Below are 72089 nucleotides of genomic sequence, written 5' to 3' on the forward strand. Positions count from 1 at the left end.
TGCCTCTGGTAGAGATGCAATTCCTTGCTCCCTGGTGGCCCAGGCCCAGAGGTATTAGTCAGGTCCCACTCCTCCTCTTCATTGGGTATCTTTGATCCTACCACATCAGATGAGTTATTACTGAAATACACTTTCAGTGCCTGAGAGATGGTTCAGCAGCTAAGAGCACTGGCCTCTCTTCCAGAGGATCCAGGTTTGATTCTCAGCATACACACGGTGACTCACAACTACCTGGAACTCCAATCCCAGGGGATCCAGTGCTGTTTTCTGGCCTCCAGGGGCACTGCGTGTACCTGGTTCTGGGAAAACACCCAAACACATATTTCAAACAAACCAATCCAACACTCACATTGCATACTACACACAGTACCTGGGTATGAAGCATTTTACCACTGGGTATCTGTCAGCACTTAATTAAACATTTATTCATCTGGATGTTTTCATTTTCTTTTAGAAAAGTGGAAACCATGATGTAGTTTTTTGTGTCCTTATATTTTGTAGTCCCTAAAAAGCACATAAACCAAGCCTCGTGCTGGTGCCTAGTGTTGGAGAGGAGTCTCTTGCTACCTTGTCCTGCCTGCCCTGCTGAGACCTATGTCCACATTCAGCAGTCTTGATCTCTGTCTTGCCAAGTTACTCCACTCAGCTCTTAAATAAGCTTAATATAATTTAATTTGGTTTCTCAAGACAGGGTTTCTCTGGCTCTCCCGGAACTCACTCAGTAGACCAGGCTGGCCTCAGACTCACAGAGCTACACCTGCCTCTGCCTCCGGAGTGCTAGGGTTAAAGACACATGCCACCTTGCCTGGCCAAGTGAACTTGGCTTTAATTTTTTGTTCTTTTTAAAAAATCATATATAGGTATGCACCTGTCTGTGGGTATATGCATGTAAGTGCAATTGTCTTGAGAGGTATGAAGCACCAGATCCCCCTGGATATAAACCCACAGGTGATTGTGACTCACATGTGGGATGGTTTCTATATGCTTGACTCAGGGAGTAGCACTATCTGGAGGCGTGACCTGGTTGGAGTGGGTGTGGCCTTGTTGAAGTAGGTGTGTCACTGTGAGTGTGGGCTTTAAGACCCTCATTCTAGCTGCCTGGAAGCCAGTCTTCTCCTAGGGGTCTCCAGATAAAGATGTAGAGATCTCAGCTCCTCCTGCACCACGCCTGCCTGGATGCTGCCATGCTCCCCACCTTGATGATACTGAACTGAACCTCTGAACCTGTAAGCCAGCCCAAATTAAATGCTGTCTTTATGAGAGTTGCCTTGGTCATGGTGTCTGTTCACAGCAGTAAAACCCTAAGACACTATGATATAGCTGCTAGGAACTGAACCTGAGTCTTATGAAAGAGTAGTAAGAACTTAGCTCACTTCACTGTTGAGCCATCTCTCTAGCCCCTGGGAGCTCAATTTTCAGTACTCCATAATTAGTAATTTAATAATTTTAGTTTTCTTCACTTTTCAGAAAGGTGATTTACTTGTTCAAAATGGCTCAAAGTTAAAAATGGAAGTTTTGCCCCCTCTGCTTTGTTCCCTTCTTGGATCAACCCCAAAGGAAATTGAACTCAGTATTTTTATATATTTTTCATATACACATTCTACAAAATTCACCAATATAAGTATACAAATTCGGCATTAGAAGGATGCTCACACAATGCTTTCGAAAGTGCTTCACTTACTTTTTAAAAATTATTAGCTGTGTCATTATTTTGCCTACAGCTATGTAAGTGCACCACCATGTTTTTGTTGTTTTGGAGACAGTATCTCATGTATCGTAGGCTGGCCTCAAACTCAAGTCTAACCTCCAACATCTGAGCTTCCTCCTAAAGATTTGGAATGTAGGCTTGTTCTACACACTCTGCTTGTACCTTTAAAAAATACAGTACCAATAAACAAACAAACAAACACTTGGCTTCTTTTCTTGGCTTTTTTGTTTTGTTTTGTTTCTTGCTATGCAGCTCTGGCTGGAACATTCTCTGTATCCCAGACTGTCTTAAAGCTCGTGTCTTCCCGTCTCAACCTCCCAAGGGCTGGTATTACAGGTATGAGTAAGTCATCACGTTCAGCTAAACATCGATTTTTTTCTCCCTAAAGAACACATCGGAACTTCCTTCCAAGTGTGTGACATCCCCGACCCCCGACAACCCGACAACCCCCCCCCCCGCCCCTTCCCTGCAATTGAAAGTCCCTAGTGCCACTCCCCCTAGTGACCTCTCCCCAGAGTCCCACGGTCTTCCAGGCTTCCAGGCTGCGTAGTGCTGCGCTTCCTGTCGCGTCTGCCAGGCTGTCAGTGCTGCCAGTCTTGGCCTGAATCTGATCTTCAGATGCGCGGCACACACCCACACACCCTCAGAGGCCTTCCAAAGGGTCCTGGGGCCCGATCTCTTTGTCATAGCGACACATCGTGGTGGACTTCAGAAGTACAGCTGGGACTGAAAAGGGGCCCAGGAACAGATTTGACCATAGGCTGTACCAGGATCTGGAAATCTAGAAGCTAACTCTTGAGCATGCATGTGCCCCTTTTATCCAAGACCTCGCCTTGACTGCAGATGAGCAAGCCATGTGACACTGTAACCTACCTTCTCGGACTGCGGTTGGTGAACCTACTTAGTGATTGGCAGATATGTGCCTTGGCTCAGGGTGTGTGTGTGTGTGTGTGTGTGTGTGTGTGTGTATACACATGCATGTGCCATCATATGGGGCTCTGAAGCAGGTTTGTTTTTTTCGTGTTCTGTTTTAGTTTTAATTTTCATCAGCGCCACTTTTTTCTGTATAAGACAAAATTATAGACAGTAATAATCATACATGGGTAGTTATAAATAGCCTGCAGCCAAAATATTCTTTTACTGAACTTTGCGTATAAACTTAGGACATTTCAAATATTAATATACTAAAAAATAATTACTATAGTACAAAAAGAAGATCAATGATCAAGAACTTATTATTTTTTGTGTATGAAGTCTTGCTTGCACATGTCTGTGCCCTGTGTGCGTGCATGCTGTCAGAGGAAGCCGGAAGAGAGCATCGGATTCCGTGGAATTGGGATTACAGACGACTGTGAGCTGCGGTGTGGGTGCTGGGAGTTGAAACTGGGTTCTCTGGAGGAGTAGCCAGTGCTCTTAATCTCTGAACCATCCCACCAGTTCCTGAAATTAATTTCTTGGAAAAGTGAGGAGGCCTAGACTTACACCTTGTTTAGTCCCAGTACTAAAAAACACTGTGCTAGCTAGGTGGTGGGAGCCCACGCCTTTAATCCCGGCACACAGGAGGCAGAGGCAGGCAGATCTCTGTCTACAGACCAGTTCCAGAACAACCAGGCTACCTAGAGGAACCCTGTCTCAAAAAGCTAGAAACCAAAACAAAAATACGAAGTTGGAATTTGATGAGACTATGAGACTAATGGTTTGAAAAGATGAAACTTCAATTTTAAGCATACTTTGTTATTAAAATGTTTCCTATGTAGCCTAAAGTTTGTACTTTCTAAGCATTTTTTTTTCAGAGCATTGGCCATCACTGACTGGTCCCATTTAAAATGTTTGGGGTTCTGGGATTGAGCCCAGGGCCCCCCATGCATTCTGTCCCTAAGCTGCACCTCAACTTCCCGTTCCAAGATTTAACAACAAACAAAAAGGAAGGATTCAGATTCTGTTTCTGCCTCCTGAGTGTGGGGACTAAAGGTGAGGGTCAGCCGTCCTGCTCTTCCTCCTCCTCTTCCTCTTCCGACAGTCTAATGTAGCCTAGGCTGGCCTCAGACTTGGTATGTAGTTGAAGTTGGACTTGAATTCCTGATTTTAATTAAGTAAATTAAGGCAATCAAGATGGATCCGTGGGTACAAAGAGCTTTCTTCCAAGCCTGGAAATCCGGGGTTCAATTTCTGGAATTCATGAGAAGGTGAAAAGAGCAGATGCCACAAAGTGTCCCCTGACTTTGATGCATGTCACACACATTCTCCACACATAGTAATATATGCATGCATGTATACATACATACATACATACATGCACACACATAATCAGGCTACTATTCAAAAGGACACGTGTCTATATTGGTTCATGTGCATGAGATACCTTGAACAGGCAAGACCCCATGGATGAGGAGGTGAAATAGTGGTTCTCAGCCCTATGTGAGAGGATGCCCAGAGATACTGCTTAGTAGGTCCAGATGATATTTTTAAAGGTCCTGTGAGCACATGGCAGTGATAGTCACATAACGCTGCGGATGAGCTTAATGCTATTAAATCTGTATTATTTGTGGGTCCCAGGGACCCAGTGCTGGGGTTCAAACCCAGGACCTTCCAAGTGCTCAGTAAGTGCTGCCAGTGAGTCACATGCCCAGACCTGCATGAGACACTCTGAAATGACAGAAGCAGGGGCTGAGGTGGTAACTCAGTGGCACAGTACATGTTTACATCTGTAAAGACTCGAGTTCAATCCCAGCATCGTCCCCTCAACACAGTATCACAAAAGAAATGTTTAAAACGCTAAGCTATACAATTTTTAAAACCTGGAATAGAAAAGCTGGGCCATGGTGGCACACACCTTTGATCCCAGCACTCAAGATGGCAGAGGCAGTTTTTCATTGCTTTAAATTTGTCAGTTCTTGCTGGCTCCCCAGACTAACGCTACTCTGCCTCCTGGTAACCCAGGTCCCTTCTCTATGTGTCTGGATTGGGTGGGTGGGGGGCTTGTTTTTAGTTTCCCAGTGTGTGTCTGTCTCTCTTCATCTTTTTGTGTCCCTACGTTTGCCTACCACGTGTTGTGTGACAATTAAGTGAGATCAGAGCATCAGGCTCCAACTGTAGTGCTGTGGGAAAGGCTCAGCAGCTGTTGTCTCTGTGCTGGCTCTTGTGTGCTTTGTTCTCTCCTTGGGTGTCTGGAACGCTGACAATGGTCAGCAGAGGTCAGGCTGGCTGCCTCTGATGATCTTTTGCAAGTCTCAGATCTAGCCAACAGGGAAGAAAGGCTCCTTCTCTTGGGTGGGGGTGGATGTTGGCACAGACTGTCTAGATACAGAGTACAGTGTGTGTGTTGAAGGGCATTCAGATGTCTGGGACCTACCAGACTCTGCCAGCTGCCTGGAGAAGGGGGCATTGTCCTGGCCCATGTCTCTCCTATGCTTGTCTGTGGTGTATCTCCTTGGTGATCTTCACTGGCTCCTCCCCTGGCCTGGAGATGACTAGGAGACAGGGTATACTACCCCTATTTTCAGGTGGGGGTTCTCCTAGGACTGGCCTGCTATGAGAAAGCACCCCGAAATCTGGTCTGCTCAGCAGCCACATCATAAAGGCTCTAAAGCTGTCTTCCTGGGGAGAGTCAGGCTTTCACAAGTCCCAGGTAGCCTTGCTCTTACTCATCCCTAGGACCCCAAATGACCCTAGTTGTGACAAAGATCTCTTGAGGACACAGAGCTAGAGCTCTGTGAATCCTCACAGCCAACTGAACCACCTAAGAACAAACTCTAAGCTGGCATCTGAGACCCAGCCCCTGTCCCTCCCACTGGCTGAGGAACGTGGGCTCTTCTGTCATCACTGGGGCTCAGTTCTGCTTCCTTCAAAGTGAACACAAGGACTGTGTTGAGTTCTTGTGTCCCTTCTGACATAGCATGAGGCAGTCTTCAGAGCCAGCAGTTTTCAAGGCCCACAGGGGGAGTTTTGCTGAACACACTGCACATTTAGAGCCAGGGATGAAGCCCAGGGTAAGAGTGGAGGGGGTAGGGGGTGGGGGTGGGGTAGGGATAAAGGGTAGGCAGGTGGGAGGCCTGCAGTCTGAGTCTGTGGGAGCCTCTTGGCTCACAAAGAGGAGCTTCCCTCCCAGCTTGGACTTTCCCAAGTGGAGAAGGGCAAGGGTGGCCAGGAAATCTGTTTCCTGGGCAGAGGTCAGCCTGGCTGCCTCTGATGATCTTTTACAAGTCTCAGATCTAGCCAGCAGGGGGGAAAAGGTTCCTTCTCTTGGGTGGGGGTGGATGTTGGCACAGACTGTCTAGATACTGACTACAGTGTGTGTCTTGAAGGGCGTTCAGATGCTCAGGACGCAGCAGACTCTGCCAGCTGCCTGGAGAAGGGGGCATTATCCTGGTACCAACTCCAATGGGAACTTCCATCTTCAGCCCTTACAAGCCTTTGCTTCCAGGGTGGGCTGGGACCCAGAATCCAGATACCCAGCTCTGAAGGAAGAGTAGTGGGATTGAGTGTTGGGGCGGAACTGGTATGGTTCCCACTCTGTTTGTGTTTGTGGTAGGGTTCTGGATTCAGAATCACTCTGTGAGCTGTGGTCCTGCATGGGGCTGAGTGTGACATCCATGTCGTATTATTAAGTAGAGGGGCCCAGGAATTCTGAGGCTTTGGGACCTTAGTTCCCAGCAGTGTGGTTGAACAAAGTTCCAAGTCAGCAAGAGGCCACAGAAACTTGGTTTATAAGAGATCTGCCTGCCTCTGCCTCCTTTAACTCTGGTCCTACCATAGGGGGTTTGCCTTCGGCACCCAAGGGGTGCTCTGCCTTCCAAGAGCGGGTGAATGGACAGAGAATGTCATCCTGGTTCTTCTTTGCATTGAAAGCAAGCCCTGGGGACTGGCTTGGGTTTGTGACTTATTTGGAAGTAGTGCGTGCCTGGTGTGCCTGGAGCCCTGGTAGTGATGTAGTGTTAATTGGCAACCTGACAGGGTCTAGACTCACCTAGTAGGCAAGTCTCTGTGCATGCCTGAGAGGAACTGTCTAAATTAGGGTAGCCTCTGTGCAAGCCTGGAATTGTTTAGACTAGATTAATTGGGGTGAAAGACATGGTTTTCTTTTTCAATTAATTTATTTTTATTTCATGTGCATTGATGTTTTGCCTGTGTATATGTCTGTGTGAGGGCGTTGGAACTAGAAACTAGAGTTTCAGTCTGACATGCGGGTGCTGGGAATTGAACCTGGGTCCTCTAAAAGAACAGCAAGTGATCTTAACCACTGAGCCATCTCTCCAGACCCAGGAAGACATGTTTTAATTGTAGGTTACACCATTTCATAGGCTGGCATCCTGGATAGAATAAAATGTGGAAGTCTAGCTAAGCATCAGCACGTATCACTCTCTGCTTCCTGAATGTAATACAACCAGCTACTGGAAGATCCTGTCACAGTGATGGATTGGACTCTCCAGCCCAAATCAGCCCATTCATGTTGTTAGAGTATTTTATCACAGAGACAGGAACCGTCACTAATAAACCTGGGCTGGATTTCCAGCACCATGTAGATGAAACCTCACTGCACACACCTGGAATCCAGCCTTTGGGAAATGGAGGGAGGAGACTCAGAAATTCAAAATCATCACTAGATACATAGTGAACTTGAGGGCCAGCCTGGGCTACAAAAGATCTTGTTTCCAAAACAAAACAAAGTAACAACAACAAAAACACATTTGTGGGGAAAAGCCCAGGGTAGTCAGTGAGGGTGAGATGGTCTGTGTCTCTAGTCCCAGTGACTGAGGAACCTGTGGCAGGATTTCTGAAGCCCAGCCTGGATAACATCTCAGGACCCCATCTTGAGCAGTTGGAGCAGTAAGAAAACAACTAAGAAGTCTGGCATTAAGGTCATACTATTCTGTCAACGCTGACTCCTCAGTTGTGAGGGATTACAGGGTTAAATGAAAATGTCAGAGGGGGAAGACTCTGGGCAGAGGGCACATGGGAGCTCCAAAGGACAGCAACATGTAAACAAAAAACACTGAAACAAAAGGGGGTGCAGACTATAGAAGGATTTGTTACTTCCCCATCTCTTGGTCTCTTTCTAACCCATTGCACTTGCTGAGACAAGGGCTCCTATAGTGTAGGCTGACCTTGAACTTAATATGTAGCCATGGTTGACCTTAAATTCCTAATCTTCCTGTTTTCCCTCCTCAGGATGCAGGTGTGCACCCCATACCCAGCTTTTACCCCATCCCCCACCCCACCCCTGTTCCCCTTTGGTTTGGTTTTTTTTGAGACAGAATTTCTCTATGTAGTCCTGGAACTCACTCTGTAGTCCAGGTTAGCCTTGAACTTGGAGATCTGCCTGCCTCTGTCTCCCAAGTGCTGGGATTAAAAGCATACATCACTTTACCTGGTTTTACCCCAGTTTCTTTACCCCTGATATACACAGTTTGTTACTAAGATAGCTGGAATCTTTAGACAGAAATTACTTTTGGACACAACTAATTTAGAATTGATGATCCCTGCTACTGAGAGGAGAGGTTACATGTGTCATTCCCCCTCATGCCACAGGAACCATCCTACAAACTCCTTTTGTTTGACACAGAATCACTATGTTGCCCAGGGTAGTTTTGAACCCTAGGCTCAAGCAAGTCCTCTGAGTTCAGCTTCGGGTGGGGAGATGAAGCTGGTTGAGTTGACTCTGAGCTGAGGAACTGAGGTACTTTCTTTGTATTCCCAATCCTAGAGACAGATGACTATGTGGTCTATTAGTCAAGAACACGGGCACTTGAATGCATGGTGACATCAGGAGGGCTCTTTCTCAGCTTATGCATGCTCTCTGTAGACCACTGGTTCCCTGGAAGTCAGGGAGTGAAGAGAGTTAAATAGAGTTGTTCTTCACCTGGACCTGGAGGCCAGTGACCCCACACTGTCAGCCCCCAGGTCCCGCTACTGTACTGGAAAGTGGAGGAGCAACCCCCTCCCCTCTGCCACCTCCCCTAAAGCTCTTCTGGAACTCCTCCGCCTGTACACAGTGGAGGGTGATTCCCTTAGCTTTCACCAACTCCCAGCCCAGCTGCCCAGGCTGCTGGTGGCTGGGGCCCAGCTGGCCCCCTGGGATGGGGCAGTGGGGGGTGTTGGGAGGAAGCCTGGGTGGGCAGCCAGGGAGCGCTGGCTTCCTGGGGCCTCCCCGGGTGCTGAGCAGCGTGGCCACTTCCGAAGGCCCCTTTGTTCGCCCCTTTATCCAGAAGAGCGGCTGCAATTGTGCAGGGTACAAAGCCCCCTCGGGCTCTGACTTCCCACCCTTGCCTGTGGCCTGGCTGGGAGAGGGTTTCCCAGGCTCCTGGACCGCAGCCTTCTGCCCCATTCTAGGCAGCTGGGGACCCACACCCTCTTTTTCTGTGCCCAGCATCTATTCATCTAACCCTCCCTTACCTCCCCCCACAGCCCCAGTCTAGCCATTCATACAGACCGCAGGCCCACTGTTCCTTTGGCACCCATCCCTGGACACACAGAGCAGTTCCCAGGCTTAACATTAGGAAGCCCCTCAGAACACACAGAGCGGGTGTCCTTTGTGCAGGTGGATTGGGAAGAAGGGCTGGGTGGGGACCAGAGTAGATAGAACAAGGGCAAAGCTAGATGGACAGAGGGCGTGTACATGGATTGACTGACAAGAGAAAACAGGATAGGAAAAAGGGAAAAACAACTTCCTTTTCTGCCTCTCTTCTCTCCATCCCTTTCCCTCCTCCCTGTCTCAAAAGAGACAGGGTCTTACGTAGCCCAGACTAACCTCAAACTGTATGTAGCAAAGGGTGGCCTTGAACTTCTGATCCTCCTCCCTCCATCTCCTGAATGCTGGGATTACAAGTACCCACCAGCGACATCTGCATTCATTCGCTGTTCCGGACCAGGGCTTTGCGCATGCTCAGCAAATACTCTACCCACTGAGCTACATCCTCAGATGTTTTCTTTTCCACTAGGCACTAACTAGTGTGCAAGGCCCACACTGCTGCTCTCAGTCCTCCCGAGGTTACTCTCCTTGCAAACAGCCATGGCCAGAGGAAGCCAGGTCGATTCTTCAAGGTCAGTGGCTCTGATGAGGAATTCAAAGTGAGCCTTGGTTATTACCTAGCCCCTAGGGAGGAAAACAGGAATCCCAAAGCTACAGACACCTGGCCTCTATCTGCCCAGACTTTCTCGGTGCAAGGAGCCTCTGCTAGTCCCCTTGGGAGGGGCAACTCTTGAATGTGTTTTGCTGGGGAGGGGAGCATTGGGGACTACACAGGGACACAAGGAGACACAGGACACCATTCAGGTCCTTTCATCTGTTTGGGAAAGGGCCAGCAAAGCTGTTGGCCTGCACTAACCTCTTTCCTCTCTTCCCAAAGAAAGACTTGAGAGCTCCTGGGCTCACCCTTGCCCTGGCGTCCCCTCATAGATAAGGCTCCTTTCAGCCGGTTTATCTCTCTTCCCTACTTTCTTCCTGGTCAGGGAGGTCAAGGTCGAGGTCTCTTCCTGCATACAAAAGGATGTTCTCAAGCCTCAGTTTCCCACATGAACTCATGTCTGTCCCTGTACCAATGGCAGTGGGCCAGCTGGCACTTCCTCTCTCCCTCCCCCTTCCTCTCCTCCCTGTCTACCCTCCTCTTCTTTCTCTCATCCTTCTATACCTCACAGCCTCCTTCCTCAGCATGTTCCCTTCCCATTTCTGTTCCCCCTCCTCTCCCTCCTCTTCCTCACATCTCCAGACCCCTCCAGTGCCTTTAGGCTTGAAGCTCACTTAACTGAATACAATGTCTTCCATTTTAAGCCTTTAGTTCCCCCCTCTCCTTCCTTTACACGTGGGCTCAGAGAGGGCATACAACTTGCCCAATGTCACACAGCTCAGAGCAATAAAGTGTTATGTGTTACAAGGGGTAGCTGATTGACCATAGGAATACAAGTGGTTGTGGTCCCCTTCTGTTGATTGTCTAAGTCTCCGACATCAGTTCTATGGCGTGGGGATTACAGCTTTCTGTTGTTTTGTACCAGGGATCTGAGACATAGAGAACTATGACAATGTGTCCAAGGGTTCAGCCTGGGTCTGCTCGCTGCCACCAGCCAGGAGACCTAATACAGTGCCTTAGTCTTGTTTCCTCCTGCTCAGGTATCCTTCATCACTGGGTCCCCAGAAGCCACTTGAGGATCCATGGGGGCCTCCGTTAGAGTCTACTTGATCTGGAATTAGCTGAGTCAGGCCCCACCCTGCTTGGCCAAGTCCCAGAGGTAAGGGCAGAGAGAATCCTAGGTGAATTGGGAGGGGTGGGGGAAAATTGGCATATCTGCCCCTCCAGTCTGCCCACCCACTCGGAAGCCCCTCTCATGTCAGCAGATACCCAGAGGACAAGGTGGCAGCAGCCAGAGATATCCAACCCCTCGTTGCTCCTCAGAGCAGGAATGGGCAGATATGATGTTGGGGGTGGGGGGGGGAGACCTTTCAACTCTGGAATCCTGAGATTTCTACAAACCATGAAGGTGTTTGAGCCAGAGTAGGCCCCAGAAGGTTAAATCTGTGATATCTCACAGCCTAGTTCTTACCCTTCACACAGCTAGCCCCAAGCCTTTGCTGAGAGCAGTAGGTAGGGAGATGTTTTTGCTGACAGACTGAGTATCCATCCAGAGATAGATGCTGGGCCTGAGCAAAGATGCAAGAGCCCATTTGCTAAGTGAGGGAGCAGGACAGAGATTGTGAAGGACCTCTGTGAGCTCACACAGTAGGTCGCAGCAGCTGAGGCTTCTAGATTACAGAGGGAAAGATCTGAGGGAGTGGGCACCGAGGGACGTGCTAGCACATGTAGGGGAACAAGAAGTCATCTGTGCACTCCACAAATCTTTACTGGCACATGACTTCGAACACGAATACCTGCCTCGTAGAGCCCACAGCTGGCAGAGGAGACAGGCAATAAATGAAACAGACTGGAAATGTAGCTTGGCTGACGTGCATACAGTGCTGGGTCTGAGTTCCAGCCTCACATAAAGGGATCGTAATGGTACATGTCAGGCAGGTGGAGGCAGAAGAATTAGAAGTCCAAGGTCATCCTATGTTATAGATGGAGTTTGAGGCCATCCTGGGACACCGGAAATCCTGTCTCTAAACAAACATATAAACAAGCAATGAACAAGATGGAGCAGTACAAGGCCAGGTGTCAAGGCTTTGAACCCTGCGCTGGGGGAAGCAGAGGCAGGTGTATCTCTCTGAACTCAAGGCCAACCTGATCTACAGAGATGGTTCTAGGACAGCCAAAACTACAAAGTGAGACCTTGTCAAAACCACAAAACGCATTACAGTATAGCAGATGCTTAGAGGATGGGCAGACAAAGTGGTACCAGTAAACAGGGTGTGCTGGGGCTGTCATCTTGAACCAGGGCACCAGGAGGCTTCTTTATCAAAAAGAAGACTCTAGAAAAAAGACCTAAAGGCAGTCATGATGACAATCTACCCTTTTTCCGTCCAGCTAGGATGTAAGCTCCCAAAGGAAAGACTAACCCTGTGAATTACTAACACAGGCCTGAAATTCCATTCCACAAGCATCTGGGAACTGTTAAATATTTGAATGATGACAAGTAAAAAAATGATACAAATAAAAACAGAAAACAAACCTGTGGTAACATCCTGGAAAGGAAGAGCCCCACCCCCACACTCTTGGGACAGCAGCCAGCAGCCAGAAGTCTTTTGGAGGGAGAAGAGGTGCTGGAGCCCAGGTCTTGAAAGTGCTAGCTGTGCCTGGCCCATGTCCCCACTCTTCAGGTCCTGTTGCACTGGGGTGGTACCCTAAGGAAGCGCAGAACAGGTTGCTGGCCCTGCAGAGAAGGAATGTTCCGGTGAGAATGGAGCAGAGGTTCTGGGGCCTCGTTGCCTCCCACAGTTCCCCCTGTCACTCTGGGCCTGCTGTGGTCAGGAGCTGGGCTGACCAGAAATCACTTGTACTTTATGGCTAGGGTTTGTGAGGTTGTTTGGTGGGAGATAGCATTGGGAGGACCATTGAACGGACAGCAGCTGTATTCCCATAGAAAAGATAACAGCTTACCTAGTTAGGGGTCATCACGAAAACTAAAGGTAGGAAGTACTTGGCAGAACCTCTGCATGCAGCTAAGGGCCAAGGTGGGTTTAAAAAACAAAACAACAACGACAACAATAACAACCCTCCCCCACACCCAACCCTGCCGCCACCTATTCTTGATTGGAAGTTCTGTGCCTGTAAAGGTTGCATCTGCCTCAGGGGGGCGCTCTTTCCTAATTTTCTTTTTTTAATTGAACAACTTTATTTTAAAAAACAAAGATATATGTACAGATTTTAAAAGCATTTTTGCATAAAAGTATATGAATACTTTCTGTCAGTACTTGATGTCCTAATTTTCGCAAAAAGACATGGCCTGCTAGCTGACGGGATTCCCACTGGTCAGGAGAAAGAAGATACTGGTACTCAGAAATCCTCCGGAATTCTCTAAAATCAGAGCACCTTTCAGACCCAAAGGGTCAGAAATCTGAGTCTATAGCTTCTACAGAGACCCAGGGGGAGTCTTTGAAGTTCTGAGCCAGGGGCCTGCTAGTCTGTCACCTGCAGGACTGTCTCCAACAAAGAACGCCTTCAGGATGCCCCATCTTTTCCACCATCCTCCTGGTCCAGTTTCTACCCATAGGACCCTCTCTGCTTGTTTCCCCTGCTTTTGGGGCTTGGTGATACAGAAAATAAAAAATTCTTATTTCTACCACATTCATGCTGTTTCCTGGTCCAAGTAAAGAGTATCAGGATAGCTCATCATTACTGAGGCTCAAATCAGGGACCAGAGAAAAGAGCCAGCGTCAGAAATAATGTGGCCCAGCTTGTTTTGGGTACCTAACCCTACAATTAATCAGCATGGAAGAGAAGAGGAGGTTTGCCCAGCTCCTTCCCAAGGAGGTAGGAGCCTGACAATTAAAGAGACAGACACCCACCGTCCCCCAACAGGGGGGTTGGTGGGTGAATCAGAAGATGGCAAACAGGCAGAGAACAAGGCAGGATCATCAGGAAAGCAGTTTGGGTATTTTGGACTCAAACCAGTATTTTTTGGTCTGTGGCTGGAGTCTCCCATCCCCCTTAAACCCTCTGGATTATCACTGAATCCAATTTAGTATCCTACCCTCTGGGGGACTGCACTGTTAGAACAGATGAAGGAAACTCCCACCAGGCACACACACACACACACACACACACACACACAGGCATTTAATCAGTCTGTCTGGCAGGAGGGGCTGCTCCCACGTCTTTTATTCCCAATCTGAGCAGGTTTGGGATGAACAACCCCTTCCCTCCGGGACACTGGTAAACTTGCTTTCAAGCTAGGCTGTCCTAGAGATGTGGAGAGCAGAAAGCCCAGGTTCATTCATTGAGGTTAATGGTTTTGATGGCAGCGGTAGTGTCTCCACCCGTTGCAGTTCAGGGGTGGGGTGGGGCGGGATCTGACACCCCTACATCAGCTTCTGTACTGGATGTCCCCTTTGTTGTCTGACCTGACTTTTGGGATAACATGGAGGGTAGAGCTGAGCCTCCTGGACCAGGCATTACTTACTCCCAACGAAGGAGATGTGCTCAATGGGAGGGGTGTGAAGGTCTCAAGGAACTGTGATCTTCTGACCCTTTAGTGGCCTGAGGATCAGGAAATCAACCCACTAAAGGAACTTGATTGTTTTTATCTGACACTCAACACAGTGTCCCCTCCCCAGGTCCCCTTTGTACATACACCCTAGGGACTTGAGAGCCCAGACAAGACTTATACTAACAGAGAGGTCAGAGGGGAAGGTCTGGTAATTAACCCAACATCCTAAGCAGGGAGTCAGGGGTCAGTGGGGGTGGGGGAGGAGGAGATCTCAGCTTTTGGCCTGACGAGGCCTCCAGGGGCACCCACAGGTGGAATTCCAGCCTCGGCCTGGTTGGTCTTTCCCAGTCTCTGGGATTCTACGTTCTGCTACAGAGCCCAGGGCCTGTCTGGGGCTAGGCCTCTTGCAGGGGTGGAACCCCTGCCCCGCCCCATCCAAAGCAGCAGCTGAGTCCCTCCCCCGCTGCCCCTCCCTCTTCCACTCTACTTTGGGAGGAGAATAACCTGTGATAATTTTTTTCTTCTTCTTTCTGGCAACTAATGGACTCCTTAAATAGCAAAAATTGCGGCCTGTAATTAAGATCTTGCTTTTTAAATGATTAATCATTGTAACCCCTTTGAGCAGCATCCTACTTCCCACTCTTCCTACATTGAAATGCAGATCGCTGGCAAAGGAGGGAGGTGCTCCCAAGCCACTGAGGAGCAATTAAACCTTCCCAGCTGTCACTTGTGCCTCGTCTGCCTCCTCGGCCTGTCCAGACGCTGAGGAGAGAGCTCAGGGCCCCTGCTTCCAGGCGGCGGCGCCAGACTCGCCAACGGCCTGGCTGGGGGCACCGGGACAGTCTGCCTCCACGCCTGACCCCTGCCCCTGCGTGGCAGCCCGAGTCTGGCTCCTGGGAACTGCTAGGAAAGCAGGCGACCCCTCTTCCTGAGGCATAGGGGAGTCAGCAGCACAGCAGCCTAGAGGAGGAGCCTTATTTTCACAAGGGGAGGATCGGGAGCACAGATTCACACGGTTGGTGGGTGGTCAGAGCAGGGCCTTAAACAAGCCCTAGTGGATTCAAAACTCGAGCTCAGTTCACTCTTTCATGTCAGCAGGAGTTCAAGGGCTCACCTCACGGGAATGTGAACAGGGAAAACCTATACAATCCCTTACCTGCTTACAAAGGGTATCTGAACGGAGTGCTTCCCCGACAACCTTGCAAATAGGGGCCATCATGCCTTAGCCAAGCCTTCTTCTTCCTTTGATAGGCACATGAGCTCATAACCAGATTTGGGGATGGCGGGCGAGGCAGGCTAGAAGAGAACTCAGGAACCACTGAGTCTACACCGTGTAATTTCTTCAGATGAACTAGGTGGGGTCACACATGGTCTTGTCGGTAGCAGCCTGGAATGTGCCAACACAGAAACAATTCTCGCTCCAAAGAGAACAAAAGAGGAACAAATATGAATGACCATGACTGGGGACCATGGCTGTATGTAGGTTGTTCTGGATAACGTGTCCCATTGTGAATTGGGTTGCAAGGATTTTTAAAGTCACAGAACAAAGGGATGTTGTAAAATGGTGTGCTTACTGGCATCAGCTGAGCAAGGGAAGACTTGTGCAGACTCCAATACGTCCCCTGCCCTTTTAGACAGAGGCCTGTTAGCCCATGCTGGTCTCTAATTCAATATGTAGCTGAGGAGGATATTGAATGTTTAATTCTCCTGCCTCCATCTCTGCAGAACTGGGATTCCAGGTGTGCACCGCAAGAAAAAAAAAAAAAAAAGCAAAACTACTCGTTTCTCACCCCAAAAGGAACAATAGTACATTTTGGATGCAGATGTGAATGTGTGCAGCCCAGGAAAGCAGATTTGGGCTCCAGAAATCTCATGTTCCAATGTGATAACCGGTTCACTATGTTTCAGTTGTAACAGAACCAAGGAAATCATAAACCAAGACACTTTAAAATTATATTGGAGGAAGGACTGGAGAGATGGCTCAATGGTCAAGAGCAGAGAGGACCCAGGGTCAGCTCCCAGCATCCACATGGTGGCTCACAACCATCTGTAACTCCAATTCCAGGAATCTGACATCTTCCTTTGATGTCCATAGGAACTAGGCATGCCCGGAATACATATACATATACCCAGGCTAAACGTTTACACACATTAAAATAGAAAAAATTATATTGGTGGAAATACTAGGCAGTTTACAAAAAAAGCTAGAAATCTCTGCTATAAGCCTGGAAGCTTTGGGTCTGATTTTACATCCCTAAGGGATTTACCTAATAGTTACAAGGCATTAATTAGGTCACATACAGAGGTAGGCAACTCTTGGCTATTTGAGACGATGGTAGCCCAGGATAATTTGGCACTGAACCAGCAACATTCCAACTCTTCACAAACACTCAAGTAAGCCAATTCCATTTGATATTTACTACAACACTGCTCAGCCTTGTAGATGCTTGAAATAAACTTTGAGAAAGTTTGAGGCACCCCCGCTCCAGAAATTTCAGATTGTACAGTGTTAGAAATCAAACTCAGGACTTGTCAGTGCCAGCCCTGCTCTCTATGATCGAGCTGTGGAACTGGGTCATCGCCATATCTGGCATACTTAGCTCCAGCAGAGGACATCTGCTAGCTTTAGCAGTGCACCCCAAAAGTCTTCCTTAATAGTCGCCAGGCTATGAGAGCAATGGCTGAGCTTCGCAGCGCATGTTTGTAAGTCTAGCTCTCAAGAATCAGGGATATCGAAAGTTCAAGGCCAGCCTGGCTTATATCACAAGTTCAAAGTCAGCCTGAGTTATAGAGGTAAGATTCTGTCTCCAAAGTAAGTAAGTACATAAAGTAAAGTAAAAGGTTCTGCCGGGTGTAGAGGTTGGTAGAAAATGACCACTACAAAGGGCTAAAGAAGGCTCATGTTTGGCTCTCTGCAGCATCCCAGTTGCCATAGTGAAGATGTCTATCAATCATCAGTCTGTAAAGCAAGCGTGGCTGCTTCAGAGAAGCTTACAGTGGACACAATTCTTCCTTCCCAGTGGCTCTCAACCTTCCTAATGCTGTGCCCCTTTAATACACTTCCTAGCACTGTAGCAACCACCAACCAGAAGATTATTTTCATTGTTACTTCGTAACTGCAATTTTGCTACAGCTATGAATCATGATGTAAATATCCAACATGCAAGGTATCTGATATATGATTCCTCAGGAAGTTGAGTTGAGAACTGCTGCTTAGGCTCTGCTGGTATGCTTTCCAAGAAAGCACACTGACACACACATACACATACACACACACACACTCACACACTCTCACACTCACACACACACTCACTCACACACACTCTCACACTCACACACACTCACATACACGCTCACACACACTCACACACTCACACACACACTCTCACACTTACACACACATACACACACACTCACACATACTCACATATACGCTCACACAAACACTCACACACACACTCACTCACATACACACACTCACACACACACACTCACACACTCTCACACTCACACACACACTCACTCACACACACTCTCACACTCACACACACTCACACACTCACACACACACTCTCACACTTACACACACATACACACACACTCACACATACTCACATATACGCTCACACAAACACTCACACACACACTCACTCACATACACACACTCACACACACACACACTCACACACACACTCTCACACACTCTCACACTCACACGCACATACACACATACTCACTCACACGTACATACACGCTCACACACTCACACACACTCATACACACACTGACTCACACACACACACTCACACACACACAGAATGTTAGAATTGTTAGAATAGACTTTATGAATGTTGATTGTGCAGATGCATAGACCTGTTGGGATGCTCTGGGTCAGAGGCCTGCAAAGCCTGTGCCTTGAAAACCAAACTGAGTTGCATGCAGAAATTAGCATGAATCTGGGCTTGGGCAGGGGAATAGGAAGAGCCAACACATGGTCAAGGAGAATCTTCTTTGAAGCGGCCAGCCTACTTCTGGGAATTTACTGTACTCTGAGAATTAGCTGAATCATGAGCAGAACTATTTGTTGTGGGGGTCATTTGTAAAAACAAAGCACAAACAAGAGAAAGATCAATGGCAGACCAGGAAGCTGAGAGGGAAAGATGGGCCCTCTGCTCTGTGGGCAGATGTTCCAAGAAGTTCCAGAACCCTTGGCTATGAAGAAGAAGAGAAGGCGGAGAAGGAGAGAAGAAAAAGGGAGGTGGAGGAAGAGGGGTGGGAGGAGCATAAATAAAAAAATAAATAAGAATCACATTTGATTCATCACAGTAGTGAATACACCCATATTTTCATCACTCGGGAGCTGGAGTCATTTCCAAGAGTTTGAGGCTAGTTTCTTGTTTCACTCAAAGCTAAATACAAATGATCTTCTATGGTCCGACTTATCTCCTGTACACTTGGACGTTCTCATAAATACCATCTGCCTCCAGATATAGGTTTTCATTCTCCCCGAATGTACACACCTCCGTGGGTACAGATGTTGAAGTTCTTTCTCCAGGTAGGACAAATGATGGTGATCTGAGGCCTGGCTGTGACTGACTCTGACTATGTGTGAGCTATCCTCTCCTCTTCTGCAGAGATGTCCCAGCTTGGTCTCTTATATAGTCTCCTAAGCTCACTCAAATCAATGTCAGCTCACTGACCTTCCTCTTGCACCTTCAGAATGCCAGACAAGTGCAAAGCTTTTCCACCAGCCACACATGATTGTGGTATATGCAGATGTACAGTTACATGTCACAGGTTATGTACAAGGTGAACTTTTTATGCACACTACTCTGCATGCCTGTCTGTCTGTCTATCTATCTGTCTGTCTGTCTATCTATCTATCTATCTATCTATCTATCTATCTATCTATCTATCTATCTATCTCAGGCTTTGGCTGGACCATTCCACCTATCACAGACATTTCAGTTATGGTTGAGAAAAAGAACCTGGGGGTTGGAGGGGAAAGGTCATGACATTTCACAGTACTAGTCTCAAGTAGGCAATGTGGCTTCACATTCCTGGGGACTTGGTAAACCCAGAAAGCAGGACATCTGCATTGGACCCCAGCCCTGCCTAGTTTCCAGGGAGCCAGATGTGTTCCAGCTACTTTGCTGGCGAGTCTGGAAACTGAGGCGCAGAGAAACTGGTTGACTGGCTATAAAGTATCGTGGCTGGTAAGTGGCAGAGTTAGGGTCCCATCAGGCCAGCAGGCCCAGGGTTGCCACCTACCTTCTCTGACCAGCTCGAACCATGTCTGTAAATACTCTGTACCTCTCTGTGCCCTCCTCTCCTTTGATCATTTCGTGCCTCTTTCTTTGCTTCTCTCCACTGTTCCCTCACCCAGCCCTCTCTCTGTATGAGGAGCTATATGGGATCTTGTCAGGGCCAGAGGGAAGGTCAAAGTACCACGCAGGCACCAGCACAGACTGCCATTAGCCTGTCACTGCTGCCTCCAGCTGGGAAGGCAGGAACTGCAGTCATTGTCGATGGCCCCATGACATGTGACGGCAGAAGTCCTGCAGGAGCCAAGGGTAACCTGGGTAACCTGCTCTCTTTTGATCTCTGAGCAAGGAGGTAAGGAGATAAGGGAGGCTGAGGTCACAGGCCAGCATCCTTTGCCCGTAAGAAAGAGATGAGGACCTCAGCCAACACATAACAAAGGTACCTTAGCAGTACCTAGTCGAGTATCCTCTGTATCCTAGAGCTTCATAACACAAAACAGACAGAAAAAAAAACATTTCAAATCCAGTGAATTTCACATTTAAAAATGGCACTTGTCCCACCCACTTTTAATATCAGCACTTGGGAGGCTTTCTATGAGTCTGAGGCTATCCTGGTCTACATAGTGAGTTCTAGGACAGCCAGGATGATAGCGTGCTTGGCTGGTTCAGTCCCCGGTGTTGCATAAACGGACCATTCATGATGGTGCGTGCCTGTAACCCCAACACTTGGGGGAGAGAGGCAAAGGGCCAGAAATTCAAAGTCTCTCTCAACTACACATCAATTTGAGGCCAGCCTGGGCTACATAAAGGGCAGATGAGAGCTGGAGAGATGGATCAGAGATTAAGAGCATGTTCTATTCTTCCACAGGAGCAGAGTTCAGCTCCCATTACCCTCTGGCTTCATAGGTACAAGCACTCATATGTACAAATCCATATGCTGACAAAAACAACAGCATGTAAGTTTAAAAGAATAATATTAATTCAGATGGTGGGGGCCTCATAAGAGGGCTCAGTGGGTAAAAGGGATTGCTGTGCAAGACTGAAGATCTCAGTTTAATTCCTGAAGCAGAGTGGAAGGAGGGAACTAACTCCATCTTTTCTCTTCTCTATATAACCCTGGCTATCTTGGAACTCGGCGTGTAGACCAGGCTGGCCTTGAATTCACAGCTGTCTGCCTCTGCCTCCCTAGTATTGTAAGCAAAGGTGTGCGCCACCATGGCCAGCCTGTGAAGCAACTCCTGAATGTTGTCCTCTGACCCCCACAAGCTCATTGTGGCACATGTGTCACCCAACAAAAACTACTGCACAAGTCTGTACTAAAGCATTCTTGAGTGTATATTGCATGAATCTATCATACATTGCTACATATGAGTTGAACATATGAGTCATGCATCCTGGCTTGCTGGGCAGTTTAAAAGCTCACTACGAGTAATTCTGACTACAGCCTTGGGATCCTTCACAGGTATCCACATCTATGGAAGGTCTGATACTTTCTGTATATTGGTATAGAGCCTGCTGACCGTCTCCTGTGTATTTTAAATGAGCTCTAGATGACACCCTAAGGGAGCAAATTGTTCCATTCCTTAGGGAATGCTGACCAGGAAAAACATTCTGTATTCAGTACAGACGATGTCCTACTTAGAGGAATTGACTGAATTTTCCCTCGGAACCTGTGGATTCAGACGACAGTTCTGGATGTGTCCTTTGCCTACTGACTCTATTCCCCACACAAGGCAAAGACGACATAGCACCTAAACCCAACTCTGCCAGGCACTCCACTGAGCCCTTTGGGAGTGGTGGAGATATTATCTACCGGGAAGACACACAGGCTCCTGCTGATGCTAAGCACAGGACAGCTTCTGGGAAGGCTGTGGGGAGGGGAGACACTGGAGTAGGTTCTCCAAGTAGGAGGAAGAGTGGGTATTGAGGAGAAGCCATTTCCCTGTTGCTCTTGCCGACTTGGGGAAGCCTGGTACATTCTGAGTAAGTGACTTTGGCCCACCTGCCTCGCTCCGTGGACTTGACATCTTCTACAGATGCTGCTGAAAACCCACAGCAGTCATCCCTCTGTTGTCCTTGATGGTGGAGCCTGTTTTTGTTCCTGTTCCAGGGAAGGAGAATCTTGCTGTAGCCCTACGTTATCCCCAGAAAGAAGGTTAAAGAGGTATAATTGGGGGGGGGTCGCAATTTCGGTGCCAATGACTGATGTAGGCTGCAAAATGACACTTGTCCTCAGCACTATTGTTTACGGTGCTCTCACCATCCCCAAACTGAAAATGATGACCACCAAGTATTTGTCCAGCCCATCTGTTCAGGTGGGACTTGACCAAAGGACCCATTTCCCAAGACCTGCTCTCAGAGCCTAGGAATGTGGCTCTGGGCCCTTGACTATTCTCCTATAGTGGCGGGAGTCCAAGAAATAGGTAGAAGCTGGCAGTTTCTCTCTCCTTTTTAGACTTATTCATTTTATTTATAAGTACACACTGTAGCTGTCTTCAGACACACCAGAAAGGGGCATCAGATCTCATTACAGAGGGTTGTGAGCCACCACGTGGTTGCTGGGAATTGAACTCAGGACCTCTATGGTTTAAATGTTTCATAGTCAATGAAGCAGAGAGAGGAGCGTGTGTGAGAGGTCCCTGGGTAAGGCTTATTTGCTCTTCAAGGGAACCATAAACTTAGCTGAGTCACAGCCATTAGGCCAACATGAGAGACAAACTAGTCCCCCAAGGGCCAGTCTGGCTCTTCATGAGAATGCTCTCGCTTGCACAAAATTCACAGGGAAGAAGGAGACACTGCCTGTCCCCAACAGCTGTCATATGCAGGAGGGTGGCAAACATGGCCAGGTGACATAGTTATGTGACATACTTAACACGTCCAGAATTTCAATATTTGGGGGCAAAACTCAACATTAAGATGTCAGTTCTCCCCAAAGTTAGACACATTCAACACAGAGCCACTGTGATTGGAACTTAGAAGCAGAACTGGAAATGTGGCTCAATGGGAGAGAGCTAGCCTTCTAAGCAATGTGCAAATTCCATCTGCTGGGGCACAAAGGAAAGAGGTAAGAAGGGACAGACAGAGTGGGGAGGTTAGGGGGAGAGGGAGAGAGGGAGGGAGAAATAAAGGGGGGAGTGACCATAAAATGCAAAAATATCTTGTTAGAGAAATGTTCTCACAGGATGTAAAACCAGACAGAAAGGGTCATATTATAATAGAAGAAATTGGATACAACTCGAATGCCTCTCAGTGGGAAATGGTCTAAGTAAATTAGGGCAGAGTTCTTTAACCTGAAATGCTTCAGGATCAGTGGCAATCTGATTAAGGCCAAACTGACCGTCTCCATTATCAGAGTTTTGATTTTGTAGGTCGGGGAAGTAAAAGCCAAAGTGATGTTGTGAATGGTCCACTGCCTTCCTGTGTGAGTTTGTCACTGTCGTATACGCAGTCTGGTAAAACCAGTAGTCTCTGGGTTTTCCTTTGCTTGGCACCTCTGCATCTGTCACCCTGGGCTGTTCCTCGTGGCACCTGTGCTGTCTAGTCGAAGTCTCAGTGCCCAACATTTTCCTTGTCCTGTTCAGAGGGTAGTCTGTCCTGCCATGGCCGTCCTGCTATAATGGGCTTCCTGCAAAGCAAACACAACCTTTCCACCTTCCCCTCCCGAGAGTTCAGAAGATTGACTCACAAAGGCATGGTGCCTTCAAACTGCTAAGCAGACAGAGTTATTCTGTTCTCCCGTGACCCATGGAATAGAAGTCTCTTGAGGGCAAAGGAAAGGATGACAGAATCACTGTGTGTTGTTTCTCACTGAATCTGGGAACTAGGATCCATAAATGCTCACAACTCTGAGTTGTCTTTACAACCCACAATCCCCCTTTCTAGCATCTTCCTGTTACTCCACACTAGAATTAGGCATATTTATCAGAATAGCAGCTGGAGCTGGAGAAGCAGGGTGGGATGACAAAAATAATTGGCCATAAATAATTTAAAGCATATTTCTCTTATGTAACAAGAGGACCCAGACTCTCCATCTTTGAAATGAAATAAAACTGTTTTCTTTTTAAGATTTATTTATTTCATGTATGTGAGTACACTGTTGCTACCTTCACACACACCAGAAGAGGGCAACCATTACAGATGGTTGTGAGCCACCATGTGAGTGCTGGGAATTGAACTCAGGACCTCTGGAAGAAGTCAGTTTCTTAACCTCTGAGCCATCTCTCCAGCCCCAGAATAATTTTGTTATGCATCGGTGTATGGGTGGGGACATGTAGAAGTCAGAGGACAGCTCATAGCAGTTTGTGTTCTCTTTCCACAACGTGGGTCCCGGAGATGAAACTCGGGTCATCAGGCTTAGTGGCGAGTGCCTTTGCCAGCTGAGCCATCTCACTAACCCGAACTCTTTCCATCTTGTTGCTCTGCCGTGGAAGAGGAAAGGAACTTCCTTCCTGAAGCCAGACATGTGCTTACCGCTCATTGGTCACAACCTGGCCATGTGATTACAAGAAAGCTATGGAGGAGACTGGGAAATGTAGTTGTAGAATGAGAGATCATGTACCCATACAGCGGGACAACCAGTATTCTATTAGTTGGCCAGGGAAACAGTGAGTCTAGGACTGAATGGAGCTGAGGCCATTCATGGCCACGAGTGGGGAGTGCTGTTCTTAATCACATCACTATGTGGGTTTCAAGGAGTCCAGATGTGGGGCTGGATAGTCTTCTGTTTGCATGTTCAGTTCCATGGGTTTCTGGTGGCTTTGTCAGGAGGAGTGGGTGGGAGGGATGTCAAAGGTGTGCTACTCAGCAGTTTTAGGGTCTTGGGGCACTCGTTCAACCTCTTTTCAGTTTATTTATGAGGTGAGAAGGGTACATAATAACTTCTCCTACTTCATAGGTTGTGAAGATCTGTCAAACTAGTGTACAGCACATGCCTAGCACATGTGTAGCTCGACCTACACAAAGCCATGTTCCTATGTTGGCTCGATGTTGGGAGTATTTCCTGTCCAGAGCAGTTACTATGTTCTGGATTTCAGTTCCCCTGAGCAGGGCTGGGAAGGCTGGTGGTCAGAGCATCCAAGCCTCACAGCACCTGGCTCAGCTGAGACCCCCCCTGATCAAGTCAGATCTGCTCTAAGGAGACAGGACTTCTGGACATCACACAGTAGCAAACACTGATCCTGACCCCTTCCCTAGGCATAAATGCTTTGCTGTGACTGGTGACTCTCCAGAGCTCTTTTCCAACCCAACCCCTTCCCAGTACCCAGCTTCCTGACAACTCTTTCAGGGCAGATCCTAACAGTCCTGGAAGGGAAATCGAGGAGGCACTGGAGTGGATGCCAAGCAATGATACTGCAATGAGGTAGATGAGAAAGGTCCTCATAGACTAGAGGGGACTGTGGGATTCCATACGACAGGAGAAAGCAGGAGGTGTTTGCTCTGTGTCTGGGCTAGTGACACTACTGGGCATGGATGAACACTGTCCCTAAATGCCATGTCTAATGCTTGGTCTTTGTACCCCATGCTGAGTGATGTAGCAGGGGATGACGTGCTAGTGTCCAGGATCCTTGTGACCATTTCTTACCTGAATCAACTTAATCCTCCACAGTCTCAGTGCCTCATACAAGTGAGGGACAGGGACACAGTTCCTGACTGCTGTTTGAGAGGAAGAATGAATCCGTGTAGTAGGATGGGGAACAGTATGGCTTTGAAGAAATGGCTTAGCTTCTCTGAGCCTCTCTATTCTTGATGGCGAATTGGGATCTCTTGCAGGCATAAAGCATAAAGGCTCAGGACACCAGAAAGACTCTCTCCAAGACTCCACCCATCTCTCAGTCAGCCTGACCCCAACAGTCCCATCAAGGGGGACTCGTCCTTTAAAAACTCTATCTCTCAGGTCCCTTGTCACTCACAGATTGCCCAAACCTTGTAGACAGCCAGCTAGCTCCCCGGTTTTACAGAGATCACCTAAGGATACCTCTCCTGTCCGGTTCTCTCTGTGCTCTCCCTGCATCCTCAGCACCACCCTTTAGTTCCGTGTTCTCCAAGGAAGACAAAAGCTAGGCGTGAAGTTTCTGGAATGTGTTAAATAAAGGCTCCTGCACTAGAAGCTTAGTGGATTCTTTAATGTGGGCTCTGGGTCCCATAGTCAGCAGTATGAGAATGAGGGGAAAGCCCCATATTGGAGGGGGCTCCAGAAGCCTTGGCACCCCATACCCGGGCCCTGCCTGCTCCCTGGAGAAAGGTCCCAGTCCCTCCTATTTTCCCAGCCAAGAGTCCTGCTGGTTCCCATATTACCACATGAATGGGGCACATGCCCCCCTGTCCACTTGAACAAACAATTTGGCTAGCAAATTGACATAATTACTAAAGACTGGGAAGAAAGAAGCCCCCCACCCCTTGGCCCCCCAGAGGGTGGCTCCTGCGGAGTTCCTCCGGGGCTTTGTAGGCTCAGGGCGCTTGGGGCTGATTAGGGACCTTGTGGCCTTTTCAAGAGCCCTAAGTGATTGGTCCCCTTAATCTGATTACAATTTGCAGAGCCCCTACAGCCGCCTCTGAAGGGCTGCTCTTGAGCACCCTGCTCGATCAGCCCTCAAGTACACACACACACACACACACACACACACACACACACACACACACACTGATATATTAGGCTGCCTATTTTTAAAGCATCCTACATATGTACTATACCCAGGCCAGAACATCTGTGCATACTCCTCCAGGGATAAGTCCTCATCATCCACCCACCCCTCCTCCAGGTGGCCTCTTTAGCACCCAGGACCAGGCTGCAGGACCCCAACAAGGGTAGACTGTTTCCCCAGCAGCTTTGCCTGGGCTCCAGGGCCTGGCTCCCAGGGGATTAGGCTCAGCAGGCAATCTGGACACAGAGCAGGCTGCTCCAGCCCCTGGCTTGGGAACTCAGCAGTGAATGGTCCCAGCAATCCATACCCAAGTGGGAGCTCTTAATTCCCTTGGCCCAGTGACAATGGTGCCTTTTCCCATCCTTGCTGCTGCCCGGTCACCAGCCTCAGCCTGGCTCCTACCCAAGTGTTTCCCTACCACAGCTAAGCACCCCTTCTCTTGGATGTGTGTGAGACTCTCCAGGGTGACCTTCAGCTTGCTGCAAACCAGCCTTGAGGAACCCCAGCCCAGAAGCCCAAGAAGAACAGCAGTGGCCTGTAGAACTCCACACAGTTCAGACCATTCTGGAAAAGGTGTGGACTGAAGGCTGGGTCAGGAGTCAGATCCTGGAACACAATCGGCCTGGGGCAGGCCCCAGAATCAGAGACCCACGTCTCACGCCAGGCTGTCTTTAAGAACACTCATTCTTAGGAGATGGGGGCAGGCTAGATATGGAATTCCAGGCTAATCTGAACCATGTAGTGAGACCCCTTCTCCCTACTCCATCACAGTGATCTTGAGTAGGGTGTTACTGCTGAGACTCAGTTTCCCCTCTCTGGGGGTTGCTGGAAAGTTAAGCGACTGGGTGGGCGAGGGAGGTCTTCAGCAAGGCACCCAGCTTAGCAGGCAAAGGTCACAGGGAGGGAATTTGCAGCGCGTCCATGGGACATTGTCAGGGCAATGCGGTCCCCGGCCCTGGTGGACGTGAAAGCTCCCTGGGAACTTTTACAGTCCAATTTTCTGGTACAATGCCCTAGCCCCCAGCGCTGTGACACTCCATTCCTGGTCACAGCACGTTAAGGCAACCTCTACCCAGCTCGCTCCCAAAAGGGGCTGGGCACGGCTTCCAAGGAAGCCTCCATGATGCCCAAGGGCAGAAGGCTGTCAGTCGCTGTCCTAGGTGCCCAAGTCCTGTGATCAGGGGGTCGTGGGGAGAGTGTCACACTGCAGCTCCTTCAAACCTGGCCCACCATTGGTTTTTATCAGTTTGAGAGACCCGAGGTGTGGCCCTCTGGAGAATCACGCAGCCTCCATTCCAAAGGCACCTCGCCTCTTGAACCCCTGGTGGATCCTGCCCCTGTATTCTTCGCAGATACTCTTCCCCGCTCCCTGCACCCCTCCATCTGCGCTGCCCCTCCCAGACCCCCAAATTGGTCCCTTGAGCCCTCTCACACCTCACCCCTGCACCCCACCACCTGCACCCTATTTTTGTCCCCTCCCAGACTCCGCCTCTATACCTCACCACCTGCGCCCCTCCCACACCCCGCCCCTGCACCCGCCCTGGCCCTGCAGGGACCCGCTGGGCGGAACCGCGCGGCCGTGGGGGAGGGGCCGGGCTGATCAGCTGGAATCAAAGCCGCCGCCCCCTCCCCCGCCACCCTGTCCCCCTGCCGAGCCGCCGCGCACCTCCTCCTTTGTCACAATGTTTTTCAATCCGGTGAAGCAAACTGTCCAATTAGAGCCGGGGCCTCCGGCTTCCATCTTTGCCGACGTTTAATTAACATGCTCCTCTTGGCAGCTGCTGACAAGTTCCAGAAACAGGTTGTAAAGGGTTTTTGTCTTTACCCAGCATGGAAAATAAGGGGTGTTACATCGCGGAACATGAATAGGTGGCACTTCAGCTTCCTCCTTCTCTCCTCCCCCTCCCCCTGCTCTGCAAAGGGGAACGAAGCCCTGAGTGTGCGTGCGCGCGTGTATGTGTGGGAGTGTGTGAATTGCCAGGGAGGCGGGGAGGCGGGAGGCAGGAGAGACCATCCCCTTCCTCTCTTTACCCCTTCCTTCCCACGAACCTTGGATCCACAAAAGACCTTGGTTTCCTTGCTCTCTAGCCTTTTCCCTCCCTTCATCTAGCTAAAGGCAAACTCCTTATCCCGATTCCGGTCCACGAGTTCACCTGTGCTAACCCTTTGTTCCGCTTCTGGTAACTCCTAGTTATCCTCCGGAATCTCACCAGGTTACCGGCTAGTCACAGACCGCCTCTCCAAACAGACCCGTCATAGTTTACCTGTCCTTTCCACGCCTGGGAATGTAAGGACCTGAAACCCCCCACCCCTTGCCTGTACGGCAGGAGTGAGGCTGGACTGGCAGAGGAGGGGGTGGGTTATTGAAGCCAACTGGGAGGGGAACCTTCCCTCCTTACTCCCAGCCTGCTGGAACGTACTCAGAGCAGGGTAGTGCACCGGTGGCTTTCTCACCAGTGTGCACCCTAAGGAAAGAGGGGTGGCTTGAGGGAAAGAATGCAGTCTAGGACTGAGCTCTTGGGCCTCCCAGGCTTGTAGAAAGAAAGTTCTTTGTGCAAGGGTCAGGACTAGGCAGGAGGCCAGGTCCTCTGGGTCTGTATAGCTCACAGAGGTCCCACCAGAACATTCACTCCCAGTCTACAAAGAGCATCAATGACATTTATTTACTACACAAAATAGAGGGGTCTTGGGTACCTGGAAACATGGGAGGTATATTAGGGAACAGGCAGAGTCCAAGAAGGAGTACCCTGGGGGTCCAAGCCCACCCTCCCACTCCACACCTCCATCCCACCCCCAGCCTCATCTCTTCATGCTGCTTTCCACGGGATATGAGCATCATGACCCCAGGCGGGGGCAGGCCTTCTGCAGCTGACCCTGGCTTGGAGCTCACTTTGTAGGAATCGCCATCCTCAGCACCCTGGGATGAAGAGGGTGTAGGAGGTGCTAAAGCCAGGCCAGTGGGCCTTTCAGCTGCCGTGCTCCAGAGTTCCCAGCTATGCCAGCCCCAGCTCTTTCCAGAGCTTGGGGACAATCTTGGGGAGCCTGCAGGGAGAGAGGGAAAGTATGTCCCTACCATGGCTGCAGCTGCGCAGGCTCCTGGCACCTATACTGGATGAGTTTGGCACTGGCATCAATGGCCACAGTCTGGCTTTGGTCCTCCCTAAAACCTCTCCTGCTTTTTACCCTAGACCCAACTACTTCCAAGCTCTGGTCTCTAAGGGCACCAAATGCTTATATGATCAATGACCTTGAAAGGCCCCCTTCCCCTCACTTGGTAGCCACGTGGCTTGAAGATACTGTCCCTTAATTTTTTCGTCTTTTAGAAAGAAAGAGAGGGGGCTGTGATGTATCTCGGCTGGTAGAATGCTCGCCTAGCACGCACAAAGGCCTGAGTTTGAAGACCGACATTTTATAAACTGGGTTTAGTGGTACACACCTGTAATTCCAGCACTTGGGAGGTAAGACAGGATGATCAGTAGTTCAAGGGCATCCTCGGCTACTTAGTGAATTCAAACCCAGTCTGGGATATCTGAGGTCCCGTCTTTAAGAGGGGATGGGGATGGTAGGTGGCGGCGGCACCCATCTGTGATCCCACCATTTGGCTGAGGCAGGGGGATAATTAGTTCCAGGCTAGCCTGGGATGTGAACAAGAGGTAAATAACTACCCTGCTTCCCGGAAGTTTGATGGTTTGGGTAGATATTACAGCACCCCATAAATATGTTGTGCACTACAGAGGAAAGGAGGAGGGGTGGTCTAGCCTGATCAAACCATGTAAAGCCCGATCATAGATGAGGAAACCAAAGCTTGATCTCTAGGCTGAAGAGACTCCCCAAGTCAAGCAGCAGCAGTCAAAAAGCCAAGTGTGTCCCTGGGTCTCTTTCTATATGTTCTTCCAACCTAGCCTGCCTATTCCACCCCAGCTCACACCTCCATTTCTTCATGCCTGCCGTGTGTTTCCTAGCCATGGCATCTGGCTTTGAGACCTGGGCCCCTGTTGAGAGAACCAGATCACCGTCCCCACAGATAAGGCTTACCTGCTTCTCACCTGCCCTGGGAGTTTAGTGTACGAAGGATGCTGAAGGTACTGGACTTGCTAGTGATACTGGAGGTGTCGGAGGGACTGGAGGAACCATTGATCCTGAAGCTGCTGGAAGTACTAAGGGCAGTGCGGGTACCAGAGTAGAATGTTTGTGAGTGTGGTCCTCGGGCATGTAGATAGTGTTCACCTCTTCATGAACCTGTGAAAAGAGAAAGCTACTTCCAGGTCCAGTGGAATACTGGACTAGTGTTGGGGAGAGCCAAAGGCTGCAAATGCTGTGCGGTGAGCGCCACCTTGTGGGCATCTTGAAGACTGCATGCTATGAACTTTCCTGATAGCTTGCCTTGGCACTGTCAAGATTGGCACAGCAAGAACCAAGCAGGGTCCCTGCCACAAGAACAGCATCTGGGTATAAGCACAGGACGACACAAGAGTTCAGACTGCATTCTGGACTCAGATAAACAGCTTAAAGGCTTGGGGAGGTGGTGCCCATTTTTGAAAGATGAGCAAGTCTGGCATGTGAGAACTTCAGCCACATCCAAAAGTACAACAAGAGGATGCAAAGACTGGAAATGGACCTAAGAGGTGAAACATGCGTGAGGCAGCTCAGTCCACCCAGGAGTGCAGGGACAGCTTTCACATCCAGCAATTTAGATGATCCCCCGATGTAGTGCTGCTGAAATATGTAGCTGGACTTGGCATTGGTTACAAATGTCAGAACAAATCAGGATGGGCTGGAGGGATGTCTCAGTAGCTAAGATCACTTGCTGTATAATAATGAAGAATTGGAGTTCTGTCCCAGCACCATGTAACAAGCCAGGGATCTGCCACAGGCCAGTGACCCCAGTTCCAAGAGGAGTGGAGACAGGAGGACCACTAGGCCTTGCTGGCTTCCAGCCTAGCTGTGAAAATGTGAGTTTCAGGTTCAGAGAGAGATCCTGCTTCAAAGGAATAGGCAGAGAGTGATAGAGGGTAGATGTACACAGGTACATACATGTCTGTATGAGCATGCATGGATATACACTCAGACACATACATAAGATAGATAATTATAGACGGCAGATAATGATGATACATGTTAGATAAATAGATAAGTAGAGGATAGATAGATTAGATAGATAGATAGATAGATAGATAGATAGATAGATAGATAGATAGATGGATGGATGGATGGATAGATAGATGATAGAGATAGGTAGGTAGGTAGATAGATAGACAGACAGACAGGTAGGTAGGTAGATAGATAGATAGACAAACAGATAGACAGCAAATAAGTAGGTAGGTAGATAAAGGCAACTTTATGCTTGGAGATTTTGGGTCCGTTTTATTAGTATTATGTTCAAGTGTTTCTAATTGTGGTGTCTCAAATTATGTTTCTGTAGACTTTAAAGATAGGATGAAAACAGTCATGCTCAAGAAGAAAAGTCTATTAAAAATGTAACAGCACAGGGCAATCTGTATGCCAGATAGGAAGAGAGAAAGAGCAAGATGAATAATCAAATCTCAACTGCGCATAAAAAAACCTACACAGAGAAAAATGAACGAGAGGGAACATACTAAAAGTATTAGTGTTGCTTCAAGGAGGGTGTGTATGTGAGTGTGTGTCTGTGTGTGAATGTGTGTTTGTATGTGTGTGTATCCATGTGTGTCAGTGTGTGTGTGTCTGTGTGTGTGAGTGTGCATGAGTATGTGTGAGTGTGTGACTGTGTGTATGTAAGTGTGTCTCTGTGTATGTGTGTGTGTCTGTATGTGTGTGTATCCATGTGTGTCAGTGTGTGTGTGTCTGTGTGTGTGAGTGTGCATGAGTATGTGTGAGTGTGTGACTGTGTGTATGTAAGTGTGTCTCTGTGTATGTGTGTGTGTCTGTATGTGTGTGTATCCATGTGTGTCAGTGTGGGTATCTGTGTGTATTTGTGTGTGTGAGTGTGCATGAGTATGTGAGTGTGTGACTGTGTGTCTGTGTGTGACAATGTGTGTGAGTGTGCATGAGTATGTGTGAGTGTGTATCAGCGTGTGAGTGTGTCTGTGTGTGATAGTGTGAGTATGTATCAGCATGTGATTGTGTTTGTGTATGTGTGAGTCTGTGTGTGTCTGTGTGTAAGAATGTGTGAGTATGAGTATGTGAGAGTGTGTGTATGTGTTGTAAGCGTGAACCCTGTGCTTTGTGACTTGTGCTCTACCACTGAGCCACACTCTTCGTTCCTGTAATTATATTTCTAGACAGGTTTCTCTAATTCCAGAGTTTTTGTAATGAGCTTTTAGCAATTTTGAATTTAAAATAAGCAGATTAGGGCAACGAGATGGCTCAGTGGGTAAAGGCTCTTGCCACCAGGCTAGTGACCCAAGTTCCATCCCCAGAACCCATAGGATGGAAGGAGATAGAGCTGGCTGCCACAATTCATCCTCTGGTTTTCTCTGTCCGTCTCTGTCTGTACGTATGTCTCTCTGTCTGTCTGTTTCCTTCTCATAATGAAAGCATCAGGTAAACACCTGCAATGGTGGGTTCTGAAGAGAAAGATCCGATGCCACAGGAGGCCCAAATCGAGCTTGAAATAACAATAATGAGTTCTGGGCTAACATGATGACCCAGTGGGGAAAGTCATTGCTGTCAAGCTTGATGATCCGAGTTCAATTCCTGGCCTCTGACCTTCACATATGTGCTGTGGCACGTGTGTGCCCACGTACACACACTTATGTGCACACACAACACAGTGGGAGAGAGAAAAGTGAGTGTGTGAGACAGAAAGACAGACAAGCAGACAGACAGACATATAGAAATATAGAGAAACAGTGAGAGAGTTCTTCTGTGTTCTGTTATTTTATTTCCTGGAACACCTCTCAGCTTGGGTTTTGTACTGACTAAAAGTGGTGGAATGTGGTGGAATTCTGCTGCTGAGGAAGAAGCCTCTAGGAGCTTGTCCATCCACAAAGTCCCAGCCCTTCCCATCGGTGGGCATCAAGTGGCAGTTTTTAAGGTAATCGTTATGGAGTCTGGGGTTGGGCACCACCCCCGATTCTCTCACAAAGACGAGTCTCAGAATTACCTGCGGAGCTTTACAAGATATTCTCGCGTCCCAGCCCTGCGCCACCACACCAGTGGGACCCAGGCAGCTGACTGGGAGCTCTGAGAAGCTCTGGTACTATATATAGTTCTCGACCTTCCTAATGCTCTGGGGCCCTTTAGTACTTGTTCCTCAGAATTGTGCTGACCCCCAGCCATAAAATTATTTTTGTTGCTACTTCATAAATGTAATTTTGCTGCTGATACGAGTCATAATGTAAATATCTGATATATAGGAGGATATCTGATATGCGACCCCTGACTGGGGTCATTCGGCCCCTGAAGGAGTTGTGCTCCACACCCACAGGTTGAGAACCACTGCTCTAGAGGCTTCCCAGGTGACTCTCAGATGCCAGAAAGGGTAAAGAGCCAGCAGCCTAACATAGAGGTTCTTGGGTGGGGCTTTCATCAGAATCACTCGGAAGGTTCTTGATACTTCTGGGTAGTCGAATATACCATTACCAAATGCGCTGTGCGTCTAAGAATGACTTTGAGCCTCTGGTCCTCTTGCCTCAGCCCTTCTCCCTGGGCTAGGATTAAAAGGTGACACTCGGGCTGCTAGTGTTTGGAACAGACTTTGGACGTTTACTAGAATTCAGCTGGCTAAGCTTCCAGACCCAAGCAAGCCCCAGGGCATGCTGCTCCTGGGGTGCCGCTCCCAGAGTGTGTACAAAGGAAGGTATACAAAGCCCTTTGGGGTCCAGAGGGAAAGAAAGGAGGGTAGGGAAAAAGTCTTCAGTTTGCAGGTGAAACCGTACCCCGACATGGATGTCATAGTAGGTGAAGGCAAGCTGAGAGGGCACAGCCACCCTCGTGCAGACAGACAGGCCTCTGGAGCTCACCTCCCAGTAGACGGAGTCCTCAAAGCAGTTTTCATCTGCAGCTTGGCCCCAAAACGGTAATTTCAAAATGAATCCTAAAGAGATTGGAGGATGGATACAGTGGTCAGAAAACACCCTTAGCTCACCCCAACTTCCCCCCTTAGCCGGACCCCCTCCTTCCCAGTTCCACCCTTAAGACATGCTCCTGGGTCCCCCGCTCAGTCTCCCACCAAGACCCCGCCTTTTCTGGTCCAGCCTTACCCACAATGATGCCGCCCACCAGGGCCATGGCCAAGCTCAGGAGGAGGCCAAATATCTGGGACCTGCCCTGCAGTCTCTTGGTCCAGTCCACCTTATAATCCCCGAAGCCAAAGGAATGGGCTATCCTGGGGTACAGACAGGAAGCAAGTGAGGACCCCATGGAGAGGCCATGATTACTGCAACCCGACAGATGTGCTCCTGAAATCCTAGGCCTTCCTGACCAGATGGTTCTTTCCTTTCACTCTCATGCCGGGTCTGAGGGCGGGGAGAGGGGCCCGTGAGTGGCCTAGAGTGGAAAAACGAAGAGGAGGAAGAAGGAATCGAGAAGGAAAGAGGGAAACCTACCCTCCCACCTCCACCACACTTACCCTGGCTCTTCGTACACATTGGGGGAGGAGTAGGCCGCTGTCACAGCACCCACAATGCCACCTATGATGCCGGGGATGCCGTGCAGGTTGTGAATGCCACATGTGTCCTGGATGCGGAGGCGGGACTCCAGGAATGGCTAGGGGGAGGGGAGGATGGCACCGCTCAGGCTGTGGCTGTGGCAGGGGCATGGGGAGGCCATCAAACACAGGGTTCCCTAAGCCCCATCCCCCTCCCACTGTGTCTCCTTATTATCAGGAACATAACCCTCCCCCTACACACACACACACACACACACACACACACACACACACACACACACACCGTCCCTAGCTCCAGGTTGAGGGTCCTCACCGATAGGTAGGCAAATCCTAGGGTGGAGAAGATGCCACAGAAGAAACCCACGATGAGGGCGCCGTAAGGTGTGAGCATCATCTCTGCAGCTGTGCCCACACCCACCCCACCTGCAAGCGTGGCATTCTGGATGTGCACCTGGGCAGGGTAGGCAACGTGTGCAAACTCTCAGTTCCATTCGAAGAGCACGGCCTGTGTGCTCACACACCGGGGCAAAGTTGGCAGCTGGGAACAACTCAGATTCAGCAAGCCAGGAGCAAGCAGAGGGGGGTTAGCCTTGGTCCCAGCTTTGCAAGTGAGCCACCTACAACCTCCAGCAGGTTCTGTGTCCATGAGTCAGTGCGCTGCTGGACAAACCCATGGGCCCTAAAACCCATGGGCATAACCCCCCCTTCTCCATGTCTACCTGGGGGCCAACAGCATATCGGAGTGCACAGTACAGAAGGTGTGTGTGGGCCACATGCATGCCCAGCTGCTACTAATTTTCTTTGTCAGCTGTGGCAGGCGCTGTGCTGCTGACTCCTCTGAGTGTGTGGGCTGGGACTGCTTTATAAAAGCCCAAGAAGGCCAGTGGTGTCAGGAGGATGAAGACCTGGCAGAGGGGACAGCCCCCCCACCCCCGCCACCCACCGGCAACTCTGCTAGGCAGGCCTGATGTGACACTCAGCTGGCACTGGTTAATAGCATTTCCGGCCGTGGGAAGGACAAAAAAAAAAAAAAAAAAAAACATTTGGCAGGGACGGCCCACCCTGAGCACCCAGGTTCGGGTGTGCCAATCTAGAAGCTGCCTGCCACAGTGAGGTATGAGCAGGGCAGTAGGAGAAATGTCTCCTCCCGAAGGCCCCTGCTTACCATATCCAACTTGCCCTTCTTGTGTATGATACTGGACACAGCCACTGTGGTTAGCACACTGGCGGCCAAGGAGAGGTAGGTGTTGAGGGCTGCTCGGTGTTGGGCATCTCCGTGGAGGGAACCGGCTGAATTAAAGCTGGGCCAGTATATCCACAGGAAGAGGGTACCTGGGTCAGAGAATAGACACAGGCCAGGGGCCAGGAGAGGAGGTGTTAGGCGGGGTTCATACACCCAAATAGAGGCACTGCTTTTTAGCTCCAGAGAACCTGCTCCTGGCCTCTTAGCATTCCTCTCACTGGTGCTCCTCCCAGAAGCCCCCCTGGCCTAATTCACCTATCTCTCTCTTGGCCTCCCACACCACTTTACAAAGCTCCCTCTTGGGGAGAGCCTGTCCCCTCTGTAGACAGACTAGCTGGTGGCAGAACCATCTCTCAGTCCATGGGGTGATGGAAGGAAGGGCTGGGTCTGAATGACAGTGTGTGTTCTCTGGAATGAAGGGACATAAGGAATTGGAATGCAAACCTTGGCCCAGCCCGGGGACCAAGTGGGCCAGTTCTTGGCTTCCACTCTGTCTTGGGGGAAGTCTAGGGAACATATAGGATGTTCTTCTTCCAATTCCAAGAGTCACCCACTGGTTCTTTGGAGCTCATGGGTGATCGTGACAATCCTCACTCATCACAGCAGACCTTCCCACCTTCACGGTTGTCCTCCTTCGATCATAGTGGTCCTTACCCACCATGATGAGTGTCCCTTCCTCACTCGTGATGGCCATCTTTCAACTATTCATAGCTGTCCTTACCCATTTGTAGCAGTTCTGACCGGTCATAGCAGTCCCATCTACAGGTGACAGCCCTCACCAATATGGCAACCCTCTACAGTGGCCCTCACCGACATGGAACATCTCACCAACATGACAGTTGTTAGTTCTCACCAATCATGGCGAAAAGGTCCGAATGGTACACTGAACTCTGTCTCTGCTTGCTCTGCTCCAGGTTTTTTCGGTAGAGGATCCAGGTCACTGTGAGCCCAAAGTAGGCGCCAAATGTGTGGATGGTCATAGAGCCCCCTGCATCCTTTGCCTGGAGTGCAAGGGGCCTGTCAGGGCCAGGCCCTCTTTCTCCCTCCTTCCTCATAGTACTACCCACCTCACACATGTGCTCACATGCTTAGCTCTCCCTGACTCTTCCTCAGAACAGAGCCTAGTTCCCTGACCTATTACCCCCTCAGCCCTCTCTCTGTCTGTCTGTCTGTCTCTCTCTCTCTCTCTCTCTCTCTCTCTCTCTCTCTCTCTCTGTGTGTGTGTGTGTGTGTGTGTGTGTGTGTGTGTGTGTGTGTGTTTGGTTGGTCAGTTTTTGTTTGTTTTGTCAATTTAACATAAGCTAGAGTCAAATCTGGGAAGAGGGACCTTCCGCTGAGAAAATATACTTCCATCTAATTGATCTATAGGCAGCCCTGTAGAGCATTTTCTTAATGTGGGAGGGCCCAGATCACTGGGGGTGGTGCCAACCTTGGGTAGGTGGTTCTGAGTTGTATAAGAAGCAAGCCATGAGAAACAAGCCAGTAAGCAGCACTCCTCTAAGGCCTCTGCTTCAGTTCCTGCCTCCAGGTCCCTGCCAAGACCTCCTTAGATAACGGATCTTCGGGTGGAAGTGTAAGCAAAGCAAACCTCTTCCTCCCCCTACACTGCTTTGAGCCATGGTGTTTCATCACGGCGACAGAAACCCTAACTAAGCTGCTTCCCACAGCAACCGATTGAGCAGAGAGGAACCTGTGCTCAGGCTGCTGGCCAGACAACAAAATGCCTTGGCCCCTCTCCCGTGTCCTTCTCTTGGCTTGGTTACCTCTCCTGGTGGGCTCCTGGTTTTAAGTGCCTGCCTGTGGGAAGCCCCTCAACAAAAAGGCTAATTGTGTTGCTCTCTGCTGGCTTGCCTGTCCTCGGAGCTCAGTCTTTAACACAGGGTATGTTTAGTGCCCTATGCTCGGACTCCTCTCTGACTTGTAAAATGCTGTCTCGGCACAGCCTGTTCCCCTGTGCCTATAGCCTGCAGCATAGCTCAGTCAAGAAGCAACTCTGAAATCTGAGTGTGTGTGATACACTGGCCAGGTGTGAGGTCAGAAAGCATCCAGGCAAACATCCTACCCTTATCAACAGGGCCCCCAAGTGCTATAAAGAAGACAGAAAAGCCACGTAAGAGCCATATGAGGCAATTCAAGAGTGAGGGCCAAGGAGCAACAACAGGGAGGAAAGCCAGCAGGGCCTCTCTGAAGTGACATTCGAATGGAAATGTGGATCACGAAAAGAATAAAGATGTCTGCTCCGGGCTGAGAAGACAGTAAGGCTACATCCTTGACTGGATCAAGCTCTATGCAGTTGGGGACATAAGGGACATGCAGTGGTGACAGAGCAGAGTCTGAGCTTTGCTGGGGGGTGGGAGTGGGGAGAGAAGGAAAGGCTAGAGCCAGAATTTGCAGAGCCTTCAGCCAAGTGAGATATTACTCTAGGTGATGTGAACATCACTGGCAGCCCTTAATCAAGAGTGTGGTCCTCTCCCTGGGGAAGAGCCTGCTCTGGCTTCCGGCGACTTAGAGGAGAACAGAGTCAAGCGTGAAGATGACTTGAAGAAAACCTGTTCTGCCCAGATGCTGGGCAGAGATGTTGGATAGACAGTGATTTCCCCTTGGGAGGCATCTTGATTCCTAAGTTGTAGATGAAGAAGCCATGATGCAGGACACTTAATGACTTGATAAGTTGTACGTAACCACAGACCTCTCTTCCGGTATCCCTCTTTGTCCCCCATACCCTTTCTGAACTCCGCTCACCTCTATCAGGTTCAGGAGGATGAACTCATTCACGGCGAAGAGAGTCACTTGGAAGAAGGTCATAAAAAGCAGTTGCATTGGGCTGATCTTGCCTAAAACTGCCCCAAAGGCCACACAGGTAGATGCCACACAGAAGTCAGCTTGAATGAGGCTGTAGACAAACAGACCAGGGAGGAGCTGCAGCTATAACCAGAAATGACGCACCAAGCCTTTGGTCCTCTGTGGGCTGTGTGGCTTAACCTTTCTGAGCCTCAGTTTCACTGTCTGTGATAATGAACCCATCATAGTTAGAGCCGTTCATGCATAGGACCCAGCACAGTGACAGTGGGAGCTATGCCTTCCCTTGACAGCTTTGTTGTGCCTGGTGGACAGATTATGTTCAGGAAACCAAGTGGTCTAGATAGTGTTGTTGAGCAAGCCCTGTATTTTGGGGTACAACCCTGCCCCCTGACTTCTGCTTGCCTTTCCCCAGAATTTCCTCTTATTGCCTCTACTTGCCAAAGGCCTTTCCCAGTCCCTCCAGTGTGGCCTTTGCTCTGGACCATGAGTGCTCAATCCAGACTCACCTATCCCTACTACCATGCATGGCCTTCTGGGGTTTGACTACTGAGTCCTTCCTGTCACTTTACCCACAAGGGTCAGTGCCCACAGAAGAGACAGAGGGACCTTCCCACTGGAAGTAAAAATCTATATTGGTACTGGGTGTAATGAGGGGGCATAAGGAAGGCCCACAGAAAGAAAAACCAAGAGAAAAGGAAGCACACAGGCTCCCCTTGATTCTGAATGGAACCGGTCCAGCCACCCCAGCAGAGAGATCACAGAGAGGTGGACATCTGCCACACAAAACTTCCACCTGCTTCTGTCCACCTTGCTTTGCCTGAATGATTGTCCCCTGCCAGCAGCGAGGCTAGCTAGCCTGCATTCTCAAACAGACTGCCAGTGTGGGTCTTCAGATAGAAGTTGTCAGTGGGGTGGGTGTAAGGAAAGAAGAGTTAATTCCTCAAGGCTGTTGAACATGGAGGGATGCTCCTTGTGTTCAGGGGTACGCATAACACACAGATTCACAGTGAAACGATTTAACCGAGGGTCCGATTGTGGAACAAGGGAAGGACATTCCTCACAGAACGTTCCTCTGCTGTCAGCCTCGTTCACCACTGTGCCCACAGGGTCTGGCTGGAAGGGTGGTGGGCTACTGAGTGCTAGTCACATGTCCTCTTGTGCCATCCCCCCCCAAGTACAAAATGTGGGTTCTCTCATCATCTGCTTTTCACAGCTATGATAAGAAGGTTCAGCGAAGACCAGAGACTTGCCCAGTTCCATCCCAAAGAGTCAACCAATGGAGGTGCCCTTTAAGACAGAGAAAGTATGGGAACAAAAAGCCCAGGCTTCTGTCCATTAACACCTGGGAGGTGGATCTGACACCCCATTTTAGGGCTCTCAGGAAGGCCTGAGAGCCCACAGAGGAAAACTGCAGAGCCTGGGCAGATGTCAGCTATAAATACTCACCTCTGGACCTACAATGTGAGGTCTGGGGACATGTCCACCCCCGCCTTAGACTCCAGACATCGGCTCCAGGCCAGTAGCTGGAGTCTAATTCCACAAAGCCAATTTGCCCAAACTCTATTTATCAAGTGACCAGCTTGCTGAATCAGTAGCTCGCCTCAAACTTGCTAACTCAGAATCTATAACCACTCCTTTGAGAATATTTTTTTTAATGGTATACTTTTCCACGTGCCATAGCCTTTGTACCAGAGGCGAATCAGATGGATAACGGGGTTGTTTGCTTTGCCTCTATGGTATAGAGGATCTCTTGTGCTCTTGGAACTTCAGGGAGATATGCATGTCACAGGTTTCATTTGATTGTCTTGTCTGCTTCTTTTGTGTGTCATTATTAACTGGTTTGAGTGACTGATCTTTCACACGTGTTTTAATTTTCGAACATCTGACTGATAACACTTGGCTGGGACTCTACTTGTGGCAACAAATCTGGTGGTTTGAGTGAGAAATGCCTCTCGCCCCACCTCCACCCCCAATCATTCATTTAAACAATTGACCCTCAGTCTTTGGTGGTGTTTGGGAAAGTTAGAAGGTGTGGCCTAATGGAGGAAGATGGGGTGGGCTCTGAGAGTATTTGGTTTTCACCCTACTTCTGTGCTCGCAGTCAACGCTGTGATCTGTTTCCTGATCCTACTGCCAAGCCTGTCTGCTGCCCTGCCTCTCTGCCATGGTGGGGTCCCGGAATCAAGATCCCAAATACATGCTTCCTCCTACCGGTTGCACAGCGGAGCTTTGCCCGTTGCAAGTCCTCTGTATCAGTTTGCTCCTCCCTCTGTAGACTTTTCAGTGCCTCCCCCACCTTTAACCAAACTTCCCTTATGGATGCCTAAGTGGAAGGCCATCTGAACTTCCACAGGGAAGAGCCTGCCTTAGCCTAAAACTTAGTCCCAACCAGGAGATACCCTCCACTATTTGATGCCATACGATTCCAGACACCATAGTGTGATAGAACAGCTTTGTCTGGTGTTTTTTGACAAGCTGGTCTGGGGAGATTTCTTTTCCAAAGTGTTACTGGTGCTGTGGTGGGTTGGGGAGGCCCAGAGGAGGCAGCTCCATGAAAGAGGAGAGTGAGGGACCTGGTCGGAAAGGGCTGGTGACAGTCATCAAACTGAGAAGTTATCACAGATGTTACTCAGAAGGCTGGAGGTGGGAGAAGAGGTTGGTGCCTCACCCTTGGGACCTGAGGCCAGTCCAGAAGGTTTTAACTAGGAGCCACCCCCAACCCACCCCCAAACACGCGCATACGCGCAAGTACACACACACACACACACACACACACACACACACACACCACCCTTCCAGTTCTTTTCAGGGTTCATTCTGCCCCAAAGAAGCGGAGTGCAAGGAGACAAGGGCTCCATTTGGTTGAGCTCCCCATTTCTGATACTGGCTCAGGAAGCTGGCCCTGCCTACTGAGTTCCTGGGGTTGTATTGTTGGGAAGAAGGGCTCGGGCCCTTCCTCTTCTGTAGAAAGGATTATCCTCCATCATGGGGAGAGATACTCTCCCACAGTACCTCGATAATACTAAAACCTCCATCCTGGAGAGTTGTTGAGAAAAACAGCGTGCGTGGAGCACAACTGCAGATGTCCATCAACCGGACCAAGGTATCCTGAAGGACAAGACACCTTGCTCTGAGCCCACCCTTGTCTCCATCACTCCCCGTCTCCGCCCACTTCCCTTCCTCCCTCTCCCACTCCTCTCCCTCACCGCACCCCAACTATCATTGGGTGAGTGAACCTTATCCAGTTTTTCTGGCCCACCCAACCACAGAGCAGTCCCTATTATCACAGGCCCCGCCCCAGCCCAGACCCCGCCCCGCTTGAGCCATGCCCACCCTCCAGGGACCTCATCAAGTTGGCCCCACCCCCAGCCAAAGCCCAGTTCTCCTGCGCCGCCCACCTCCAGGGCCCACCCTCCCACCACCAGACCCCGCCCTCCTCCCCCCACCAACCCCCCCACCCCTGCCCAGTATAGCCTGCCCGCCCCTTGACTGCTCCCAGGGCTCACTTCTCGACGCCCAGGACAATGTGGCCTTCTTCAAAGAAATGGAACCATCCCTGCATGAGCAGCGCCCACTGGATGCCGAAAGCTGCCAACAGGAAGTTGAAGCCTACAGCGCTGAATCCATAGCGCTGCAGGAAGGTCATGAGGAAGCCGAAGCCCACGAAGACCATGGCGTGTACATCCTGGAAGCCTGCCGGGAGAGTACGGTTGAACATCGTCTGTCTCAACTGCAGAGAAGGTTCTTTAATCCCATCACTCGGGAGGCAGAGGCAGGTGGGTCTCTGTAAATTCAGGGTCTGCTGCGTCTGTAAAGTGAATTCCAGAACAGCCAGAGCTACATAGTGAGGGCCTGTCTTTAAAAAAACAAAACCTAGGGCTGGAGAGATAGATGGCTCAGCGGTTAAGAGCACCGACTGCTCTTCCAGAGAGGTCCTGAGTTCGATTCCCAGCACAACCATCTGTAATGGGGTCTGATGCCGTCTTCTGGGGTGTCCGAAGACAGCTACAGGGTACTCATATTCATAAAAGAAATAAGATAAATCTTAAAAACAAACAAACAAACCGAGACAAGTGAAAACCTAACAGAAATATAAGACACAAAGAAACTGTGGATGGCGTGGGATACAAAGAGCCAGACAGCAGGGCTCCCATTGGCCTCATCTGGGCAATTTAAGCACCGAAATAATGGTTTCTCATAATAAGTTACAACCATTTAGATACAGGAATTCATGGGTCCACGCTGGCAATAAAAATGTAAAAATAACGGGCAGGGCAGCGCCGAGGACTCTTGCCTACCATAGCTGAGGGTCCTGCCTATGATCTGTTAGGATCAGAAGAGTGATCTCTGACGGCTCAGTGGGCGCTGCTAAATGCGGAGGGAAATTCCAACAAGAGCAGGGTTTTTTGCGCCGTCTTAAAGATCCTGCCAATGAATGACTCATTGGTCTCAAGGGAGGAACAAACAATTGTAATTGCACGGAGGAAAAATTAGGTTACATATTGACTGGGGAAATAAAAATTAACATGTCCTTCGGTGGCAGAAGGGCAGTGTGTGCCTCCAGATGGGACAGCCTATAAAGGATGTGTCACCTAATATCCCCCATAGGGTGCTCTCCCTGAGACTGCAGGGCCAGAGTTAATAATAAGAGAACAATTGGATACAGAAACGAGGAGCCTATTGTTAAAGGGCTTGGGGCTGAGGCAGGGCACAATGGCACTTGCTCCTTAGCCCAGTACTTGAGAGACTGGAGCAGGAGGATTGCATATCTGAGACCAGCTCCATGATGCATAATGAAACCTTGTCTCAAAAGTACAACAGAGCAGTAGTGCTCAAGAAAAGCTTTGTTTTTGTTTCTCATGTTCCAGATCAAAAGACATGCCAGTTACACAAACCTGTGTCTGCACTGCATTTGGAGGACATCGTACGGGAAAGAGCTGAAAAGGTTATTGGGTGGACTAAGGTACCTCACCCGTATGGATGCAGGACGTTGGATGCTGTTGTTATGGAAGCGAGTAGTCTCTTTCTTAGGAAAGATGCTGGAGTGTTCAAGGAAGGCAGCGGATAAGGGATGTTACTGACCCTCCAAGTAAGTGATCCATGGGGTAAAATTGTGCGTGTGCGTGTGTGTGTGTGTGTGTGTGTGTGTGTGTGTGGCTGGAGACAGAACAATGCCTGCACCGAGTTAAAGTGTAAACAGCCTACCATGTACACAGCCTACCGTGTCTCTCTGTTTTCCCTCTACTTTTCCTTAGCAGCTTTTGAAAATTTGAAATTATTACCAAAGAAAAAGAGGAAGATCAGGCAGCCTTGGGGGGGACACAAGGCCCCCACTTTCTGTGCACCGTGTCAGTGTCCACCCTCCCCGCTGTGTGCCCTGCTCTCACCTCCCTTTCATTCTCAGCACTTCCCCCAGCAGGGGCATTGTCCCCATTGTCCCACCCTTTTTTTAAAACAACTCAATATATGCTTTCACATTCGGTTTATCTTACTTTTTAAAGATTTGTTTATTATATATAAGTACACCGTCGCTGTCTTCAGACACACCAGAAGAGGGCATCGGATCCCGTTACAGATGGTTGTGAGCCACCATGTGGTTGCTGGGATTTGAACTCAGGCCCTCTAGAAGAGCAGCCAGTACTCTTAACCGCTGAACCATCTCTCCAGCCCCGGTGGTGCCCTCTTTATCAAAAGACCACTGCAGAGCGGCCAGCAAAAGTCTCTCTACATACCAGCCCAACACCCCCTCACAGAGAAGCCTTCTGACCATCTACCGTTATTTTGTTGACAAGGTATCAGTGTGTAGCTTTGGCTGTCATGGGACTCACCACCTTACTTCCTCCTCCCAAGTGCTGGGATTAAAGGTTTACAACTACTAGACCCAGCTGTGACCACCCAGCTACTTTAAGGCTGGGTGTCCCTTTGTGGTCCCCTCATGTCCTTCTCACTTCTCAGTTCCATTACAACTGGAAGCTGATGTTTACTTATTTTTTAATCTACTAGACTATACAGCTCTAGGAACGTGAACCATACCCGTGTTGTTCACCAGGATATATTCTTAGCACCTAGGAGAGTACCAAGGTGGGGCCTCTGTGATATTTGCAAGAGTACAGCATAGAAGGCCCGTGCAGGCACATGTAGTCCCAGCATGTGCATGAGGCAGAGGCAGGCGGATCTCAGAGTTTGAGGCTAGTCTTGTCTACAGCGTGAGTTCCAGGATAGCAAGGCTACACATAGAAACCCTGTCTTGAAGCACCCCCATTTCCTCCCCCATCAAAGAAACCTTTGGTAGGCAGTGGTGCTACATCCCTTTAATCCCAGCACTTGGAAGACAGAGGCAGGCGGGTCTCTTGAGAATGAGGCTGACCTGATCTACAGAGTTCCAGAACAGCCAGGACTAAACAGAGAAACCCTGTCTCAATACCCCACCCCCTAAAAAAAAAAAAAAAAAAAAAAAAGAGTACGGCTTACTGGCGGTAATTTTCCAGAAATCTGCATCCTCTGGTCTCTGCAGACATTATGCATGCAAGTGATAAACAGACATACAAGAGTCAATCCCCTGCCTCACTCCCATACATGCAAATTATGTTGTACTTATACTTAAACAAGCAAACAAACAAAAACAAAAACAAATCAGTATATCCTCACTACTTTTATTTTGTAATTAGTTGGGCACAGTCAAAGAACATCAGGGAGATTTTACAGTACGCAGGCCTGAGGCCCACCCACAATGGCTGACAAGCCCTGGAGCCCCTACAGTCAGGCAAGGGACTGGTGAACCACGTCTTTGCTGCATTATCCTTGACCTTGACCTCTCCTATCTGTCCTAATGTCTCTCTCTTTCTTCCCCAACCACCCTGCCCCAGGCTTCCCTGAGGCCTAAGCCATGGCTACAGAGCTCTGGGCCAGCAGGAGCTGAACAGAAGTAACAGTCTCTCAGCTCATCAACGGCAGGAGCACAAATGGATAAAGAAAAGCTGACACTTTCCACCCTGTCCACAGGGTGGCGCGCTGTCTTCTCTGCGTCTGCTGTCTGCTTCAAGGTTGTTTTTGCAGGCTTGTTCAGCTCTGCAGAACACATCCTGGCTTGGGTTTCTAAACGTAGGGGTACCCCGTGTGTGACCCTGTGCCGTGCCTTACCAAGCTGCCAGCTGTTGTAGAGAAAATGGGGCGAATGTATGCGAACTGCCCCAAGATCTTGTGGTTATTCTGGGAAGAACAGACAAATGACAGACTAGAAGAGTTCTGTGAAGGAGACGAGGCATGTTCAGGTGACAGACCGTCTCCCGAGCAGGGCGGAGAGCTCAGTAGCATGAAGACAGGGTGTAGAGAGACTGAAGAGGCAAGCTGTGGAAGGTTACGTGCTGGGTAAGAAGGCCTGGCTGTGGTGAGCCAAAGACAACCAGCCACAGAGGAGACAGGGCCTGAAGCCTGAGAGACTGCCAACTGCCCTGCAGCCTTCAAGCCGGGGTGTGGAGATGAAGAGAGAAACCCACCAAGTACTAGTGTGCCTTGGATGGAGGGGAAGTAAGGGAACTCGGCTTGGGAAGGCCTCGGGAAGAAAATGTCCTGTCAGATCCCCGGCCTTTTAAGAATGGGGGTGGGGGTTAGGGATCCAGATCCCGATGTCACAGAGCAGCCATGGAGGAGGAGGAGGAGGAGGAGGAGGTGGAGGAGGAGGTCACCAGGGGGCACTACATGCACTGAAGCTGCCTTGGTCTTCCTGTGTCCCAGGCATGAGAAATCTTGGCTTCTGTCTTTCTGCCCCATCTGTCCCTTCTTACCATAGTCCCTTGGGTGCCCTGGCCTACTCTGTCCCTCTCTAGAGATGTAGCTTTCCCTCCTGGGGCACGTTTCCTTCCTCTTTCTCTTCCAAGTTGGTCCTGAGTTAGCATTGAAACCATCCACACATCAAATCCTGTTCCATAAGGTTCAGTGCTAACTGGAGGTTCAGGTAGTAATTGTGTGGAAATTTGGCCTGCATGGCTTTCGCCAATGGCATGCCCTCTCCACTCTACAGAAAGCTAGCCCAGGAGGTTCTGTGGGGTGCTTTTAATGAGGGAACCCCATCGAAGACCTGGTATAGGCTGTTGCTCATATACAAGCAGGCATCTCTCTTTTTCTCTGCCAAGTGTGGTCAGATGCAGGTGACTTCCTACAGCTAAGTGTTAGTTGGCCCTTGGCCCTTCTTCCCAGTTTGGGGAGACTCTCAAGGTCTAATGAGGCAGCGCTGCACACTATCGGCCAACCATATTAACTTCCACCAGAGGGCGCTACCACATAGCTGTTTCCATTCTCCCAGGGCCAGTCAGTCCAGCTCCTCTAACTCCGCAGGTGAGAACCCCAGCACTCCCCACCCCCATCCGTCCGTCCTTTCTGTGTGGCATCCCCTCCCCGAGCCAGAAAGTGTTCAACCAAAGTTGATAGTAAAGTTTCCCACTTGGGTGATTTGCTGAAGCCCCATCCGCACCTCTAGTTATGTAAGCAGCCAGGCCTCTTTTGTTTTGTGGGATGTTGACAACGGCAGCGAGGACAGAAACAATGAATGTGGTGACTGTGTGTAAGTGCTGTGCCGAGGTCAGGTGACAACATTTGGAAGTTGGTTCTCTCCTTCCATTGAGGGTTACAGGGACCACACTCAAGTTTCTTGGTTGGGCCTGTGCCCCAAATGCTTTTACCTACAGAATCATTCCACCTACCAGCTGCCTGCTTTCTTAGGCATCTGTTGGCGGCTGCCTACTTCTCCCTCCACCAGAGACCTGCCACAGCACTGGGCTCCCCGATCCACATTTTCTTCCAGTGTGGAATGAAGAGAGTACATTTCCTGCCTCACAGCAGGCAGGCAGCACATAGCAGCTAAGAAAGAGCACAAAGGAGCATGAAGCCTACGATGGTTCTAACTAGTCCCGGGGACACACTTCTCAGCCACATCTCTGGCCAGATGCTGGGCCTCCACTTCAACGCCACAGTGTGTTGTCTCCTCCCTGGAGCCCCATGACAGTGTGTACTAGGAAGCCACATCCTAAAAGCCTGGAATCCCCTTAGATACTCTAGACAGCATAGCCCCACTCTACAGAGGGACAGACTGAGGCTATGGGTTAGGGCATCAAGCGATAGATAGATTTGACCCAGATATTTCCCTACAAGGCTATGCTTGCCACTTGTTCTGGTTAAACCTGTCCTAATGGGGTGGAACTGAGTCTGAGGTACAAGCCCCTAGAGGACCAGGCAACTCTGGAGGCTTTGGCCTCAGTAAACAGACCCTTAGTTGTTTGAAATCTGAGCATTCTCTGGTCCAGACCTTCTCCTAAAACATGTCTGTACCCTCTCTTGGTGTCCCCAGGTAGCGTCTAGGGTCAGGACTTGGTGGCCCTCCTCAGGCCAGCTTCTGCAGCCACAGCCCATGGTCGCTGAGACTGCTACACCAGCTAGGAAGAGGCTTTGCATCCAGCAGCTGCCCTGGCACCGTGGTTCCCCAAGGGCATCAGGGTATGTTCAGAGCTAGCTCTGTGTCTGTTGTCTATGAGGGGCTGTGGCCAGGGATGCTGATTCCAGGCCCCTTTGAGTCCTTTTACTGGCAGGCTCTGGAAACCAGAGATGCCCAGCAGGCTCCCCTAATCCCATAGGTAGGAATGAGGCCCCACAGCTCACCCTGCATAGGTGCTGATGGCTGCAAGCCAAGAACTAAGAGCGCCACAGGAGCCTGCCCTGTCCCACACCCTTGGGAACTACCTGATCATGCCAAAACCAGGGCCTGGAGACCCACCTGGCTAGGAAGTTTCATGCTCCTTAGCACCTAACTACAGTTACCATGATAAAGGGAGCTCAAAGAATGGTGCTGGGGAGAGGTGAAGGATGGGATGTGGGGACAAGGAGTCACCCAGGAGGGTGGGCCCAGACCCCAGGATGGCTCCCTGGCTCCTGGTTTCTTGGGTGACCTGTGTGAGACACCATGTCTGGTACATGGGTTTATTTTTCTCATCTGTGAAATGGGTATAAGGAGTAGCAATGCCTACCGTTAGGGATGGTAGTGATGATCAAGGAAAGACCCCACGCTTGGCTGGAGGCACTTCTGGCACCACAGTACTTTGTCCTTACCAACGAACACCGAGGCCAAGGTGACCTCCCACTTCTCGCTTCCACACAAGCGCTCCCCCATATCTCTTGGAGTTAGTGACCAGGGCAACTGGGAGGCATCCTTGGTGGTTAGGGCTCTCAGAGACGAGAGCATGCCCTTTCTTCTCTCGTAGACCCCTTCTCTTTGGCCATTCTGAGCCTCTTACCCCACTTCCCAGACTTCCCTTCCAGAGGTCCCTTGGCTGCTCTGCTCCCTCCACAGCAACCAGTACTTCCCATTGTCAGACTGACTGCCTGCTCAGGGCACCAGCATCAGTACCATTGGCCTTGGGTGGTATGAGATACAGAGTTTTGTTCCCAATAAATCTGGGAATCCTTGAGGACCAGAGACCTGGGAGTACAACTTGTTAGTTCAGAGTGATCAGAAACCCTTGATTCACTGGGATGGTCAGGGTTTATGTCTTGGTCCTGACTTATTGCTGCCAGCATCCCTTGGTCACGTCAAGAAATATTAATGGATCGATGGAAAAGACAGGTGGCTAAGTGTGCAGGGAGAGAATAGTAGTTGGGGAGACTGAAAACTACATCCCTTCTTAAGGGGCATGAGGTTTTATATTTTTCCATGGTGGGGTCTTGATGGAAAGATAAGAGTTATAAACACCCACGCAAGGCTTGCTCTTCCCTGTGGGGCTAGCTCTGGAGCCCAGACGTAAACAAAAACAGCTAGAGATGTCAAGGATGAATCCTGAGTTTGCCTGCTTCCCCATTTGCTTGCTAATTTGCCACCAGGAAGAGGAAAGTTTGGCAATATGAAGAGAGGATTTGCACTGTGGATTCTGAAGCCACAGATACAGAGACCTCTTTGGAAACACACAGCCCTGAAGCGGGGCCCCCTTTATTTCCAGAAATAGAGAATGCCCTGCTGCTGAGCACACAAAGCCACAGAAGGAACAAAGGTCGATATAATTAGCTGCTGGAGGGAAAACCTTAGGGGTTCCCTCAAAAACCAATGGCTCAGGAGCACATGAGCACTAACTTTAGAAGAATTGTCATTGGCTGCCGGTGGACAGAGTGGAAACTCAGAAAACACAAGGGCAGTGGCTGAGTCCTGGGCTGAGAGTCCAAGGTTAGGCTGCCCGGAGTGACCTTGGGCTACTCCCAAGATCTCAGAGATGCTTAAGGGGCCTGTGCCTAGTGCTCTTGTGATTGCTTTGTTACAGAGCGAGGATTCTTCCCAGCACTGTGCCTCACACCCCTCCTGTGAGGTGGGCCCTACCATCACCCCATAGAGAAGGAAAATAGGGTTCATCTTGGTTGACATCACCCACCCCAAAGCAGCAGAGCACTATAGCAAAGAGGTTTGTCCTTTCAGGGCCACATTCCTCTTCGTCTTCTTTCTTAAGCCTGCTGGAGTGTTTTGTCTGAGTACCTGACAGTGTGCTGCATGTTTGCCTGGTGCCCGGGAAGAGCAGGGGAGGTCATCGGATTCCCTGGAACTGGACTTATAGATGACTGTGAGCAACCACTTAAGTGCTAGGAATCAATCCCCAGTCTTCTGGGAAAGTAGCCAGTGTTCTTAACTGTTGAGCCATCTCTCTACCCTACAGCTATATTCTTAGTCATAGCATCATGGATGCAGAAAATCCCAGGAAAAGAAAGGATGTCCACTGGCTATTTTCTCCAAACTTTGGGACCTCATGGCTCAACACCAGCCTCTGTATGGGACCTATGGTCTCACACTCCAGCCTCTGTATGGGACCTATGGTCTCACACTCCAGCCTCTGTACAGGACCTATGGTCTCACACTCCATCCTCTGTATGGGACCTATGGTCTCACACTCCAGTCTCTGTATGGGACCTATGGTCTCACACTCCAGTCTCTGTACAGGACCTATGGTCTCACACTCCAGTCACTGAATGGGACCTATGGTCTCACACTCCAGCCTCTGTATGGGACCTATGGTCTCACACTCCAGTCTCTGTATCAGAAGTAGAGGCTAACTATCATGCCATCCTTGTGATCCCTGACATCAGATCTATCTGTATCTGAGGTGTGTGGGAGCCAGGTCACCTGCTAGTTGGGTGGTAAAGGTGGGATTCTGGCTTTTGAGGACACCAAGTAGGACAGAGAGGGGACACAGGAGGCATCTGATGTCTGGGACAGATGGGGAGGGGAGGGAGAGAAAATACACAACTCAAACTAACCAAACAACAATAACAAAGACGTCCCATTTCTTTCAGGTGAGTGCCTCTATCAGACTTTCAACGTGTGAGCACATCTGACCGATTCTCCAGTAACTGGCTGATGCAGGTGACTGCCCTGGTGCAGAACCTACCTACCCTGGGACCAGAGACAGACCAAATTGGGGGGGGGGGTGGAATTCAGGCAGCGCCCAACATCGGAAACTCTTCAGGTGAGCCTGCGGCTTTTAAGACTTACTCGGGTAGCGATAGTAAAACTCGTTTTCCACATCGCTGGAGATGTTCTTGCGCTTCTTCTCCAGCCACCAGTGAGCATCGGCCTGGATGTCGTAGCGCACGAACACGCCGAAGAGAACTACCATGGTCACCTGCAGGATCAGGCAGGTAATGGGCAGCCGCCACCGGAGGTTGGTGTTCCAGGCCATGCTCTGCACTGCGGGGCCGCTCTGTACCCTGGGCTCCGAGGCCAGGGCGCCGCTTATAGGACCGGGACACTGGGCGGGGCGGACGCGGAACAGCTGACCTGGTGCCGCCCACGCGCCCAAGGCGCTACCCAACCGGTAAGAGTCCCGCGAGGCCGCCTCGAGCCCAGCGCTCCTGGAAGGGAAGCTCAGGGTAATGGGAGCGGGGCAGAAGGAAGAGTGTAGAACACCCCAACTTCTGCGCGTCCCGTCGATGCCTGCCTGGCCTTTTCCGCCCTGTTCCGGTGAATTGAATGAGAGAAGGATTTTCACTGCCTATCCAGATCAGAACGAAGAATTCCCAGACTGGAATCACTACTCCCATCGCTACCACTGCCACCCTTTTAAAGACACTCATCCTCCTATAATCTAGGCTGGTTTCAAACACTTGGCAATCCAGCCTCAACCTCCCAAAAGGTGAGATTACCGATTTGAACTACCACCACTTAAGATCTTTTCCTTTTTCAGTTCACGAACTTCAAAGGAGATGCATGAATGGAAATATGAGAGACTGTCTCAAACCAGAGGAGCCTGGGGGCGGGTACAGAAAAGTATAAGGAAGAAAATGAAAACCATCAGTTCCCCGTTAACTATATGTATTTATTCTATCAAGCCTGTCAGAGAGGGCACAGCGCAGGAAAGACCGTTTCGTTCTGCAATATTATTCACATATAGCTTGTGCTACTCAACATAAATAGATATCTCCCCTACTTTTACATCTTTATTTTACTTATGTATGTATTATGTATTTTACTTATTTATGTATTTTATCTTTCTCTAACGAGACAGTGGTTCCCAGTGCTGGCAAAGTGGAGCGTCCATAGTTCCCACCACACTGGCCAGTGCTCAGCCACAGGTATTACCTCAAGTAGGGCTGTAAATCCGGTGCTGATGGAAGGAGTTCCTGGACACGTGGAAAGACCTATGCATCGCTGCGCTGTGCCTCCGATTCCAGCCACACTGCCCATCAGTGGGAACTGCCTAGATCAAGCATCACCTATTTTGCTTTTAAAAGGATGTTGGGCCTGGCAAGATGACTCAGCTGTTAAAGATGCCTGCCATCAAGTCCAGAGACTGGAGGTAGATCCTCAGACCCACGGGATGGGAAGAGAGAACCAACTCCAAGTTGTTCCCTGGAGGCATGGATGCACATGTGTGCAAGCACCTATGGAGGCCAAAGTCATTTGGTCCTGGAGCAGAAGTGACAGGGAGTTGTGAGGCACCAGATGTGTGTGCTGGGAACAGAATTTGGGTCCTCTGTAAAAGCAGTTTTTTAAAAGTGTTTTTAAGATTGATTTATTTTATATATGTGAGTATAATTTTGCTGTCGTCAAACACACCAGAAGAGGGCATTGGATCCCATTACAGATGGTTGTGGTTGCTGGGAATTGAACTCAGGACCTCTGGAAGAGCAGTCAGTCAGTGCTCTTAACCGCTGAGCCATCTCTCCAGCCTGCAGCATATGTTTCTAACCAGTCAAGGTCCTAATCCTCAGCAGAGAATTGTCACATTTGGAAGCCACCAGACACCAAAGAAGCCTTCCCAGCAAGAGGGAACATTTAGCAAGAGCTTGCTGGGGGGAAATTCTCCTATGAACTTTTAAATTTGCATCAGTTCTCGAGGTAGATAGTGTGGCCACATGTTGGATGTGAAAACTGAGCCCTCTGGTAAGCTAAGAACCAGAGAGAGGTTCCCACCCCAGCCATCTGCTTTAAAGGCCAGCGGGCTGAGAACAGGCCTGGCAAGGATATGTGAGAGTCCTGCTCAGCTCAGCAGGACTACCACCTTAAGGTTAAATAATGAAGCTGAGCTGGCATATTCATGCCAAGCGCTGCCCTCTTCACTGGCTGACCCAGTTGACCTCTAACAGAGTCCCCTAGCATCCCTCTAGGGCCAGAACCTGGACTCTCCTTTAAGGACTGCTTACTGAATCCAGAATCGTTTGGCACAGGTCCAGGATGCTGATTGAGACCCTAGAGAACCTCTGTGGGACAGACCTGGAGTCACAGCCCAGCCTGGTTCCTCACAGGGAGCAGAAGCGAGCACTTTGACATTGATCTTCACAGAGAGTCCAGATCTGACAGGCCGGGCAATGAGTGTATTCAGAGCACCAGGAACTCAGGGCTGAAGGAAGACACTTAGCAGATGGCTTTCCCCCAACCTCTGCCTTGGTCACATTTCTGGGCCATTCAACTCATAGGTCACCATGAATTAATTTTTTTTTTTTTTAAATTGTGTCACCTTGTGAATAGTAGCATGGTTCTGCTGCATTAACTTTCTGGATACCAAAAGCATTCGTTTATTTAAGATGTCAATATATAACAGTGCTCAAGCATCTGTGATATGTTTTTCAGTCCAGGACGTGGATTCAGGACTTTGGACATACAAGGCACGCACGCTATCCCCAAGTTACCCTCTCTGACTCAGTTTTTTATTCCCAGACCCACTAGACTGTTCACAGTGGTGCACACCTTTAATCTCAGGGCTCAAGAGACAGAGGCAATTGGATCTCTGTGAAGTTGAAGCCAGCACTTTGCAGGCTGACCTTCATGGTAAAACCCTATTTAAAACACAAACTTCCTCCCTTCCTTTATTTTATTTTATTATTAATTTTTGGCAGTATTGGGGACTGAATTTAGGGCATCGTGTGCACAAGGCAAACGCTCTACCACTGAGCTACAACCCTCACTCCAACTTCTTAAGCACCTGAGTGTCCCCATGCAAGGTTTTATCCCTTCCCTCCACTTTTCACACTAAGTCTTCTCTTTGGTTGGCCATTACTCCACACTGGTCTGTAGCCTTGCCCTGGCCTAAGTTACCCTCAACCATGGGATGACTTCAATGGACTCCATGGGCCACACCCTAAATAGTGTTGTCAGCCTCCTGCTTCTGATTTCTTCATCTCTCCTCCAGCATCTCCTACTGCAGTCTGAATACTCCCACCAAAGCTCCTGTTGACATTTAGTCCCTGCTGTGAAGCATTAATACTTGGGCCCAGGTGTTGTCACTAAGTCAGGAGGACACCAAATCAGTGAGTTCATGGCCATCTGAAGTGGCTGTTCTGAAGGTCACCTTGACTGTCTCTTGGGTGTGCTCATTTCTCACTGGGTGACCCCTTGTACTACACAAGGACCCTCTAGATTGCCCACCAGCTAGAGAGCCCTCACCACATGAGCTCCCTGGACCTCGGACTTTCCAGTTTACAAAAACATTAACTGAATAGACCTCAAGTGGTCTTTAAATTAACCCTTTAAATAAACCCCCCCCCACCTCTTCCTCACACTCTCCCGCTTTTTGACACACTCTCTCTTCCCTTGCCACACCATTGATGATACCTATGTGTCCTGTTGAGATGCTTCCTCAGAGACTCTCCCTCTGTACAGTACTCAAGGTGAGGCCACAGGCATCAGTTCTGAAGACCCAGTCAGTCACTCTGGGCCTGAGGTTGACAGTGGGGCATGGGACTTTTAGGATGAGGTTCCTTAAGATATAGATGATGGAACTGGGGGGATGGCTTGCCAGCACTGGCTGCTCTTGCTTTAGATTTGATTCCTAGCACCCAGATGGCAGCAGAGAAGGGAGCATGGCCATGGAGGGCACTCGAGGACATCATATCCCCTGGAGTTAGAGTTCATTATGAGCCACCCAACATGGGTGCCGGAGGCTGAACTCAGATCCCCTGGAAGAACAGGACATGCTTTTAGCTGCTGAGCCCTTTCTCTGGAACTCATTTCCAGAAATGATGTCTTATTTCAGTCCCCCTCTCTGCAACACAGGGCAGTGTGGGAGGCTGACAAAACACAGCCACGTGGGTCTTCTCTATCTGTGTTGCCCCTTTCTATTTATCTGCATCCAGCTGGGATCCAAAATATTCAGTGAGTGGCTGCAGAGATGACTCTTTGGTTAAGAGTATTTGTTATTCTTCCAGAAGGATTTAAGTTCATTTTCCAGCTCAGGTGGTTTACAACTGCCTGTGACTCCAGCTGACCCATATGGCCTCTAGAGGTACCCCATGTGCTCTCTCTCTCTCTCTCTCTCTCTCTCTCTCTCTCTCTCACACACACACACACACACACACACTTTAAAAACAAAATAAAAATAAACCAAAAAAGATTCGACGTAAACTTTCAGAAGTAAAGAATTCACAGATTTTTAAAACTTTTATTACAGTGCAACGTTACTCCATTTTTTTTCTGTTAGTAATTATTGTTCATTCCTACTGTGCCCAACCAACAAATGAAGCTTTACCATAGTATGGATCTCTGTGGGCATCACAGTTACGGAGAGAGGTGGTATAAATGGGCTTTGGTACCATCTGTGGTTTCAGACGTCAGAGAACTATCTGGAACCTTCTGCAGGGACCACATGAGGGTGGCTCAACAGAGCAGGAAGTGGAGGAGGAGACAGTGTACCGTGAACAGGGTGGCCAAGGAAGGTCACAGGGCTCTTTTTTCTAAGGTGTGACCCCTGGTGTCCCCAGGCATGGAGGCTGCCAGTGCCTCTATAGCATTTCTAAGCAGTCACCCTACTCCAAATGCCCCAGCAGTTGTCCCTTTTCTAGTCTGGCCTCTACATTTTTGTGAGCCAAACTCTCAGTTTCTCCCCTCGGTGGCCAACAGTTCCGATTCTCCCTGGGAGAAGAAAAATGGCCACTGTCCTTTAAGTCTAGGAATGCCATCCTTCTCCAGTTAACAGAAAGCCAGGCCTTCAAGCTGCCACCTCAGGTGAACCCAGGTTCTCTAGAGTCCCTGGCTTTGTGGAGCTGGAGTTGGAGAACACAGGGAATGGTAAAGCAGGCTTCGCACTTGCTGGCTGCTGCCGGCTCCATTTTCTCCGGCCCCGGCCTTCAGATCCTTCTGCCGCTGCTTCTTGTGTGATTTCTCCCTGGATATCGATACCTACATGTGCTTCTTTGTCCGTCCAGGTTCTGACCCCAGCACTAGAATGTCAGACCTTAGACCGAAAGGTACCTAGAAAAAAAGTATAGCTATGCCAGGTCTGATAGCCCATACCTGTGAAGCCAGGAGGATTAGGGAGTCAAGGTCATCCTCGACCAGCTTGGGACACATGAGGCTGAGGAAGGAGTGGAAGGAAGGTCCTGAGAAGGAAACTCTGTTGGTGAAGTATTTTCTGTGCAAGCATGAAAACCTGAGGTGTATTTTTAAAGATTTTATTTTTGATTTATATGAGCACACTGTATCTGTCTTCAAACGTACCAGAAGAGGGCATCAGATCCCATTACAGGTGGTTGTGAGTCACCATGTGGTTGCTGGGAATTGAACTCATGGCCTCTGGAAGAGCAGTCAGTGCTCTAAACGCTGAGCCATCTCTCCAGCCTGAAAACCTGAGTTTTGATCCCCAGTGCACACATAAAAAGCGACGTGTGATGGTGTGCACCTGTAATCTCAGTGCAGGGGAGGTGGAGACAGGAGCCTGTCTGGGGCTTGCTAGCCAGGCTAATCTTGCCAAAAAGCAGTGAGCTTTCAGTTTAGCAAGAGACTCTGTCTCAAGAAATAAGATGGAGAATAACTGAGGGTCAATTAGTATCAAGCTCTTGACTCCACAGGCACATTCACAAATATGAGCATATACATGCATGGATCACAGGAGAGAAGGCGGAATGAGGGAAGGAAAGAAAAACAGAGCCCAGAAGGGGAGAAAGAGAATGAGAGAGAACCTAATTCTAGGTAATTGTTTATAAGTTGTTTCTTTGAGTAAATGAATGTATGATTCCAGTGTGTTTGCCTGAGCACCCACTTCATACATGGATCAGTACTAGGCCTAAGCATTTTTAACAAAGATGGCACCTCCTACCTCCACTCCAAAGAGGAAGTACAGCTTTGTCTTCATGGGAGAGGTGAGCTTAATGTGGTATTTTCAGGATAGGCAACTGATTTGTCTCATCTCGTGCACCCTTGGCGGAGGATTCCAGACCTCCTTCTCCACACTCCTCTCCAGCCTAGCTCTTCTACTGACCTCCTGGGCTTGTCCTTAGATAGCAGGGTTCAAGAATCTATTGCTCAGGTCTGTCAAGCAGGTAGGGCTTTACTTGAGGAAGTTCCTCTGAAGAGGGGCCTATCTTGTTGAGCAGTGATGAGCTGTGTGAATAGGACGGTTCTTTCCACAGCCAGGGAGGGGCAGGGTGGAGATCCAGACTGGCCGACCACAGGGAAGATGCAGTTAGAGAACAAAGGCGGGTCCATTGTCTTCTTCCAAAGGTGTGGCTGTGCTGGGGAGTGGTACAGGCAGGACTGGTCACCCCTGTGTCCTTCCCCTCTTGGTCATTATTGCCACTTTCCCCCCATTTGTTTGTTTGTTGTTTTTGGTCCGGGGTCTGGTAGAGCCTCAGGTTGTACTAGGCTACAGGTCCAGCTGCTCAACTGTCCCATCACGCTGCCTTGCACAGCTCCAAGGAGGCCGTGCAGCATGGCACTTAGGCATTCTGACTCAGAGACGCAAAGTGGCCAGGGTGGGAGCCCTGCCACATCCTCGATGGCTGACCTCTGGCTGAACTTCTCTTTGCCTGTTTGTACAGTGAGAATGGCAGTAGCAGAGGTTGCGCTGGCACATGAGATGTTTTTAACTCTGCACACTGGATGAAACAGAAGTTCCCACTACGTGCAACGCTAGAAATAAATGGGAAGATCCTTTGCAAACAGAGACGTGCCTTGGACATAACTAGGCGTGGCTTCTGTGGTGATGGACAGCATTGTTCTCCTTTGGAACTCCTGAAGAGTCATCAAAAGTAAGTGGGCCTAGAAGAGTAGGGGCTGGGGTTGGGGAGCACCCATGGCCCTGTTTCCATCCCTCCAAAGTCCCTTGAGGCAGCAGAGAGTGCCCCCTACCCCATACTTCCCATTGCAGTGTGGTTGGTTTGTGCAGCGAGGACGCAGACCTCCAAAATGGTCTCTCTAATGACTACAAGGGCTCAAAGGTAAAGACTTCAACCACAGGAAGCTGGATGTGATGTACTTGTTGACCACTGCTCCAAGGAAAAAAACGGCTTGGCTCTGTGTTCATCCTGCCAAAGTGTGTGTCCTAAATGCCATATGAAAAAGCAAACTCTGACTGAGGAACACTATAGAACAACTGGCCTGGATTCTTAAAACACTGTGGGTGTGGGCTCGGGGTGTGGTTCTCTGGGTAGTGAAGTTACCACCCAGCATGCTCAAAGCCTTGGGTTGGACCTGCATTACCACATTAACCTAGCGCAGTGGCTCAGGTCTATGATCCCAGCACTTAGAAGATGGAGCAAGAGGATCAGAAGTCCAAGGTCTGGCTACATAGCAAGATCGCAGAAGCCAGGGTCAAATGAGACCCGGTCTCAAAAACCAACAAAACAAAACACCACAAAGATGCCATGGTTGGCCCAAAAGGGAAAGGAGCCATTTGAGGTTAAACAAAAAGTATGCAAAATACCCTATTAACCCTTGGTAGACCCTGAATCAAAACAGAAGACTAGAGTTGTTGAGATGTGTCAGCTCAGCGGGAAAAGGTTCTAAGTGTGATGGCTGACTTGATCCCTCAAATCCATATGGCGGAAGGAGAGAGCAAATTCCTCCGTGTTGTCCTCTGACTTCCACACATGTGCCCACGAGTCGACAAATAAATGTGCATTCAAAATAGCAATCCAAAGCCCAAAGAAGGGAACAAAAATGATTTTAAAAAAAATTAAAAAAAAAAGGACAGAGAAGCCAGAGTACTGTTATGTGATGTTGTGTGAGGCTTTTTAAGTGTACATGCATTGCAAATCCACCTTAGCCAAAGGGCCATCCACTAAAGGTCTGGACAAACAAACTGTGGTATCTGCATATAATGGAGTGTTGCTCTTTAATCCTGAAGGGAATTCCATCATGCTGCAGCCTGGATGAAACTTGAAGACATTGTGTTCAGTGCAAGAAGCAGTAACCAAAGGCCAAGCACAGTATGGTGCTATCCCATGATGGATGCAAGAAGAGTCCTCAGAGGCTTGGAGCCAGAAAGCAGAAAGGTAGTTTTGGCAGGAGCTGGGAAGGAGGAAGTGGGGAGTGGTTGTTTTGATATGGCAGAGCCTCAGCTCTGGGAGTCAGAGCTCAGCAAGATCAAAGAGCTCTGGAGATGGATGGTGGTGGAGAAAAGGGAGAATGCTATTAACTCAGTCCTGCCTTAATGCCCGCCAGGCCTCTGAGTGGGTGGGTGGGTGGGGGCTGGGGAGCAGCTCCTGGAGAGAGAACTCACCTGGTGTGCCCAAGTAGGCCTTGGCTTCCATCCCCAGCTCTGAAAAAAAAAAAGCAGATTTTATACATTTTAAATAAAGTTTAAGAAAAATTCTCCCGGTTAAAAATAAAACCTGAAGTTGAGTGTGAGTATGGTGGCAGGCACCTTTAATCCCAGCCCTTAGAAGGCAGAGGCAGGTGGATCTCTGAGTTTGAAGCCAGTTTGGTCTACATTGGGAGTTCCAGGACAGCCAAGGCTACAGAGAGAGTTTATGTCTCAATAAATAAATAAATGATAAATTTCAAAAGGAAAAAAATCCCAAAGGAAACATACCCAAGGCGCTAAGATCAGAACCAGCAGAGAAGGGTAAAGACCACAGGCATAGGTAGCCATGGAACAGAGTGGAAGTCAGGCCGGCTCGGTGTGTTCCTCTAGTATTCTAGTCAAACATTAAAAATATTTACAATTAAAAAAAATTAAAAATAGTCCTTTTGGTATGGGAAAAAAAAATCTCTGACCTCCACATTCTGTGGGAGGGGGGATGTCTGAGGAACACTGTGGTTTTCGAACATCCATACTCTTTCTCTCCTGCAGGCCCTTCAAAGCACCTTATCTCTCCTTTGGAGAGTCTCCCACTATGCACAGTCTACACAGTCAGCCAATAGCACTTTGAAGAGGCCTCAGTGGTACCACCTTTCTGTCCCTGCTTATCCAGTCAAAATGAAGCATTTCACTCAACCAATCGGTTTGCTCTTCTTAGGCTCCCCTCTTTAAAAGTGATGCTAAAAAGCAGGCCCTGGGCTTGTATGTATTGCCTGAGCTTTCACAGAAACTGCCAGTGACAAGGAACTAGAGAAAGGAACCTCCTGAGAGCTTCTTGTTCTCAAATGACCCTCGGAGGACCTGGGTTGGGCTCTTCAGATAGTTAACAGTAAGATAAAGTAAATATCATAATGCCTTGGTAAATCTCATCATGAGCCAGGCATTGAATGTAACATTCCCTAATCTGGCAAACCTGGCACCATCACCTTGTATGATAGATAGAGAAGCTCTCTGGGGATTTAGTTATTTGTCCCAAACTACACCCAGCTATGAAGTGCAGGGTAAAGAAAGGTAAGGCTGGGACAGTGAAGGGGAGGAGAGGTGGGTGGACAGGCATCAGGTCCCATTTGGCCTGGGGCCCTGAGACAGACAGAAACTTGGAGACACGAATGAGCTTCAGCGCAGAGAGGGGGTGGGAGAGAACTGGTTGAATGTGGTGGGTTCCCGGAGGACAGTGAGTCATCAGCCTATGGGTTGAGTGGAACCTGCCCACCCAATCCCGGGTAGCCTCTCATCTTCATCCCAGCTAGAATGAACTATCTGATCTAACCCCTCAAGTTAGTCATGAAGCCACTGCCACCAGACAGAAAAATGAACCTGCTTTAAGTCCCTCAGTTTGTCAGCATTCAGGCAAGACAAGCACTCCTGCCCCTGACTCCTTTGCAAGCTTTTCCAGTCATCTCGAAGTCTAGGATGAACATGGGCTTTAACTAGGGGACCCCTGACCTGTAACATCTAATCCAGACAGAGAAAGGGCACCATTAATAATTACACTAGGACAGCAGGTGCAAACAGGATTGTCCCAGGTCAATGAGACGCACAGTCACCCAAGCATGACAGCTGACGGCCACCCACCTCTAGGAAAGCCAGTTTGGAGCCTTATGCCCAGAGGAACCTGAGACCTAGGTATCACTTTCTACACTAGATCAGGAGCCAGAGGATGGAGGAAGCATAAAGGTCCCATCTTCCCAGGGTCTTCAGGGTGCCTAGAACTGGCTACTCCATAGCTGGCCTCTGCCCCTGTAACTGTGTACACATAAACAAAGTGTCCCCATTTGTCCCTGTTCCTGCCTATTGGAGGGCAAGTGCTCTGCCGAACCTCCACACAACTCTAGTTCCAGGTGCCTTTCACTAGTAAAACCCCTGAGCCAAAGCCACCATCACCTTGAGGTATGACCTTTTTATGACCCAAAGCAACAGGGTAGACGACAGGTCACTGTGAAAACATCTGGAACAGCCTGTGCCAGCTGTGCAGCTTCCTTCTTCTCCACATCCTTGCTCAGAGTCCAAGAGCCATATTGCTGGTGGGAGGTGGTGGGATGCTGGAACATGATCTTGCACAGTAGGGGATTCTCCAAAGACATGGAGTGCTTTGGGAGATAGGGGAGTCAGTGGTGGGTAGTCCCAATGGATTGTTCCTTGGGCTATCATGTCTTTCACATCCACATGCCTCTGACCATAACGTTTTTTGGGTCTACCCATGTGATTTGCTTGGACCAATACAATAGCACATTAGCAAATATGAAAGCCCTGACCCCCACTCCCTTACCCGTGCATTCCTTTCTAGAAACAACAGTACAGCCAGGAGAAGCAACTCAGGCTAGTGTGCTGGAAGCTCCCATCATGGACAGGGGTAAAGGGCCTTAGCATCCAGCCCTGTCACAACATAAGCTGACAGCCAATGAAGATGAGTCCAGAAGAACCAGCGAGCAGAGCCCAGCATAACTTAAAGGCCCACACCACAACGAGCCCAGAACATACTTATTTGGTCTTTAAATTTTAGGAATTTTGTTGTAAGACACAAGAGCGATGCTGATTTAATAACTTCATTAGGGTGGAGACAAGGTTTGAAAGAGGCATTATAGTTTGTGCTTTGAATTAGTGAGTGAGGAATTTGGATCTGGGTGACTTCTGGGCCCTAAGGGTTTCTGCTCCATCACCCTCTTCCCTGACAAGATTCACTGATTTGACTTAGGACATGGCCATGCAGTCTAGGCCAATCTACAATGTCTAGTCAATAGTGATGGGTTAGGAATAAGTGTGTGACCTTAGAGAATCCCTACACACACACACACACACACACACACACACACACACACGAGAGAGAGAGAGAGAGAGAGAGAGAGAGAGAGAGAGAGAAAGAGAGAGAGAGAGAGAGAGAGAGAGAGACTCAGGATTTTCACTGAGAATGGTGAGCAAGAAACCAGGCTCTTCCCTGGGGCCTCCAGATTGTAGGATAGCCCCACTTGGTAATGTTAGCCCAGCGAGGCTTATTGTGATCTGTAAAAGTAGAAGAGGGCTGGAGAGATGGCTCAGTGGTTAAGAGCACTGACTGCTCTTCCAGAGGCCCTGAGTTCAATTCTCAGAAACCACATGGTGGCTCACAACGATCTGTAATGGGATCTGATGCCCTCTTCTGGTGTGTCTGAAGACAGCGACAGTGTATTCATACATAAAATAAATAAATCTTGAAAAGAAAAGAGAAAACAGAGGCCAAAAAAAAAAAAATTATATTGTGCTACAGTTAGCAGTGGTTCATCAAAGGAGCCATAGGAAGTATATAGGCACCATCCTAGTAAGTGGGAAAGTCCACAATGGGACCCAGTACCCAGCTCTTCAGGGGAGTCAGAGGCACTGAAGAGTGGGCAGCACTGCTCTCAAAAAACGGTTTTCAACCCTCCCGTGCACAGCAGACTCCTCTGAACCCAGAACACCCAAGCCCACACGCATCAGGTCCACACCCAGAAGTTCTAACTTAATTGTTCTGCAGTAGGACTCAAATACACCCTTTTTGGGTTTGTTTTTTAGTGTTTTCTTTTTTTCATAATTTATTTAATGTATGAGCACTCTGCTGCATATACATCCACCTGCCTGAAGAGGGCATCAAATCCCCCTATAGATGGTTGTGAGCCACCATGTGGTTGCTGGGAGTTGAACTCAGGACCTCTGGAAGAGCAGTCAGTGCTCTTAACCAATGAACCATCTCTCCAGCCCAAGACACCATTTGTAATGTTGACTATTGTAGTGTTTAGCATGATGGGAAACATGGGACTCCTTCCTCATCCCAATGTCCTTCTCTTTTCTTCCTTCTAGGTGATGGACAATAGGATTCTTCCCGAGATGCTAGGGCATGGGTTTGTTAGCATTCCTTTCTTTCTTTCTTTCTTTCTTTCTTTCTTTCTTTCTTTCTTTCTTTCTTTCTTTCTTTTTCTTTCTTCCTCTCTCTCTTTCTTTCATTTTAAAAGCATCATTTTCATGTGTATACTCTGTGTGTGCCGGAAGGATGTCAGAGCCTTGGAGCTGGAGTTACAGGTGGTTTTGAGCTGCATGATGTTGTACTGGGAGGTGAGCTCTGGTTCTCTGAAGAACAGCAAGTGCTCTTAACTGCTGAGGGCTCTTGGCCCCTTCTTTTTATGTTGGTATTGGCGATTGAACCAGGGCCTCTCAGCAAATGCTATACTTTTGAACTATATGCACAGTCTTTTTTTTTTTCCCTTCATATTTTTGAAACAGGGTCTTGCTATCCTGTAACTAATTCACACCATAGCCTTAGATTTTCAATCCTTCTTCAGGAAACTCCCAAGTAGGTAGGATGACTGACCTGTGCCACCAGGCCTGATTTTTGTATTTCTAATCAAAACAAGCAATTGTATTTAATTTATAAGTAAATGTGCTGGCTGGTTTTGTATTAACTTGACACAAGCTAGAATCTGGGAAGGAGGGAGCCTCAGCTGAGAGAATGCCTCAATAAAGTTAGGCTGTAGGCAAGCTTGTAGGGCATTTTCTTAATTAGCAACTGATGGGGGAGGGCCCAGTCCATTGTGGGTGGAATCACCCCTGAGTGGGTGGTTCTGGGTTGTATAAGAAGCAAGCTGAGCAAGCTCTGATGAGCAAGCCAGAAAGCAGCACTCTTCTATGGCCTCTGTATCAGCTCCTGCCTCCAGGTTCCACAAGGGTCCTACCTTGTTTGAGTTCTGTCCAGTCTTCTTTCAGTAAAGAACTATGGTATGGAAGTGTATACCAAATAAACACTTTCCTCCCATACGTGATTTTGGTCTTAGCGTTTCATCACAGCAATAGAACTAAGAGTGTGTGTGTTTATAAGTTTTATTAAATGTATAAAATTTGGGGCTGGAGAGATGGCACAGCGGTTAAGAGCATTGACTGCTCTTCCAGAGGTCCTGAGTTCAGTTCCCAGCAACCACATGGTGGCTCACAACCATCTGTAATGGGATCCAGTGCATTCTTTTAGTGTGTGTCTGAAGACAGCTGCAGGGTACTCATATACGTTAGATAAATAAATAAATCTTAAAAAGAAATTAAATTTAAAAATCTAATGAGAGAAAAATAATATAAGATACATAGTTATCTATACTGACTATATAATTGTGTATAATTATATATAAACAATATTAATTATGTTTATAAATTCTATATTTATATTTCCTATCACTCTTTTTATTTGTTTGTTTGTTTGAGATAGGGTTTCTCTGTGTAGCCCTGGCTGTCCTGGATGTGCTCTGTAGACCAAATTGGCCTTGAACTCGGGAGCGCCTCCTGTCTGCTGCCTGCCTCTGTCTCCTGAGTGGCAGGACTAAAGGCATGGGCCAATACCTCCCTGAGTCATTCACTTTTAAAAGAATCTTAGAAAGCACTGTTCTTTTTGTTTGTTTGTTTTTTGTTTTGTTTTGTTTTTGAAAGCTCTGTTCTTACCACAGCCTTTCCAGTTGGAGAAACTGAGGCCCAAAGAGAGGAAATAAACACCCAGCCTGTGGAGCTCAACCCAGAGCCTCGAGAAAAGGCTTAGTTTTCTGGAATCACATTCTTCTCAAAGGACTGTGTCTCTCGCCTGTCTACACTCACCCTCTGCTTGTGTGCAGGCTCTAAGCTCGAATCCTGCTCTTTAACCGCCCCCACCCTTCTGTCTCCCAGGTAGGTGACAGGGAGGCTGTGCAGTAGGCAAGGGATCCTTGCTGGAGGTGACCTTGAGTGGGAGCTCAAGTGGCAGGCAAGATTTTGATGGCTGACTACGATAAGGTAAGATCTGCGGGCCCCAGAGGCAGCCACCTGAGACTATCGTATCTGTAAAGCAGCCTGAGGGCTCTCTCCTGCCCGGATCAGGAGCAGGGCAGAGAGGAAAAGGTGGAGAGGTGAGAGAGAGGTGGGGAGGGTGGGCTGGGAAGGGAGGGAGTACAGATTGGGGAGGCGTGGTCAGCGGGGGAGATGGCCAGTTGTGTTTTAACTGGGTGACCCGGAGTAGCAGAGCCTCTGAGCCAGCTTCCCTTCCGAACCGGAATGGTAGATACGCATGGGACTCAGAAATAGCAAGCAGCCCCTCGAGGAATCAACCGGTCAGCCAAGGGCATTCAGTCCCAGCTTTACCAGGACCTCACTTACTACTCCTTCCTTCTGGCACATTCTTCTGGCCTCCGTGGGGACTGCACACATGTGGTGCACACCTGTACAAGCAAGCAAGCATTCATACACGTAAAATAAAAATTAAATAAATCTTAGTGGGTAGCAGTGGCACACCAATAAATAAATAAATCCTTAAAATCGTACAGCACTGAGCAGGCCTCTAGGTCACTCTCACACCAGGTCTAAATGGGCTCACGGGTGTATGACAAGGTGCTCTGCTGGCTGGTGGCTGCAGGGGGCAGCTTCCCTCTACACCGCCTGCTTCCCTTGTCGCTTAGAAAGAAATGCTGAGAAAATGTAAAGATGAAATGGGTACTTTGCACAGAGGACGGAGAGAAAGGGGATATGAAAAGGCCATAAGCAGGTTGGAGAGATGGCTCAGCGGTTAAGAGCACCGAATGCTCTTCCAGAGGTCCTGAGGTCAAATCCCAGCAACCACATGGTGGCTCACAACCATCTGTAATGGGATCTGGTGCCCTCTTCAGGTGTGTCTGAAGAAAGTGACAGTGTACTCATATTTAAAAAACAAACAAAAAGAAAAACCCTAATAAGCAAAGTGTGTGTGTGTGTGTGTGTATGGTTTATTTTTTAATTTTTCATATGTATGTGTGTGCATGAACATATGCCACATGTGTGTAGGTGTGCTAGAGCTGGAACTTCAGACAGCTGTGAGTCGCTAGATGTGGGCACTGGGAACTGAGCTCCAGCCAACTCCCTGCACAAGCCATCTCCCTAGCCTTAACTTTTTTTTTTTTTTTTGGAAACATGGTGTCACTATATAGCCCTAGCTGGCCTAGAACTCTCCGTGTAAACCATGGTGGCCTTGAACTCACAGAAATCCTCCTGCCTCTGCCCCCTGAGTGCTGTAAAGTGTGTGTGCCACCACATCCAGGTGGGAAGCTACATTTTTAAACGTCTCATTGAATGCACATGGTGTTGCATCATCCACTGATTCCATAATTTGGGGCCAAGGAGCCCTAAATCCAGTGAGTCAACAAGGATTTGACGGAATACCAGAGACTGTGAACTTGCATCCTAATGAATGCCTCAGGTGAATGAGTCCACCTGGGACACGAGGAGAAAATATGTGCCTATATAGGTACATTGCCAGTCTTACAGATATAAAACCACTTGACATTTGCAAATAATACTAATAAAATATATGAGAAAATGATTATTGCAAATATACTTTCATTTACTTATTGCACAACTCTTGTGCCTGCAGCCAACCGCTGGTTATTCATCTTCATTCTCACACAAATATCGGTCGACACTTTTATGTGATGGAGGAAGAGGAAGTGAAACAACTGGGCAGCTTCCTTAGCTATAAAGGAAGACACACCTTTGCTGAACCCGAGTAATCTTCGGTCAGGAGAACACTTCAGCATGTACGGCTCATCACGATGCTGTGGCTACAGAGCAGCATCACTTTAAACTGAGTTTGAATGATTAATATTGTACCGTCACTTAACCCAGCCAATGGAGAGACAAAGAAGCCAAGACTTAATTCATAGCATTTGCCATGAATACGGCCACCACGGCTGATGACAAGCCTTCAAGAAGGCATCGTTGAACATGGAGCTGGAGAAAGATGCACACTAGCTGTGACTCAGTCTGTCCATCTCCACGGGGATCAAGTAGGGTTACGGTTAGGAACAAGAGCCACATCACTTTTGCACATAAAGTAGTGGAAATTAAAAATGGAATGAATGACCATGGTGGCCGGGTCAAGCCAGATGCCCTGTGGAGCAGAGATAAGCCCTGAAACCTGGCTACATGAAAGATCTGTCAGCAAAGCCAATCCTTGGCTTTCCTGGAGCATATTCTGAACCAATGAGATGAGGAAGGGAAAGGGAAGGGATCTGTGAAGACCGCCAGACAACATCCTAAGAGATGATCCAGGGAGCGTTCAGTGGTGCTGATCCGTGGCTTCTAGTCAGGCAGCAGTTAGGGATTTACTAGAACATGCTAGCTGGGTGTTATGGCGCACACCAACTTTGGTTATACAGGTGTTTTATATAGGTTATATGTCATATAGGACAAGTTTCACTCAGTGCCTGTGGCTCCTCCCAGCACTTCTTGCCCCACCCCTACCCTTGCCTCCCCCTCTCCCAGGGGCTGGGCTTCTGCTTCTCTTCTGCTGAGACTGACCCCTATAACTCAGCCATTTTGTTTGTGATGGGTCTCTTGGCCCAGATCACCTCTCTTAGTCAGCAACTCCTGTCTTGCTCTGCCCCCTCCTCTCTCCTCTCTTGGTCCGGCTTAGTCTGTTGGCCGTATTCAGCCTGGACCCTTCCCTGAGAAAAAAGCTGAGAAAAACCATCAGCACCATAGTTCTGAAATGTCAATAATATAAAGTTTGTACTTTTAATCATTTTTAAATTATCTTTAATCTTTTTTTACAGTCCAGTTATTACCCCCCTCCTGGTCCATCCTCTGACAGTTCCTCATCCCATTCCTCCTCTCCCATCGCCAAGATGATATCCCCACCCCCACCACCCCTTCCAGCCAGCCCCCCCCCACTCCCTGGGACCTCGGGTCTCTCGAGGGTTAGGTGCATCTCTCACTGAGGCCAGACCAGGCAGTCCTCTGCTGTATATGTGTCAGGGACCTTGGACCAACTCCTGAATGCTGCCTGGTTGGTGTCTCAGTGTCTGTGAGATCTCCAGGGTCCAGCTTAGTTGAGCCTGCTGGTCTTCCTGTGGGGTCTCCCTCCTCTTCAGCTTCTTTCAGCCTTTCCCTAATTCAACCACAGGAGTCCCCAACTTCAGTCCACTGGTTGGGTGGAAGTATCTGTGTCTGTCTCAGTCAACTGCTTGTTGGTCCTCTCGAAGAACAACCACACTAGACTCCTGTCTGTAAGCACACCATAGCATCAGTAATAGTGTCTGGTCTTGGAACCTCCCCTTGAGATAAATCCTCATTTGGGTGGGTCACTGGACCTATTTCAGTCTCTTCTCTAGTTTTGTCCTGCAGTTCTTTTAGACAGGAGCAATTCTGGGTCAGAGTTTTTGACTGTGGGATGACCACCCCATCCCTCACTTGATGCCCTGTCTTTCTACTGGAGGTGGGCTCTACAGTTCCCTCCCCACTGTTGGGCATTTCATCTAAGGTCCCTCCCTTTAGGTCCTGAGAGTCTCTCACCGCCCAGGTCTCCAGTACATTCTAGAGGGTCCCCCCACCTTCCACCTCCCAAGGTTGCTTCTTTCTTTTCATTCTGCTGGCCCTCAGGGCTTCCTCCCCACCCCGTCCCCCCCAGCCTCAGTACCTAATCATTTTAAGGGCATCTTTCAGTTCAGTGTCAATAAGGACATTCACACTGTTGTGCAACCACCGTCCTCTATCCATATTCAGAACATCTCTGGCCTTCCACATCACAGTTTTATCTGTGTCTGTGCTTGTGTGTGTGTGTGTGTGTGTGTGTGTGTGTGTGTGTGTGTGTGTAGAGCACATATTTTCTAAGCTGAAACTGATATCAAAGGCTGAACTAGTTCCTGAGATGGAAAGATGGAAGATTGCACAGTAATATGACTATATATTAGTGTTTTGGGGTTCAAGCTACCTTTGAACTCACTTCATAGCTAAGGATGGTCTTGAATTCCTGATCCTCCTACCTCCACTTTTCAAGTACTAGTTTTACAGACTACATGCAGTTTGTGGGGTACCAAGGTGCTGGAGAGCCCATCAGGAGGAGGGCCAAAGCAAACTGAACCCAGGGCTTTCTTGCAAGCTAGACAAGCTCGCTACAAACTGAGCTATATTATATCCCCAGCTTTGTCTATGCTTTTGAAGGATGAATTTTAAAGGGATTTTCCAGCCCCTGCTTCCAAACCACCTGGCAGCCATGGGATTCAGACTTTGATGGTAATTGGCTCTCAGGGACCTCTGTACTGATTCAGCCCTCAGTGGCTGGGCCCTGCTCAAGGGTGGAAAATTGCAGGGATTTACTCTTGAAAGGGGAGACATGGATTCCTCTGCACCACACTAGGATTTCTAATTTACTCAGCCCTTCCCCAGACTCTGGCTATGGCTCATTAGGGGAGATTACAATTCTGCCCAGTCTCCAACTATCTGAGGTATTCATTACTTTTCATTCCTGTACCCAGTACCTGACTCATTCCCTGATCCTTTATAACACCTGCAGGTGCATTTAAACCCTTTCTCTGGAGTAAAGTTGTTCTCTTTGCAGTACGGCCAGCTTTGGAGGGGTCTGGCCTCCTGGAAACTTTCAGTTCTGCTCAGGGGTCCCATGTTGCCCATCTGATCTGGCTTCTCTTGTGATGGGCTCCAGAGGGAGATGCTGCCCCCACTCCCCTACCTTTAGCCCTTGAATCTCCACATCTGTAAATGGACACTGTGTTCCAGGCCATGTCTGTAGCACCTGATATGAGGGGTTTCTGGGCTCTGTGCCATCTTGATAAAGCAGGACTGGGCCATGCCTCACTGCCTTCAGTCACAGCTTGCTCCTCTGGCCAGAAAAGGGCGGGCTGGGCCCACAGAAGTCTGGGACTACACCAGCCAGTACAATGAGTACTGTTGGAGTCGGGGAGGGGGGTTGAGAGGAGAGCAGGGTCTTTGGCCTCTAGCTTACAGGAATGTCCCCCATGCTACCACAGCATCTCTAAGCCCCCCTCCCATCCCCCCCCACACAGAGGAAGACACCCATTCAATTAGCCATGAGACATTCAGCAATGTATTTAAACTTCTTGAGCTATGTAAATGGGGGATCAAAAAAAAAATCACCCAGAAAGTGTTTTGGAGAATTAAATATGAATGTTCTTGTCCTTGGTACCCACCTCAGAAAGTGTTCATTAAATAGAGTTCCTCAGCTGTGTGTGATGGTGCACATCTTTAACCCAGCACCCTGAAGGCAGAAGCAGGTAGATCTCTATGAGCTCCGGGCCAGCCTGGTCTACAGAGCAAGTTCCAGGTAAGGGCTCCATGATAGAAAGACCATCTCTCAAAACAAAGCAAAACAACAAAAACAAATGAGCAAAAAACCTCCCCCAAACAACAACCAAACCAAAATGCTGTTTCTCTTTGCTTTCTTCTCAGGTCTGACAGGTAAGAAGTGAGCTGGAGAAGTCAGTGCTGTCTCTCCGTACCTCCAAATATTACCACAAACGGTGGCTTCCCTGACACTGGATACTCAGCACCAGATAACCAGACACAGTGCAGGCTGCTGGCCTGAGTGGGACCTTGGACAATGGGCTACCATAGGTTCCCAGAAGACCTTCCCTTTGCCAGGAGGTACTAGGACACACTGTCTGAATCTGCCAGTTGAGCATCTCACACAGGAGGCCTCCTCAGAACTCCTTGCTCATCCCAGTCCCCCATGTATAAATGACCCCTACCTGAGTGGCTTTTTCAGAAAGGAGGACATTTTCATTCATGTCTTATTTGTAGAAACCAGAGGCTCAGAATGGTGGATGATGTTCTACCAGAGGTAATATTCCCAAGCCCATTATGTTGAAATCTGTGGGGTTGGGGCAGCTCTGAACACTCATTCTAAACTCCTAGAGGATTTCTAACTTGAAAGCAGGGTTAAAGAACTATGGCCCAGACTGGAAAGATGGCTCAGTGGTTAAGAGTACCGACTGGTCTTCCAGAGGTCCTGAATTCAGTTCCCAGGAACCACATGGTGACTCACAACCATCTGTAATGGGATCTGATACCCTTTTCTGGTATGTCTGAAGACAGCTACAGACTGAAAATAAGCTACAGTGTATTTGTATACATAAAAATAATAAGTGAATCTTAATAAAAGAACTATTGCTCAAACCCACCTAATTTGTTTATTTATTTTATTTATTTATTTATTTATTTTGAGACTAGGCTTCTCTGTGTAGCTCTGGCTGTCCTGGAACTAGTTCTATAAACCAGGCCGTTCTTGAACTCATGGAGATATGCCTGCCTCTTCCTCCTCAGTGCTGGGATTAAGGGTGGTGCTGCCACAGCTAGCCTCCCCTTTTTAATTTTTAGTTATAGCTTGTGTATATGTGTGGATTTGTGCATGTGAGTGCAGTGTGCTAGAAGACCAGAAGAGGTCATAAGATCCCTTGGGGTTGGAGTCACAGGCATTGTAAGTGACT

General features: G+C 49.0%; 1 protein-coding gene across 1 annotated transcript; it reads right to left on the minus strand.

Annotated features, from left to right (window-relative positions):
* Positions 1-30245: 30245 nt before the first annotated feature.
* Positions 30246-51525, minus strand: RHCG (Rh family C glycoprotein; the record flags this gene model as incomplete). The annotated part of the gene is made up of 10 exons (XM_080914597.1): positions 30246-30425; positions 34130-34203; positions 34370-34494; positions 34738-34874; positions 35090-35227; positions 35942-36108; positions 36873-37020; positions 38762-38912; positions 42328-42514; positions 51339-51525. The coding sequence occupies 10 exons, from the start codon at positions 51523-51525 to the stop codon at positions 30246-30248; spliced, it is 1494 nt and encodes a 497-aa protein (XP_080770723.1).
* Positions 51526-72089: the final 20564 nt, after the last annotated feature.

This window comes from Micromys minutus (assembly GCF_963924665.1).
Source record: "Micromys minutus genome assembly, chromosome: 3".
Classification (NCBI taxonomy): Eukaryota; Metazoa; Chordata; class Mammalia; order Rodentia; family Muridae; genus Micromys; species Micromys minutus.